General features: G+C 44.2%; 4 protein-coding genes and 1 long non-coding RNA gene across 6 annotated transcripts; 3 read left to right on the forward strand and 2 right to left on the reverse strand.

Moving 5' to 3' along the window:
- Positions 1-10,162: 10,162 nt before the first annotated feature.
- LOC143209243 (uncharacterized) lies at positions 10,163-10,838 on the reverse strand. Its single transcript, XR_013009068.1, has 2 exons — positions 10,650-10,838; positions 10,163-10,568 (listed from the first exon to the last, which is right to left on the reverse strand). It is a non-coding gene; the product is annotated as an uncharacterized LOC143209243 (long non-coding RNA).
- A 5,886-nt stretch (positions 10,839-16,724) lies between these two features.
- LOC143209220 (uncharacterized) lies at positions 16,725-46,494 on the reverse strand. Of its 2 annotated transcripts, none has more exons than XM_076424601.1 (2): positions 45,534-46,494; positions 16,725-18,393 (listed from the first exon to the last, which is right to left on the reverse strand). In XM_076424601.1, the coding sequence occupies exon 2, from the start codon at positions 18,303-18,305 to the stop codon at positions 16,866-16,868; it is 1,440 nt and encodes a 479-aa protein (XP_076280716.1). In that variant the 5' UTR covers positions 18,306-18,393; positions 45,534-46,494; the 3' UTR covers positions 16,725-16,865. The 2 variants fall into 2 exon arrangements, with proteins under 2 accessions (XP_076280716.1, XP_076280712.1); XM_076424597.1 differs by lacking the exon at positions 45,534-46,494 and adding an exon at positions 37,865-38,247.
- LOC143211074 (uncharacterized) lies at positions 25,309-30,567 on the forward strand. Its single transcript, XM_076428493.1, has one exon. The coding sequence runs from the start codon at positions 25,309-25,311 to the stop codon at positions 30,565-30,567; it is 5,259 nt and encodes a 1,752-aa protein (XP_076284608.1).
- On the forward strand, positions 45,834-46,657 carry LOC143209239 (uncharacterized). Its single transcript, XM_076424614.1, has 2 exons — positions 45,834-45,975; positions 46,192-46,657. The coding sequence occupies exons 1-2, from the start codon at positions 45,913-45,915 to the stop codon at positions 46,534-46,536; spliced, it is 408 nt and encodes a 135-aa protein (XP_076280729.1). The 5' UTR covers positions 45,834-45,912; the 3' UTR covers positions 46,537-46,657.
- A 1-nt stretch (position 46,658) lies between these two features.
- LOC143211083 (uncharacterized) lies at positions 46,659-48,359 on the forward strand. Its single transcript, XM_076428505.1, has 3 exons — positions 46,659-46,698; positions 46,818-47,448; positions 48,284-48,359. Exons 1-3 carry the CDS (start codon positions 46,659-46,661, stop codon positions 48,357-48,359), a joined length of 747 nt encoding a protein of 248 aa, XP_076284620.1.
- The last annotated feature ends 23,730 nt before the right edge of the window (positions 48,360-72,089 follow it).

Here is a 72,089-nt window from a genome sequence, read left to right on the forward strand (position 1 = left end):
TATAGCGGAAGACCGGGCAATCCTCTGGTCAAGCACAGCGATAAGGGCAGCTACGAGCGCTCTCCCTGGGCACGTGTGAGACCCAAAGGCCGATAATTAATATTCGAAATGTCGCGCCAATTAGCGTGACGAACGTTTGCAGGACCGTATCCGGGTCCCAGGCGGGATCCGGAATTCCACTTTCAACGCAATATGCAACGCGCCATCGAGAATCAGCACCTCGAGGCAGGAAGAAGGCATAACTCGAGGTAAAACAACGAGAGATCGTCAAGGCCCAGGACTATCAACCTGGAGGCGCCGACGAGGGCATCCGGTGCAGAGACGACCAACTACTCTACCCTGTCGTCACCTCGTCCGGGAAGCACCGCAACCGGATTGGCTGACGTCGATCGTCTCATCGGGAAGCGGCCAATCGGACGTCATCGCTGCCGGATTAGCCGAACGCGGCCGGAAGCCGAGCGCCGTCGCGACGGATTCGCCGAGGCGAAATCCCTTATTAGCGATAGGCCGAGGCGTTGCGCGAAGAAAGCGGAATACGAAAGTGGAGGACGGTCTGCTTCCGCGTACCCGGGCCACCGCGTGAAGATTCATTGCGTCGTTAGAACTCGTCAACATAAGTAGTCGCTCTTAACCATTGGTATCAAATAAAGTATTTTGCGTCGGCTGATCAGAGGAATCAGGAAATATCGCTGCCGTACATCCGCTGCCGTATAATAAAGGGTAAGCGCCGATCAGTCTTTCGTAAATAATTATCGAACCTTCGTGTTGGCTCGGGAAGTGTGTCGCAAAGGTTAGGTATTCGCGTCGCGAGAAATAACGACATTAACGGCGGGCGAAACTCGTGTGTATTATTTAGTGAGGAGAACGAATCCTTCGGATTGTGAAGGATCTCGTTCTCGTAATTCGAATCCGGTCGGATAGCGGGAGCAGCGTGGCCGCCTCGTGGCGGTTGTACGACGCCGGGATAAACGCGAAGTCGCGGATTCAATATTAATCGTTGCCGTCGTCATTTCTAGATTAACCTGCAGTCGTTCCACGGTGGGACGCAGTCGCGTGCTCGATTCGTGTTCATGAATTTAGTTCGAACGACGCCAAGAGTAGAAATTCATATTTAACATCGGAATTCGGTCGGAAAGCGACCTTTCAGGTCTTCCGCGTGATTAACTTTGTATCGCTGCCGAATTCTTCACTACGAGAATCAATTACGACTGCAATCAGCGCGTGCGAATAACATTTGTCGCAATATTTACGAAAACGCGCCGGCTATTGTATCATTTGCTGCCGATCGAATCGACAGCCTACCATCGTCGTGTAATAAACGAATTAATAGCCGAAACGTTGTACTTTTCTTGTGTGAAAACCTTCCCGCCGTGGGGAACGTGTCTCTCCGTCTTTAATCATTGTTTAAACATGTTTAAACAATCATAATGTATTAATATTGGATATCACTGTATTCGGGAAGGTCTACAGAATCTTTTGCTGTAAAGAACAATTCAATATCTTTTATAATAACATCACAATATTTGTTTAAAGTTGAAAAATATGTTTTTTTTTAAACTCCATTTTCTCAAAAACTGGACGTATAGGAAAAAAATGAAAAACAGATTCGGAATCAGCGCGGAAAACTCTATAATTAAAAAAACTCTATCATTTCCTTCCTCCTAGCGCTCCATCACAAGAGGCATGAATTTCTCTACGACGCCGGTTTCTATGTCTCCACGATAGTTTCGTGAGATCAACACCTTCCCTTTCACGTCTAAAATATATATTGTGACGTTGCAAGCGTGCAACGTCACTTCGCCGTTGAAATCGGTCAAAGTACCGAATTACGTGTGGACCGGACCGACCTATTACGGTTACGAAAGCCACCCGCAGGACATAAGGGGGCCGTCTCCTCAAGTGACCTTGGACGAGATTGATCGTCACGCTATAAACGAGCAAGCGGCCGGTAGACGAAGCAAAATAATAACATTTCTGTCCAGTAGGGGAGCTGGGTACACCTTCTAGAGTTGAATGTCGAGCAGCGCCAACGAGATATCCTTACCACCGACGAGATACTATTAAAGACTGCCAGCCCAGGGGGTGCAAGCTGCCGTGTTAAAGAAGTGGCCAGTATTTCAGCGCCACCTCAGTAGTAGGGCCGAACTGGGCCGAACTAATGGCAGTATATATAGATATAAAGCGGTAGACGGTTGTAAAAAAAACTGTTTACCCCAACAGGATTCGAACCTCGGTCTACCGCTTGGTAGTCCAACTCTTTAGCTGATTGGCCCACCGACGATCTTATAAAAGCATTGAAAATTTTGGTATATGTATCGCAAAAACTGCAGCGACACCAACGCCACCTCAGTACTAGGGTCGAACTACATATACTGGACCAACTATTTCCTTGGCTGTGGTTGGCTTCCGCTTGGTGACGTCGCGTCGTTCATGATCAGTGCGCATGCGCTGGCATGCCATCAACGCCACCTCAGTACCAGGGCCTGCTAGGGCCGAACTACATATACTGGACCACCTATTTCCATTGCAGCTTACACCCCCTGTGCCAGCCCCTGTGTTATTCCGCGGGACCGGTAAGTGGGCGCCAGTGGGCGCGGGGATAACGGGAAAGTTACAGTGATCTGATATACCACAGCGGTAAAAGTTCCACAATCGACGAGATATTCGTCAAGTTGAAGAAGAATGATATAGTAGAATGCTGACATTACCTATTCTGTAATTGCCTTATAATACTATATATAATTCACTTATTGCATTCTTATTTTCCTTATTATAACCATTGTAATAATTGTTTACAATATAATCGATAGTTTATAGATGTAGGAAAAATGGAAGTAATTACTACGTAATATTCTACAAATGTATTGGAATTTAAAAGTAATTTGAACATTATTGCGTTATATATAAAATAATGATTCTTAAAAAATATTTTGTTATGTTGTGTAATGACAAAATTCAATCGTTCTTATTAAGATCCTTAGTAGGAAACAGAAAATTAATTTTTTTACTTATTTATCCCATACTTGTAATGCTCGACAGCATTATTGACTGCAATTATTAAAGTAGAGGTAGTAACAAGATAAAAGTATTAACTAATTAAACTAATTTTCGACGGCTCCTATCCATACAATGTTATTTAGAGGCAGTATTTCGTACGAAGATATGTAAAAAAATAATTCTATTTGACTCTATACGAATATTTCTTGCACCATATATGACGCTATTTAAAAAGTGCGTGTAACATTATTTTATTTCATTCTGAACTGAACCACTTCCTGAAACATGATTCATTTATGAGTACATTGTGCGACGAGGCGAAGATCTAGCAGACGAAGTCGAAGTCGAAATCTTAAAAGAATAAGGACTCTCCGCGTCTCTTCTTTTCCCGACGCTGTCCTTCTTTGTGTCCGAAACTTGCGTCGCTCATTGCATAAGCAAATATCATCGGAATTATATAATTTTGGTATCATTTTCATAAAAAGAAACAAAATTCACCAAATATGTTAAGGAAAATCCTATAAAAAAGTAATGATAAATAATTAAGCTTTGTTGTTTGATTAGTAGTCTCACACCGATATACCCGACCCGACCCGTATCATGTTACAATGTTTCACTCCACTCCACGGCGACCGAAGCCCCCGAGCTTGACTTCCCTTTTCTCCGTTCGTCATCATAGAATAGTGTTTCCTGAAAATTGAATGTCTCTGGCCAGACTCGAGTTTTCGACATTTATAGCAAGCTTGCTATAATCTTATCTTATATGTCAAAATTTAGTTTTCTATTTAAAATATTTTGTTGTTAAAACTCATTAATAGTTTTAAATAGTACTTGAATATATTTAAAATGATATTGGAATATTGGAATATTACAATTTGGAATGAAGGGCCTAGCCGGACGAGATAGTCCTTCGAATTATTTAAACAGCCGTTGTGCCATTCAATTTTCGGTCCATTTTCCTCATTTACTTGCATTAATTTAATCATATAATTGCATTTAATTGAAATTGATATTTGAGATTTTTTCCCGATTTTTTGGTTCAAAATGTTCATTACACAAAGTGAAAAATACGCAAAAATTCGACAAATGCAGGTTTTTTAGAGAAATTGAAAAATAGCATTGATCATATTTTTAGACTATCAACATATGTACCAGAACTTTTTTTACGACAGCTCGTAAACGACAAACAGGGACTGAGGTACGAGGCAGCCGACACAGTTCAAAAGGCTGCGTACCGATTACATCAATGCACATAGGAAAGTTTTTTATTTTTCAATCTTTTTTTACGGAATTACCAACGTATTTGTGAGATTCTTCTAATTAAAATGAGCCTAAATACGGCACAATTTGAGCCATATTTACTTATTTAAAGTGTGATCATAATTACCTAATATAGGTTATTATAATATAGGTCATTTAATATAATATATTTATAATTATAAATAATTTAGGGATGTGCGGGCCGCTCGATGTTCGGGTTCGAGTCGGGTCGGGTCGCAGAAAGTCCGGCGGCGGCCCTTCGATTCGACTTCGAATTCGTCGGGCGGGTACGAAAAGAATAGAACAAGTTCGGGCGGACGAGTTATTGCGTTATCCGAGATTCAAATACTCTGCGTTCTTATGACATAGATAATGGTAATAATGGTTTTCTTTCTTTACTTATAACGTGATTTTTAATATACTTGGTTTTTTTATAACTACATTAGGTATATTCGCCAAACGCGTGCTCTTTATTTGTATTAAAGCTTGAATAATGCACGTTTCATGTGAAAAACTTAAAAGACAATATTTCTAGCTTTTTAACGAATTTTCTCCGAATGAACTTAGATATGTATCGATAATATCATTAAAATGTCTTTACGGAAGTTATACAATACACCTAGAAGATTACAATATGGTAAAGTATGGCAATAATTAAAAACGAAATATAAATATAAACATTATACGTATTATATTTCGTGTTTATATTTTATTCTGTATTATCTATAGGCTCTATATAATTAACTTCCCGATTTTATAGGGAAGTCATTGTAATGACCCCGAAAATGGAAAATCGATTTTTTAGCAGATCTTCACGTTCCATGGTCATTGCAGTCATTTTAGACTATTTTCAGCAAAATGTTCGTATATGTGTGTGTGTGTGTGTGCGTGCGCGCGCGCGCGTATGGCCGTTTCTATGTACTCAAATTTTTCGTTAACGTTTTCAGAAATAGTAACAACGCGATCAGGATGATGAATGATGCAATCGATATGCCCCGCTGTAACTTAGAGCTGATTAGATTTTGGTCCATTTTGGTCAAGTAGTTTTTTAGTTTTTTTAGTTTTTTCGAAAGAAGTTCATTCAACAATGCAATTTATACGAAAGAACCGAAAGTTTCCACCGAAGAAACAAACGTAATTACACAAAAAATTTTTTTTCGATTTCTTTAAAATTAAAAAAAAAAATTTTTTTTAATTTTTTTTTGTGCCTTACGATGATGTTTCCGCTTACAATAATCGAAAATTATCCCAATGCAAGAGTGAGTTAATCATCTCTACTCGCGAGAATACATTTTCAAAGAATATCGATGAAAGTACAAAGAAAAATTTATATTACAATCTTTAAAAAAACAATCAGTTCAAAACGAATTATTAACTGAGATTAAATTGAAAATTAATATAAACTATATGATAATTATTAATAACATTGATGTTGAAAACGGATTTATTAATGGAGCACACATGCGGAATATTAAAATTTATTACTTTTCAAGAAAATACTAAAATTCCGTCTATATTGTGGTTAGATTTTCAATTGGCCAGAGTAGGAGTGAAAGTAAGAACTCGTTATCGTGATTATATGAAAAATGCACAAATATTGATCAAAATTTTACACCAATAATAAAAATATCGAATCAAGTAAATATGTCGAGTGAGGAAAAATATCAAATCACACGTAGTCAATTTCCAGTGGTTCCTGCTGAAGCGATTACGATTCATAAAAGTCAGGGACAAACATACGAGAAAGTATGTTTGGATTTTAAAAAATCAGAAAGGCGAACTTTACAAATATTGTATGTAGCACTGAGCAGAGTTTCAAAATTGAGCGCAGTTTATATATTTTGGGACAATTTAAATTAACAGTATCGAAGAAAACCAAGATCACTACTGCAAACCCGGATAATGAGGAGTTGTATCGTTTGCGAAAAACTAATTAAGACAATTTATTTTGCAACATTAGTATGCTATAACAAGGAACCAAGCGAGCAACGAGCATACGATGTTGGTTTAATGTGACGCCATATAGCAAACATTTTGATAAGTAGAAAACTATTGAATTTCCCTGAAAACGTATAATCTTCTTAAAACGTACACTTAATAATGATAATAATATACTGCAACTAACGAATCGGGAAGTTCTTTGTGTGGCTCGTGGAGAGTCACACACCAAATAAAAAAAAAACATTAATAGCTACAGGTACTACTAGCCATGCGTACCACTAACCCTTTCGCAAGAGCAGTCCTATCCGCGAGCGAGCAAAGCGAGCGAGCAAAAACAACCCTACTCGCGAGCGATCGAAGCGAGCGAGCAACAATAACCCTCTAGTTTTTTATTTTATATGATTTTATTTTAAGTTAATTTCTATTTTATTTTATATTGTATACTATATATTATCTTTTAAGAATTTGTGTAAGATTAATGATAGTTAAGTAGGTTACTTAACAGTTAATAAAAACATCACCCACTGAAAAGTTATCATAACTTATTACATACCACGTTGTAAATATTTTCTTATAATTTTTTCACGTGAAACGTGCATTATTTCAAATTTTAATACAAATAACGATCATGCACATGTCTGCCGAATATACCTAATGTACTTATATAAAATTCACATTATGGACAAGTTATGAAAGAAATACGTACCATTATTATTATTATCTATTTCATAAGAACGCACAGTTGATTCTCGGGTATCGTGATAACTCGTTCGCGCGATCTTGTTCTATTGTTTTAGAAGCCGCCCGACAAAGGTGAGTCATGAGTACACTGCGGATCTTTATGCAAAATAAAAAATGTTTGCATTGATTGCACGGCACATGAGCCAAATATAAATTGTATTCTTCTTTTAATTATCCTATTAAGCTGAAACTAATACATTGATGTCCTTAAATATTTTTAACATGTCCACTGCTTTAAATTGAACGTGTACATTTTTGTCATACATGCATAAAATCCGCAGTCTAGTCATAAGCTTCCCGATGTGTCTGATGTATCGCGTACCCGACTCGAGCCCGATAGGCGAAAAACCAAAACAAGGTAATAAAAGTAGTGGTTGTTCCCCCTCCCCAAGTTAGCACAGGGTCCTCGATGTCGAAAACTGAGATTCGACTCCCCAGAGTACCCCTAAATGACGTGTCAAAATTTCATTAAGTTCGGAATACTTTCCAGGTAGACGCCTTTTTTCGACCTGCCGACTGGACTATATGAAAAAACTTGACGACACTGAGGAAAATGAAAAATTGAATAACTCCAAGAAAAATGGAAAACTTAATGACTCCGAGAAAAATAAAGAACTTACTGACTCTGAGGAAAATGAAAACTTTAATAACTCTCAGTTAATAAGCTGTCTTCAATGCCTCTTAAAAATGCAATTAATCGCATGTAGGGATTGATCAGGTGTTTCTCTCTCTATATTAAAAAATATTTAAAAATCCTTTGACAAATCTGTTTTGTGGCGTCAGGATACTGCTGTCGATATTCCATCACAGTTTGTATAGTATATATTATTTCTCCACTTTGTTTCTATATAAAATTTTAATATGATCCTCCATTAGTTTAACGCCCCGTTCAGCGGTATCATTGACCACCTTCAGTCTATGTTTCAGTCAGTCTACTTATTATTCATAATAACTTCTTTTTCCGATATTTTAACTGTTTTTCTTTTGTAGATTGGAGCGTATTAATGAATTTAGTTAAGGTAGTAGAGAGACTTCCAGGATTGCAAGATATTCATTTACTCATTTCTCGATAATACAAACACGGGGTTTTTCACTAGTCAAAAACGCTAGATAAAACATCGATCTAGGGCGCTATCTGCCTCAAAAGTCCTATTTTTTCGATTACGAGGCGTAATTTTCATTATTCGGCAGCATGTAGCTATGAAAATAGCTATATGCGCAGTTGTATGCTTCCGAATAATGCAAATTACGCCCCTTAATATCTCTGTCAGTTATGTATATATAACAAAACTCTTCAAACAAAAGTTGTAGTATATAAGGAGGTGGATATAGTATCAGAGAAAAAATTTTTTTTCAAAGTAATTATTTCAAGTTTTCAAAGTCACGGATGTTTTTTCTATCAACAACTGTTTATGCTACATACGGATTCTTAAAGAGAAAAAAGACAAATTCAACGATATATCATAACGTCTATTTATGTAAAGATTTAAAAAATTCAAAATTTTCAAATTTGCTGCGCCTCATTTTCCCATGATCCAATCGGCCCCAAAATTTTTCCAGATCATTTTCTCAACATTTGTTACAATTCTGGTTTACGGGACAAAAAAATTTCATGGTCGAAAAATAAGGTCCACCCTAATGTCCATATACGTAAATTACGAGAAGCAGTAAAGGGTGCTTAACGTCGAAGAAGAAAATCCTGGTAATTAAAACTTAATATGTACTACATTCTACGTTATTAGAATAATTGTAGTTTAATTATGATACATTTTATATCAACATTTTTTATTTACACTTAGAAACGCACTGTCTCGGAAGGAAATGGACATTCGAGAGAAGCAATAAAATTAGAGCATCATCGCGAAAAAAGATGAGTTTGCAATAACCTCAATATTTTATGAAATTCTATTATAATTATAGTTATGACTGTGTTTTTTTATTATAGGAAGACAGAAGATCAAATAAACTTGTGTATGCTAGTATAAAATCAATTTAAATATATTATACAATTTATTTTATTATTTGTTTGACAACTAATAAATCTACAAATTGTTTCATAAACTAAAAAATACTTCCTGCATTTTCGTATTCTCCAATCAGTCCAAATAAATACCATCAACGTGTTCTCATATACCAATTTTTATTAATGCAATTATGACAGTAACAAAACGTTTCTATTTAAAATGAATACATATTTTGAACATAGTTTTAACATTTTTAATTTTTTGGAAGGTTAAAAAATGTAATTAAAAAAGTAATGAAAAATAAAAATAAAAAAAAAATCCTCGCTGCACGGGGACCCGAAGGCTAGCTCCAGATTGCGATTCATACGCTCGACGGCTCGACAGTCGAATTTCAGTTTTGTTTCCGTAAGCCGTAAAGCATGGCAACATGGCAAGTTCTAAAAATAGATTGTGGCTCGCACAAGCAGCGCACACGGATATAGTAAAGGTACGCTGGTGAGTGTAGCGCGCGGGCGCGTTGCTAACACGATACCAATACAGTGTCTTCTGCACCGACGAAATGCCGTCGTTGGCCTCCTGTTTCTCACTCCAGTCAGAATATATCCTAGAGGGCGTAAGAGAACACCGAAAAATTCGAGTCCCGCCAACTCCCGTAAGGCTGGCAGTCTTTAACAGTATCTCGTCGGTGTCCTTACTACGGTGACAGCAGTCACTGTAGCGCACTGTAGCGGTAAAACAGAGGAAGCAGAAAATATGTTGCCGGTAAGATAGGATTCGTTAGCAAGCGTGACGTCACAATTTGGCTGACGCAATGCTGCAGCGTTGGTGTGCTCAAGCAAGAGAGTGTTGGTGCATACTGCATACACACCGCTCGAGCGACGTGTACGTGTGCCTACGGCCTACGAGCATGACAAGATTTCGCGACGATTGCCCTTCTATTTCTCGATAACGCAACGATGGGGCTTTTTCGTAATCAAATCCGTTAGATGAAACATCAATCTGGTGCGCTGTTTGCTTCAAAAGTCATTCCTTTAGGTTTCCAAACAATAGTTTTGGAATATTCAGCTGCATGTTGCCCGTCGGAGAAGCTATGTTCGCCGGCGTGACGTAACAGTATGGCTGACGATGCTGCAGCGTCGGTGTGCTCAAGCGTGAAAGTAGTGGTGCATACACACCGCTCGAGCGACGTGTATGTACAATGTACGTGTGCCTACTGGTGCCTACGGCCTACGCCTACGAGCATCGCAAGGGTCCGGGATTCGCGTATAAAAGAAGTCCGTATTTATAGATACCCCGCTGGGCGACGCTGGCTCGAAAAAAACATAAGTTGCTGCTTCTCTCCTTCTCTTGCTAGCTAAGACAGTCCCCACCACGTCCACTCCGCTAAAGGGGTAGCAGCAACATGTGTTTTGTGAGCCAGCGTCGCCCAGGTCTGGATTACGGGAAGAGGATACATAACGCAAAGGGTACGGGATACATAACACAACACAAGTGTAGTAGGATTTGTTAATATTTATTTCGTCATTATAAAGTTTATTTAGTAACAGTTGTTGACTATAATACTTTTTCCTCCCGCGCTCCTACCGCCTCCTCCGCGTCCCCCGCGCTCGCCGCGATGCCGCTCTCTCTCTCTCTCTCTGTCTTCTTCTCTCGCAATATTCTTGTCTGTAACATATAAATACAACATTAATGCAACGAAGACTATATAAAATACGTATATGTGTATGTAGTTAGAAGACAACTCACTAGTTGATTATCGGAGAGCTCCGGCTCCCTCCCAATGAGCACAGGAATATCCATGTTCGTCCAAGGATCATCCACGAACAGTACATTTTCTTCTTACTTCCGACTGCTGTAACTTCTTGGTTCCGCTTCCTGCTGTCTTCTTTCAAACTCTCTGGGTCTGTTTAGAGTCAGCAATTCCCCGCTGAAGGCAGTAACTAGAAATAAAATATGTTTTTATGAAAAAAGATATACTAATTACAGTAATAGGATGAGATGTACAGCTATGATTATGAATATAATAATTTATATAATATATAATATATAATATATAATATAATAATTTAATGTTCAATCCTAAGTAGCCACGTACGTCCCTAAAACGTACGGTTCACGTCCAAACGTCCTACGTCCATTCTGCGTACGTTTTAGGGACGTAGATGGCTACTTGTGGCTACTTGGGATACGTAGAGCGATTCTTTTTGTATCTACATACTTGCTGATGCAGCGGCCAGTGTTCCGATATGGTGCATCTTTTCTCGCGCATGCGCGACGATTTCAGGTTAGATTCGTAAAGCGGCCCTGCTCAAACGTCCAATTTGGTAAAACCTAAGAAATGGACATTCCTAAAACGTCCAAAATTTAAGTCCTAGGGAACTTTGGTAAAAGAAACGGACATTACTAAAACGTCCAAAATTTAAGTCCTAGAGACAATCTTGGAAAGTACTGAATGGACGTAGGATATTTGGACGTGAACTGGAACTGAAACGTACGTTTTGGGGACGTACGTGGCAGTGATGCAAGAATCGAGGCACTGATGCCAAGGCTGTGGTACTGTGGTACTAAACCATACCCCCACCATAGCCTACTATTGCCCCTACGTATCCTTTCCAACACGCCCGCTCGCTACACTCACCAGCGTACCTCTATGGATACAGTAGAGGTACGCTGGTGAGTGTAGCGCGCGGGCGCGTTGGAAAACAACGTAGGGGCAATAGTAGGCTATGGTGGGGGTATGGTTTAGTACCACAGTACCACAGCCTTGGCATCACTGAATCGAGGACGCGAGGACGTTTCCCCTCCGGCACAGGACCCCCACTCTGACGGACCGTGGACGTACCTCCTCGCCGTTGCTTCTGCTGCGCACGCGCTACACACGAACGTACTTCTACTCTGCCCGTGCGAGTATCTGCTCGATTGCACGCGCGCTACACAACAAGCGTACCTCTACCACGTCCTTAGACCATACATATATACCAATAGACCCGGCATAGGTATAGTATGTGTATAGGAAAACCGAGAGTACAGCTCGGAAAAGATAAAGGACGGTGTGACGTCACAAGATAAGTTTTAAGCAGTCTTAAGATAATTTCAAAATGGCTGAAACATGACCGACGCCGACACTACGCCATTATACACTTGCTCCGTGTAAATTTGGTGTAGTAATACATCGATGGCAAGAAATAGAAATGTTATTTCTTCCCTGAATGATTGTAATAGAGCAGAAATCATGTATTGACATTTTCAATTTTTAAAATTTTTCAACGATTTTGAATTTTATCTACTCAATTTTTTTGTAAATGCATAAAGATCCGTAGTCTAGCAATAACTAATCACAAGCGAGGTAAATGTAAATTGTGTAAAACTAGCAGTACTACCTTAAAGTGTTGTAAATGTGATCAATTTATATGTAAAAAACCATTTTGTAACCTGCATAATATGTCTTCAGAATCAAATATCGCGCGATTCCTAAAATAGTTAATCTATATAATACTAATATATCTTAATAAAATATACAAAATAAACGTCTGTATCTCAAATACAGTTTATAATAGATAATTTCATGATACAATGTCAAATTCTTTGAAATTATCCTGTCCATTCTTCCCGCGTACTGGGTATGTACATGTACAATTACGAAAAAATTAAGAAATATTCTACCTAATAGCACACATGACCGAGACTTTTTTCAGATTTTTCAGATCATGCAAACATGTTCTAAAAAATTGAAAATCTTTAAACATTCGAAGAAAATGCATATTTCGTATTGAAATTTTCGAGATACCAGTTTTATAAAAATTCAGTAGTCAGATATTATTGAAACAATTGTCCTTAATTTTTTTCAGAATTTTTTATAAATTGTATCGGTGTTAAAAAAATCCAAATCAATTTTTTCGATACCTCTTTACTTTTTTGTAGATGTATTATGTATTATTGAATATTTTTATATTCAGAAAAATAATGTACAGACTTAATAATGCAATACAAAACATTTTATTTATATTATATTTCAATATATGAGCGTAGCTTCCAACACTTTCGGTTGGCGTAGGCGGTAAAGTCTTCGGCTGCGAACTTTTTGGCATAATTCTTTTTTTGTTCTTTGTTTACATTAAATTATTGTAGCAACATTTCAAATATATTTTCAAAGTGTTTTAAAAATGTTTTATGCAATAGTATCTCTAACTACGAAAATCCATCATGATGGCTCACAATTAGTTGCAATGTCTTTGACATTATGTACTACTTTCATTTATTGATTCTGCTGAATGTCAAATGGTATACAACTTCATATTTTACTATCGCCGTATGATAGTTTCTTTTCATTTATCATTAGACGAAATCTTAATTTTCAAACATTAGAAATTTGGTGTTATGTTATCTTTGCAATGGCAACTGATGTATCATAAGCCCACAAAGTTTGATGTCCTACGATTTCGAACCATTTGTAACTGTTGTAACACTCAAGAAACGGCAAAGTACCAACGGAGAAGTAGATGGTCATGTATGGTATTTATGTGTGAAGTGAGGTCTTTGAATTTGATGAACACAACAATAATGCTATAATTAGATGAAGAACAAAGAACAAAAAAATGTGTTTAAAAGAAAAAAAGAATTATTCGGTGCGGGATTCGATCAAGGGCCAAAAAGTTCGCAGCCGAAGACTTTACCGCCTACGCCAACCGAAAGTGTTGGAAGCTACGCTCATATATTGAAATATAATATAAATAAAATATTTTGCATTGCATTATGAAGTCTGTACATTATTTTTCTGGATATAAAAATATCCAATAATACACATAATACATCTAGAAAAAAGGAAAGTATCGAAAAAATTGATTTGGATTTTTTTAACACCAACACAATTTATAAAAACTTCTGGAAAAAATTAAGGACAATTGTTTCAATAATATCTGACTACTGAATTTTTATAAAACTGGTATCTCGAAAATTTCAATACGAAATATGCATTTTCTTCGAATGTTTAAAGATTTTCAATTTTTTAAAACATGTTTGCATGATCTGAAAAATCTGAAAAAAGTCTCGGTCATGTGTGCTATTAGGTAGAATATTTCTTAATTTTTTCGTAATTGTTTATTGAGCATGGTTCGACTAAAAATCAATTTGTGGTGGGGGCCCTCTGGACCATCTTAACTTTAAAAATCAACGAAAAAAATTATTTAAGAAATACAAAACATATTTTACTATAGACCACTAAACCCGGTTTTTTAAAAAAAAATTTAGTCCAAATTTCGCTTCGATATCTTTTTTAGATCAAAAGTTATAGCAAAATGTGCACCGCGCCGCGCCGCGCCGTCCCGGGATTCAAATGCGTGCTGTCTCCAGATGCCGACTTTCCGACTCATGCTTTCGAAACTTCGGCAACGTGAAAATTGGTGAAAATCGAAGGAACGCGTCGGCGTCGTTCAGTCTGCTCGACCTGCTCGGTAGTCACACGGACATGGTAGAGGTACGCTTGTTGTGTAGCGCGCGTGCGATCGAGCAAGCACTCACACGGGCAGAGTAGAAGTACGTTTGTGTGTAGCGCGTGCGCAGCAGAAGCAACGGCGAGGACGGTGCGTCCACGGTCCGTCAGAGTGGGGGGTCCAGTGCCGGAGGGGAAACGTCCTCGCGTCCTCGATTCTGGCATCACTGAGTACGTGGCCACTTGGGCTTTGAGTCGCCAACCGCGACGACCCAGTATCTTCCAATCTCTGCAACATACAAAATATCAATTATTGATAATCAATAGTTAATAATGTTAATATTAATGTTAATACCAAATGGTTAATAATGTATCGTATACTCACCGGCACCTTTCTGCCCCAGCTGATGCTCATTGTCCGTGTCGGCCGTCAACATCTCGCCGATCGCCACGTCTCCGGGTACCACACCTGTGGCACATTCGCGGCAAACAGTCCAGATGATTCGTGACTATAACAGAAACAACACACAAATAAATGGAAAACGAAAAAATGGTCATCAAACTTCAAAGTATGAAAAGTAAAATTTTATTTCTCTGCTTACATTGCCAGCTGATGGTGGATCTGCTGTCGCCTCGGAATCTTGCACTCCATTCTCGTTTCGGTCATCGTCACCATATGGGAATCTGTACTCTGAAAAATATATTTTAATTAATTTCGATATTTTTGCGGAACTGCAATTCTGCACACTTGTTTGCAAGTGTACAGCTCGACGTCGGATTGTAATCACTTTACAATGTTTTATCGCCAGCTGATCGGGTCAGTGGCCTTGCACGAGTACGTTTAACTCGACGTCGGAAGGTTGCAACTGTTTTCGGTACTTTGGAATTATCCCGTCGACCATTTTCACCCCCCAAACACGAAATTATTATTAAATGATTATTAATTATATTATTTATTTTGGAACTTGCTTTTCATTATGATGGCGCGATAGGTCGACGGGATAATCCCAAAGTATCCTGTTTTCAATCACTGAAATGTATCAGCGATTGTGAACACTTGTTTGCAAGTGTTCAGCTCGACGTCGGATTGTAATAACTTTACAATATTTTGTCACCAGCTGCTCAAGGCGGTGGCCTTGCACGAGTACGTGCAACTCGACGTCGGACAGTTGCAACTCTTTTTCTCATTAATTCTGCATGTTCGTCAAGAAGATATTGAGGCTCCCGAATGGGCCTGCGTCTATGACGTCTGGGGTCGACTAATTCGGGCAGCATACAATTTAGATAAAAGCGCGACAATTTTGGCTCCATTTGAAGTTTCCAAAAATCGTCGTCTCTATCAACTCGAATTGATTTTATACCTTTCCTTGTCCACACACAAAATATGCAGTACTTTCTGCCCGTTATGTGCAATTGTCCTTGCACTTGGTAGAAGTACCTGTGTGTTTTGCGCAATGCGGTACCCGTACTATCTGTAAACATCGTCTTGACGGCTTGTACGCTTTGTATTGCCTCTTCTGGCGTTACATTTTCCGCAGTGTACGGGCATTTTATTTCGACTATTCCGTCGTCGTCGATCAAACCATCTGGTGATGCTCCCAAATAGGGTATCGATGCGTCGATGAAAAGGCCGCATTCTTCTATGGTTATACCTTCCCTACTCGCCAATTCTTCGCGAGCAGTATGTTCGTACTTCCGTCCGTATCTTATGGCAAGATTCGCGTCTAGCTTGCGTGGGTAGAGCAGATCCTCTACCAGCTTTTTACACAGCGTTCCTTTCAGTCGGCTGCACACTACGCCAAAGTTGGACGCTGTCAAAAGTTTTGACTTTTTCATCAGCCACTCTGCGCTTTTCCATTGTCCAACTGTATTCCGCTGAACGTTGTCCCTATCCTTTTGCCAATCGCTTAGCATTTTCAAATGATTTTCCCTTGCTAGAATATATATAGGTTCCTCCATGTCTGGCGCCTGTGCATTTGATCCGTAATCAGCATCTTTCGTTGCACGGAACTTGTTGCATGTTCTCTTCGTAGTCCTCTGTCTTTGGTTATTTGCCAAGACTCTCTTTCTGCGTCGTTCCTCCATCTTTAGCAAAACTTTTGGCGGCTCGTTTTGAAACTCTCTCTGTAAACAAGACAATACATCCTTCGTGTTGTACTGAATTACAGCAGCGTGACATCTTGCAGTGTATGATCCCCTTTGGCCGAAATGTAATCTCTTTCCGCCAGTGTACTTCGGGATTATGGAATTGAAGCTCTCCACCATGTTATTGTTGGTCAGGTAGAGGAGACTCTCTGCATGCGCCGCCAGGCGTCCAATGATCTCCTCTATCTGTTGATACACTCCTATGTTCGTTAAATCTGGAACAATGTTTTCTTCATTTTCCTTCGGTGTCCCATCGCAGAAGTATCTTATTTCGTTGCACCGTTTGTGCTCTCCAAAAACATGACTGGGTACATTCGTTATATCTTCATATAACTTCCTTATCTTCTCTGCTAGCGGCAAATCCTCATTGGCTCTGTGTTCTGCAGCTTTCACAATTCCCGTTCGCATCCGCCGAATACATGCTTCCACGATTCGCCTGTAGTACCCGGCTGGGTTTTCTTCACGCGAATCAACGTTTTGTATGGATCACAGTCCAGAATTGTTTTGTAGACGCTGCTGTCGCCGTCACCAATGATCGTCGAATATATCAATCCTCGTTTTTCAATACTTGTCCTGAAGCCTTCTGCGATGGCGTCGCTCTCCATTTTGGTGGACGTTTCGTTTCTGCTCCAATTCTTGAAACATTCGTGTTCCCGCGGTTCTTGATCCTTCTTCGACGCTTCACGACAAATGCTGCAGTCTTTATTCCTGACTCCCACGAATAAAACTTTCTTCGTGTAATAGCCTATTATCACGCCGACACCAGCTATGGAGTCATATTTTCCTGTTCGGTAAGACCTCTTCATCCAGGTTCCGTCACACACGACAGGAATATGTGGAATTCCGTTTATGACATCGCCTCTTTCAATGGCTAGTCTTATCTCCTCTGCGGCCGCTGCTAACATTACCTTTTCCGCAGCAGCAATTACTTTAAGGACGACGACGTCATGACAACTCTGATATTTTTTCTTGCTCATCATGGGGATGTTCAGGGCCGCCAAAAATTCTTTCGCTTGTGCGTATCCGCCTCCGGTGGTTATTGTTCCGGCGACTACACCGTGGTTGATGTTCATCGCTTTAGTATCACCACGTTGGCTACGGACATTTGCTCTATGATCGCACATCGTGCATTTCAGAACCATAGTTGTTTCCAAGCCCGTTCTAATCATCTTTTCTATTTGCAGATTCTGGGTTGTACATCCGTATTTTTTCGAATGCTCGCTTGCCTCTTGTACCTGGTAAAAGACGTGGCGCATGTCAGCTATGCTCAACCCTTCCGAAAGGGATGATACTTCCTCTGGTTCGGTCGTCGTTTCTTTTTCTACGACGAAGTACTCCTCTTCGTCGGTGGCAGTTTCTGCCTGCACGTCGCATGTTACTTCTTTGTTTCCTATGGACTCTGCCATGAAATTTTCGGCGTTCGCGTCGCACACCATTTCCACTTCGTCGGTGGCAGTTTCTGCCTGCACGTCGCATGTTACTTCTTCCACGACGAAGTGCTCCTCTTCGTCGGTGGCAGTTTCTGCCTGCACGTCGCATGTTACTTCTTTGTTTCTTATGGACTCTACCATGAAATTTTCGGTGTTTGCGTCGCACACCATTTCCACTTCGTCGGTGGCAGTTTCTGCCTGCACGTCGCATGTTACTTCTTCCACGACGAAGTGCTCCTCTTCGTCGGTGGCAGTTTCTGCCTGCGCGTCGAATATTATTTCTTCCACTACGAAGTACTCCTCTTCGTCGGTGGCAGTTTCTGCCTGCACGTCGCATGTTACTTCTTCGATTCCTTTGGGCACTGCCATGAAATTTTCGATGTTTGTGTCCCACACCATTTCCTCTTCAAGTGCACTTGATACCGGTACTGCATTTTCCGCTGCTGTACAATGCTTCTCCGTGGCAAGCTTTGCTAACTGCTGTCTTCTGCAAATAGAATACAAAAAAAAACTTGTTATAGGGATATGATCTCCCCTTTACAGATCTGTTTTTGAAAATGGTGATACTTAAAAAAATCGCGAAATTAAAATTATTTCAAGTGAACGCTGCTTCGCCTGTCGCCGAACTATCATTCACCCCTTCATCTTGACTCTTCGATTTGGGGCTGCAGTTCTTCTTTCTTGACTTATGCACTTGTTTTTTGTTGTCTTCCACAAATGAAAGGATTCTTCCGTCTTCCGTGACGACACGTCCTCTTCGTAAATCTTCACGAAGGTAAATCCTCTTGCGGTCGCATACAAGAAAGTACACGGAGGGTGGCAAACGTAGCCGTCCAGCGGCTATACCGCGCGCTGGCGGCCGTCCGAGGCTGAATATCGCGATGCAGCGTTCATGTAAGATAATTTTAATTTTGACAACTTTAAATTATCAACCTTTTTAAAAACAGGTCCGTAAAGGGGACACTTGCGGCTATATACTCGTTTTTGCCCTTGAGACGAAGTATATGGTCGATGGAATCAATTAAAAAGCAATTATTTGCCTTCTCTAACATTCAGTGAGGAAAGCAGATGTTCCGATACTTGTAAAAGTAAAGCATATATAGAAAGACCAATTTTCGATGTTCCATTATCTTTTATTATAGTATAGTATAGTCAGAAATAAAAAACAAAGAATCAATCAATTAAAAAAAAATAGTCGAATGATCCATCGGGCATACAATTCGGCTCAAGGACACTTTTCACCATCTTACCCGGTTACAAAGGAATTAAATAATTAAACAATATTAATATTGGTAAAATAAAATTATTATATAAATTTTTTCTCGATCCCCCCTATTTGTAAAAACATTAAATAAAATATAACATTATATAAAATAGATATTTAAACAATTTTGTTTTGAAAAAAAATCAATGAAAATTAATTAAAAAATGCTGTTTGACAAATGCAAAAACTATTTAATAACCTACAGGTAACAATGACTACTTTGATTCACCCCGATTATGTTAACATTTAAATATAATATGTTGTGCCATTCAACATTCTGAACCACTTTTCCCTACATATGTTACCGCTGCTCGGTCTTATTTTACGATATATTCGCGAAAAACTGGAGTTCCCACTGCATTCAATTTTGCCTGTATGTACATACTACGTACACGTCTGAGAGTCCGTGGCAAGCGTATGCGTCAGCAATTTAGGGCTGCAGGCGAGCTCAAAAGTGCGAGCCGAGTGCGAGACGAGTCGAGTACTCGCACGAAACGAGTGGCTCCCATGAAGGAATCAACTCGAATTAAATTCAAGTGTGATACGACATTGAAGTTCTCGCAGATCACGTTTAAATTTTTATGTTGGATGTGTCTTATCGTTATTATTAATGTATATTTTTTCAGATTTTACCGACTTTGCGAACAGGTTTTAAAAAATTGGACATTACCATAAATTCTAAAAAATATCAAAGTTTGGGAGATACCAGGTATATAAAAATTCAGTAATGAGATATTGTTTAAACAACCGTTTTTTATTTTTTTCGGAATTTTTTATATAGTGCATCGTATTTTTAAAAAAATAAAAATAAATTATTCCGATATTTCTTTACCTTTTGTAGGTGTATTATGTAATAGTGAACATTTTTAACAAACGTAAAAATGCAATATAAATATTGCTTCGACAATATATTTAGAATATCACTATAACAATTATATGGTTAGGAAAGAAGAAAAAAAGTGTTTAACGAAACAGAAAATCAATCGGTGTGGGATTCGTTCTAGGGTCCAACATTCGATTCGCAACGGGAGACCTTGCCGTCTGCACTAATCGTATCTGCTGGAAGTCTTGTTCACATATTAAAATATACACTGCGGTGCATAACTATAGCACCGTTTAAATTTTTACCAGTTTCAGACTTTAAGTGAAAAGTGCAAAAAAATTTATTGTAGAAATTGTGAAAGTATGAAAAAAATGGACTGTAGACTAAATCATATTGAAATGGCCCTCTTATACAAGACGATATAATCGAAAATGTGATTTTCAACTTGTTCGGGATTCAAATCGAGAAGTTTACCGGTCGATTGAGACCCCTGGGTTTTTCTACCTACTTCAAGACGCGCGGAGAACACACGCCGTGTGTTATGATTTTCGACGCCGCGTTCTCAACATCTCAGCGTCGTGACCCGTAAACTACCTCGATTTGAATCCCGAAACAATCGACTCTGCGATCGATCCGTCAATCGCGGACTACCGCGTTCGCCGAATTGGAGTCTATTCGAGGACCCCCTCGGCGAAGCGCACAGATTCTTGTCTTCGCGTTCAGAGCTATGACACACTCGCTACTAACTGGTGTTATATCTTCGCTTTCCTAGCCCGAGCTCGAATCAGTGCCTTGCGCGCTCAAATTTAATAAAGCAACATGCTTCTCCAAACGAAATTACGCAGTTCTCCGAGAGTTTTCTTTTAACCTCCGTTCCGCGACCGTTACACCTTTCCTCGCGCGTCCACATCTGGGCGATCCCGGCATTCAGGCTTTCCGCCCGTCGGTCGTAGCCGAAACATTGGTCCTTCGAGCCGGATCGCGAGAAAGTGTACGGTGCCACACCAACGGAGAGTTTTGCGACCATGGCGGATTCCATCGTGGCTCAACTTGAAACGAAACGCGCCATCGACCGCAGTCTTCCCAATCTGCGGAAGCTGGGGAAGGAGCACTGGACCGAACGGACGCTGCGAATCAGAATCGCCCACCTGCGGAATCTATGGCGGAATTTCGACACCGTGAACACGGAACTCTACTCAATCATCCCACGAGAAGCCCGAGCGACGATCCCGTACTTCTCCGATGACCAATTCGAGGAGACGGAGGAAACCTACCTGGAGACTCTGGCCTTTTTGACGTCTCAGCTCGACGACGTGACCAGCGTCCCCGTAAGTCCCGTCTCAGACCGTCGCGACGGACAATCGCTTCCGCCGGTGCCGGCCGAATTTCCCCGCTTGGACCTCCCCGAATCCGAGGACCGATACGATGCGTGGGAATCGTTTCAGGACGTATCACGCGTACGTTACCCCACGTCCTCTCTCAACGAACCGCTCTCGCACTCTAGTGTTCTCGCGCATACGTTCGCGCCTCCGCTCTCGCACTTTCGTGCACCCGCGCATCCGTTCGCGCCTCCGCTTTCGCAATCTCGTGCTCGCGCGCATCCGATCGCGTCTCCGCTCTCGCACTCTCGTGCACTTGCGCATCCGCTCGCGCCACCGCTCTCGCACTCTCGTGCACCCGCGCATCCGTTCGCGCCTCCGCCTTCGCACTCTCGTGCACCCGCGCATCCGCTCGCGCCACCGCTCTCGCACTCTCGTGCTCTCGCGCATCCTCTCGCGCCTCCGATCTTGTACTCTCGTGTTTTCGCGCATCCGATCGCGCCACCGCTCTCGCATTCACGTGCTCTTGCGCATCCGCTCGCGCCTCCGCTCTCGCACTCTCGTGCACCCGGGCATCCGCTCGTGCCTCCGCTCGGGCACCCTCGTGCTCTCGCGCATCCTCTCGCGCCTCCGATGTTGTACTCTCGTGTTTTCGCGCATCCGATCGCGCCTCCGCTCTCGCACTCTCGTGTTCTTGCGCATCCGATCGCGCCTCCGCCTTCGCAATCTCGTGCTCGCGCGCATCCGATCGCGTCTCCGCTCTCGCACTCTCGTGCACTTGCGCATCCGCTCGCGCCACCGCTCTCGCACTCTCGTGCACCCGCGCATCCGTTCGCGCCTCCGCCTTCGCAATCTCGTGCACTCGCGCATCCGTTCGCGCCTCCGCTCTCGCACTCTTGTGCTCTCGCGCATCCGCTCGCGCCTCCGATCTCGCACTCTTGTGCTCTCGCGCATCCACTCGCGCCTCCGATCTCGCACTGTCGTGCTCTCGCGCATCCGCTCGCGCCTCCGCTCGCGCCTCCGCTCTCGCATTCACGTGCTCTTGCGCATACGTTCGCGCCTCCGCTCTCACACTGTCGTGCCTTCGCGCCTCCGATCTTGTACTTTCGTGTTCTCTCGCATACGCTCGCGACTTCGCTCTCGCATTCTTGTGCTCTCGCGCATGCGTTCGCGTCTCCGCTCTCGTGCAGTTGCGCATCCGCTCGCGCCTCCGCTCTCAAACGCTCGTACTCTTGCGCATCCGCTCGCGCCTCCACTCTCGCACTCATGTGCCCTCGAGCACCCGTCCGCTCCTCCGATCTCGCACTTTCGTGCTCTCGCGCATGCGTTCGCGCCTCCGCTCTAGTGCTCTCGCGCCTACGCTCTCGCGCCTACGCTTTCGCGCTCTAGCACTCTCGCGACCTCGCGCCTCCGCTCTCATGCCTCCGCTCTCGCGCTTTCGTTCTCGCGCCTATGCTCTCGCGCTCTACACGCTGCGCCGTTACGCTCACATACACCGCCCACCCCCGCCCTCGAGACGTCACGGCGGGCAGCCCATCGCGCTCATGGGGACAGGCGCTCGGGCATTGTAAAGCGCTGTCCCTATTTCGTTTAACATCGTTCGGCCATGCGTGGCCACTTGCGTGCGTCTCCGCAGCGTTTCGAAATTGATATTTCGAGGCGGGCAGTATGTTCGGGATTCAAATCGAGAAGTTTACCGGTCGATTGAGACCCCTGGGTTTTTCTACCTACTTCAAGACGCGCGGAGAACACACGCCGTGTGTTATGATTTTTGACGCCGCGTTCTCAACGTCTCAGCGTCGTGACCCGTAAACTACCTCGATTTGAATCCCGAAACAATCGACTCTGCGATCGATCCGCCAATCGCGGACTACCGCGTTCGCCGAATTGGAGTCTATTCGAGGACCCCCTCGGCGAAGCGCACAGATTCTTGTCTTCGCGTTCAGAGCTATGACACACTCGCTACTAACTGGTGTTATATCTTCGCTTTCCTAGCCCGAGCTCGAATCAGTGCCTTGCGCGCTCAAATTTAATAAAGCAACATGCTTCTCCAAACGAAATTACGCAGTTCTCCGAGAGTTTTCTTTTAACCTCCGTTCCGCGACCGTTACACCTTTCCTCGCGCGTCCACATCTGGGCGATCCCGGCATTCAGGCTTTCCGCCCGTCGGTCGTAGCCGAAACACAACTGTTGCGTAACTATAGCACCGTCGTTGTTATTTACTAATTTCACTGTGTTTAGTTTCGCTACGCATCGTTTAACCTACATAACGAAGTATCCGTGAAAATAGAAATTGAAAAAAGAATTTTCCACAGTAAATATAAAAATTTGTATCTTGAAAATGCCGCGTGGTACATATTTAACGGAAGAAGAGAGGGGTAAAATTTTAGCCCTGAAGGAAATAGATTTTAGCATGCGCGAAATTGCTCGTAGGCTAGGAAGGTCACATAAAGTTGTTATAAACTTTTTACGTGACCAAGATAACTATGGGAAGAATAAAACGGGTGAACCAAAGAAGAAATTGAGTCCACGTACGGAACGAATAATTGTGAAAACGGCCAGCAACACATTAAAAAGTTGTAACCAAACTAAAAAAGAACTTAATCTTGATGTTTCACGGTGGACTATACATCGAGCTTTACAAGCAAATGGAAACATCGTGAGACAAAAATTAAAGTCTGCACCCAAACTTCTACCGCGCCATAAGATTGCAAGACTTCAATACGCTCGAGCAAACATGCATCGGAACTGGCATAACGTAAGTTAATTTCTGAAAATCTTCTAAACCCAGCTTATTGTAATTTCTTTTATTGACAATTAGACTATCTTTTCGGACGAAAAAAAATTCAACCTTGATGGGTACAATTCCTACTGGCGAGATCTCCGCAAGGAACCACGGTATTTCACGAAAAGAAATTTCGGTGGAGGAAGTCTTATGGTTTGGGGGGCTTTTCACAGTGATGGCATGTTACAATTAGCTTTCCCATCGAAGAAAATGAATAGTGATGAATATATTGGTATCTTGGAAAACAATTTGCTACCCTTTCTACAAGAAAATAGTACTACAAATTGGACGTTTCAACAAGATAACGCGGCTATACACACAAGTTGTTGAGGCCGTTTCGCTTGTTTCATAAATACCGCGTCTTGTATACTAGCTAGACCCACGGGCGCGTTCTCATCGCTCGCGAGAACGCGTGAATGTACACGATACGGTAATGAGTCAGTCTTGTCCTTTGTCTCGATCGCGACGCAATACGATTCGGGAAACACGTGCGAGCGACTAATCTCTTTTGCCGACAATCGACCGCACGTGGTTATAACTCATTTGCGGAGCAACGCGTGAAACGCGCATTTAATACCGACGATTTGTACCAAGTACTGTTGACTTTTATAATAAACGGATACAGAGTCTTACAAGCTCTGAAAAGCATAAACATTTTTGGTCCTTCGAGCCGGATTCCCTTGCAAGACCGGTAAGCAGTGCATCCGTCGCGTTGCAGTGATTGGTGCGGAAAAAAGTGCGTTGGTGCAGATACAGTGTGTGCGTCAAAGTGAGCGTAATCGGTGAAAAATCGAACAGATTCCACGAGGCTAACGGACATTTCAACCTTTGTGACGTCACGCCGTGGTGCGCGAAACGCGACGCTAGCAGAGCGAGAGAGACAGAGCGAGCGCGAAATCGAAAACAAACTCCGAATACGCGCAAAACCGTCGAGACTATTGCTGTCTTCGTCGCACTCACTCGTTCGAAATCGGTGTCGGTTCATCGGGAATCAGCGGTTTCGCACGCGACACGCACACATACAAGCGAAAACGTGGTCGTTTGGTTCGCATCGCGACAGGTGTGATCGCCTTTGCTTCGCGTCTCACATAATCGTCGCGAGTGTTCTCGGTACATTGCTTTCAATTTGCAGACAGTATTTGCAGCAATCTGCAACTTGTACAATTTCGGTTCGTTCGATTGTGCAATACGGGAGTCGATCGGCTTTGACAATGACGGGGCATGAAGCACTGTTCACAGCGCAAAAGCGTGTCGCGGTGTTCATTTTAAACTTCGTGGGCAACACTACGAAAAAGAAGGCCGCCGATAAGCTTACGTTGTCGGATGTCGAAGTGAGACAGGCACTCCTGCAGGAGTATTGGAAAGGCTTCCAAGACCGAGACTTGATTCTGGCAGAGCATATGGATAGCCTAAGCGACCGCTCCTACTTCAAGGCAGATCTGTATGGATCCACAATGGAAGCGTATCTGTACGCAAAAGCATGGCTGGAGGCAACATCAAAAGAGCTCCAGGGCCCTTCCGATACGCACGTTCTTGCAACGCATGACCGCAGTATCGCGGAGAACTCAGTACAGAGAACATTCGAAAGGTTAAAACTGCCCCGCTTCGATGGGACTCAACGCGATTGGGAAGCCTTTAAGGAGCGTTTTACCTCCTTGGTCATCGCAGATAAAGGGATGACGCCGGTTATCAAGCTGGAACACTTATTAAACTGTTTGTCAGGCGAGGCACAGGCAAGGTTGAAGGGCATCCAGATGGTAGGCGCAAACTTCCTTACAGCCTGGGAAACGCTGTGTCGACGCTACGACAACAGGTTCCTCCGATTCAGCACGCAAATGCAGGCCGTTACTGGAACAGAGGCTAGCGACGAGGAAACCGGAACGCACATTAACCAGCTGCTAAACACGACGAATGAGAGCATCAACGTGTTTAGAACTCTTGGACTTCCGGTCGAGCATTGGGACGCCGTCCTAATCTACTTCATCGAGAGCAAACTTGCAACTCCGACGAGGTTGGACTGGGCTAGGGAGCTGGAGAAGAAGAAAAATAACGAATTCCCCACATTCGCAGAGTTCAAATACTTTCTGGAGGACAGGATACGAACTCTGGACCTTGTCGTGGGCGACCGGTCCAAGTCCGTTCGAGAGGAAACGTCCGCTCCAGGTCAGCAGTCGCAGTCCTCGTCCAAGGCCAAGGAAAGCAAGAAAACGAAGAGGTCTTCAGCTCACGTTGCCACGCCGAGGAACTCGTCTACGAGAGAGCCGGACAAATGCTCGTTCTGCGACGGACCACACTTCATTGGGCGTTGCAGTGTCTTCTCCAATGCGCCTCCGACAAATAGAAGAGCCCACGTGCAAACGGCTAGGCTCTGTCTCAACTGCCTGAGCGCAAGGCATGTTGTGGGGGCTTGCACCTCAAAATATCGGTGCTCCGTGTGCCATGAAAAGCATCATACGAAGTTGCACCAGGACAAGACAGCCACTTCGAACGCTGCGGTGGCTACGTTGCAGAATGCGGAGAGCGAATCGGCGCCGGGAGAGGCGTCTGTGCTCGCCATCACTGGGGGACAGACTGTGCTGCTGGCAACTGCCTGCGTCGTGCTCCAGTCCCCGGGTGCCGCCATCACCGTAAGGGCCTTGCTGGATTCGGGCGCAGAGGAGTCCTTCGTAACAGAGCAAGCTGTACAGGCACTTGGACTTCGTCGCCAGTCGACTCATGTGGCGGTCAATGGAGTCGGAGCCGAGCGGACAGCGGTGGCCAGAAGCAGAGTCCATCTAACGCTCAAGTCGGAGCGTGACGACAAATTCTCTCTCGATTTTACAGCGCTGGTTTTAAAAAGGTTGACGTCCCTGCTGCCACGTCTACCTGTCGACCCAACCGCGTGGCCACATCTTGCCTCGCGACCACTAGCGGATCCGGTCTACTTCAAACCAGGGCGCATCGACTGCATTTTGAATGCGGAGGCTCTTGCGAAGGTGATACGGCCAGGCATCGACCGACAACCGGGGGCACCCACTGCAATGGAAACCTCTCTCGGCTGGGTCGTGCTAGGAAAAGTACCTGTGCAAGAAACCGGAGGGAAAGCGGAGGTATCGGGATTTCACGTTGCTGTGGACCGAGAGCTAACCTCCGCGTTGACAAGATTCTGGGAGATTGAAGAAGTCAACAAGCCGCCCCAGTTGTCTCCGCAGGATGAGGAGTGCTACGATCATTTTCGGAGGACTCACTCGCGCAGGGCAGATGGTCGCTTCGTTGTCAGGCTCCCGTTTGCTAGGGAACCTGTCTTTGCTGATTCAAAGTCCACGGCTGCCGCTTGCTTGACGAGATTAGAGCGTCGTTTTGTGAGACAACCCGAGTTGGCTCCACCGTATAAAGTCTTCATGCAGGAGTACCAGGCGCTAGGTCACATGGAGAAGGTGGTCAACGAGCAGTCGGGTAAGAGCGACGTTTTTTATCTCCCTCATCATGCAGTCTTTAAAGACGGCGGTAAAGGGAAAATACGCGTAGTCTTCAACGCGTCCCAAGCCGATTCCGCCGGGGTCTCGTTGAATAGCTGCTTGCATGCGGGGCCCAAATTGCAGGAAGATGTGCTCGTCATCATCATTCGTTGGTGCTTTCGGAAATACGTTTTTACGTGTGATGTAGTAAAAATGTTTCGACAATTTCTCGTTCAGCCGGATGACGCTGATTGGCAACGCATTTTGTGGCGTTTCAACGAGGACGAGGTGGTCACTCCGTTTCGTTTAGTCACGGTAACATATGGGACGACCTGTGCTCCATTCCTGGCCAACGCATGCATGCTCCAGCTGGCAGATGACGAGCAGAAGCGCTTTCCTCGTGGTGCTCAAATATTGAGGAAGGGTCGTTATGCCGACGACTCCTACGGAGGGGGAGATACCCTCGAGGAAGCTAGGCTCGTGCGAGACGAGTTAGTAAGCATCCTGAGAACAGCAGGAATGGAGGTGGGCAAGTGGGCTGCAAACCACGCAGAGTTGTTGCAGGAGCTGGGACTCGAGAGTCCTGCCGTAGCTGAACGGGAGTTTCGAGTCGAGGAGGCGGTGTCCACATTAGGCCTGCGTTGGATGCCGCAAAAGGATGCCTTTTGCTTCAAAATTGCACTAGTCGAACCTCCCCAGACAGTCACGAAAAGGTCAATCTTGTCGGAAGTTTCCAAATTGTTTGACCCGATTGGCTGGCTTGCTCCCGTGTTGGTTCGTGCAAAGCTGCTGTTGCAGACCTTATGGAGGCAGGGCGTTGATTGGGACGTAGCCGTCTCCGCCACATTATCACAATCTTGGTCGACCTTTAAAGGTCAGTTGGTCGAATTGGAGGAACTACGAATTCCACGATGGTTTGGAACTGTTGGAACCACTAAGTGGGACCTACACGGTTTCTGTGATGCATCGGAGAGCGCATATGCAGCCTCACTGTACCTGGTGGCTGCTGACACCAAGGTCTCCAGACTTATTGTGGCGAAGTCCAAGGTCGCTCCAATTAAGGTCATCAGCCTGCCCAAGCTAGAGCTGTGTGGAGCTCAATTGTTAGTTCGTCTCGTTAATTCGCTGTTGTCGAAATTAGACTCTCAACCTGTTGACATTCATTGCTGGTCGGATTCGAAGGTAGCTTTAGCATGGCTGCAAGGGCACCCCTCTCGGTGGAAACCATTCGTGGCGAATAGGGTGAGTGAGATTCTCACGTCGCTGCCCCATGCTACCTGGCGGCATGTACGCTCAGCCGATAATCCGGCGGACTATGCAACCAGGGGTTTCACACCGACGCAACTGCGAGAGTCAATACTATGGTGGAACGGTCCAAGCTGGATAACATTAGAAAGATCAGAGTGGCCGGGTCCTCTTGCTGAGCTGAAGACTGACCTAGAGGCAAGGTCAATGGCGGCTCTGGAAGTTTGTGTGGCAAGAGGAGAGGAGTCTTGGTCCGAGTGGTGCGCTCGATCTTCTTCCCTGCACAAACTCATCAGGGTCTTCGCTTACATGGTCCGTTGGCGCTCCAATGCCAAGTTGTCCCCGCTGGATCGACGAAAAACTTGGCTCTCAGCGCAGGAACTAGCGAGAGGCAGAACTATTCTTCTCCGAGTTGTGCAAAACGAGGAGTTCGCGGACGAATTCAGGACGATTCGTACGAAAGGGTCGGTGTCTGCACGCAGTTCCATTCGTCGCCTACTCCCCTTCACTGATGCGGAAGGCGTGCTACGAGTTGGTGGTCGCCTCGACAATTCCTTCCTGACTGAATCCGAGAAGCACCCGATCATTCTTCCCGGCAGGCACCACGTTACGCGGTTGATCATTGCGGACGCTCATCGCTCCACTCTTCATGGGGGGCCCGTGCTAGTCCAAAGTCAACTGAGTAGACGATATTGGGTAGTCCGAGGAAGGAATGAAATTCGAGGAGTCGTGCGCAAGTGTGTCACATGTGCACGGTTTAACGCTCGCCCAGCGGAGCAGCAAATGGCTCCTCTTCCGGCGGTGCGCACGGTCCCAGCTCGCCCGTTCACATTCACCGGGTTGGACTATGCGGGGCCTTTCCTACTGAAGACATCCGGAGGCAGAGGTCAGCGGTGTTCGAAAGGCTATGTAGCCATCTTCATCTGCATGGTGGTAAAAGCTGTACACATAGAGGTGGTCTCGGATCTCACGACCGCAGCATTCTTGGCCGCGTTTGCGCGCTTCGTCGCAAGGCGAGGATTATGTCACACCGTTTACAGCGACAACGGTACGACGTTCCAAGGAGCAGCAGCAGAGCTCCGTCGCTTATTTGAGGCTACTTCCGCCATGACTCAGGAAATCGCTGCAGCCATAGCAGCGGACGGGATCCAGTGGTCGCACATCCCACCTCGAGCCCCGCACTTTGGCGGACTTTGGGAGGCCAATGTCAGGAGCTTCAAGAGGCATCTGAAGCGGGTCATTGGGGATGCCAAGCTCACGTACGAGGAGTTTTCAACTGTCTGTCACCAAATCGAGGCGTGCCTCAACTCCAGACCTCTCGGCCCGCTCAGCAGCAACGAGGAGGACGTATCGGCGCTGACCCCGGGCCACTTCTTGATCGGCTCAGCCCTCAAGGCTCCTGTAGAGCCTTTTACAGAGACGAACGAGAAGGTTTCAGTTTGTTCCAGATGGCGGCTCCTGTCCCTCATGCGGAATCACTTTTGGAAGCGGTGGCGGCGAGAATTCCTCACCCAACTGCAGCAGCGCTCCAAGTGGCTCCGCCCGGGCTACGATTATCAGGTCGGGGACCTGGTGATCCTGATGGATGACCCCCTTCCACCTACCAAGTGGCCACTGGCGAGAGTTGTCCGCCAGCACCGGGGTACCGACGGGGTTTGCAGAGTCGTAACGCTCAGGACGGCCACCACCCAACTGAGGCGACCGGTCCATCGGCTTATCCACCTGCCCATCAACGAGACCGTGGACGTGCATTTCATGGAGTCACGCGTTCCCCAGACGACTGTGTAGCCAGCTCCTCATGGCGGGCGGCGTAGGGGACAAATCTCGGGCACGCGAGCCCGATTATTCTTGCCCATTGCGCGTTGTTTTGCTTAGGCCGTTATGGAAAAAGTACTGCCTTGTCGCTCAGTTAAGGATAACTTCGCGAGGCGGGCGGTATGTTGAGGCCGTTTCGCTTGTTTCATAAATACCGCGTCTTGTATACTAGCTAGACCCACGGGCGCGTTCTCATCGCTCGCGAGAACGCGTGAATGTACACGATACGGTAATGAGTCAGTCTTGTCCTTTGTCTCGATCGCGACGCAATACGATTCGGGAAACACGTGCGAGCGACTAATCTCTTTTGCCGACAATCGACCGCACGTGGTTATAACTCATTTGCGGAGCAACGCGTGAAACGCGCATTTAATACCGACGATTTGTACCAAGTACTGTTGACTTTTATAATAAACGGATACAGAGTCTTACAAGCTCTGAAAAGCATAAACACAAGTCGAAAAGTGATGGCATGGTTCGAAGCAAATGATATTAACAATATTAAATGACTAGCATGTTCACCCGACCAAAATCCCATGGAAAATATCTGGGGCATAATTGTCAGGAACGTTTATGCAGAAAATCGGCAATACGGAAACGTTTCCGAATTAAAAAGCGCCATAATCGATATTAGTAAAAAAATCAGCAGAGACATTTTTCGGAAACTTATTGATAGCGTACCAGATAGAGTTTTCGAGTTAATTTCAAAAAAAGGTGGTCCTACAAGATATTAAAATCGTTTATCATTGTTTTTATTGATGTGGTGCTATTGTTACGCAACAGTGAAATTCATACTATTGTTTGTATCGTTTTGTACAAGAGGAGAATTTAAATTAAAATTAATTTAAACTTCAATATTTTTCATACCCTTTCGATTTTTACAATTAATTTTTTCGCACTTTCAGTCTGAATTCTGAAACGGGTAAAAATTAAACGGTGCTATAGTTATGCACCGCAGTGTAGGCAAATAAAATATTTTTAAAATGATTTTCTTAAAGTTTGTATATTATTTTTCTGAATACAAGAATGTTCACTATTACATAATACACCTACAAAAGGTAAAGAAATATCGAAAAAATTGATTTTTATTTTTTTTAACACCAAACCTAGCGAGGACTAAAAATTCTATTTATTTACATTTCGTGCAATTTTTATTACAATATGTACTTGTGTGGATAAAGAAGTTTATCGAATCAATGCACTATACAACGATGCACTGCATAAAAATTTCTGAAAAAAATTAAAAACGGTTGTTTCAACAATATCTCATTACTGAATTTTTATACATGTAACTGGTATCTCCCAAACTTCAATGGGAAATATGCATTTTTTCGAATTTTTGGTATTTTCCAATTTTTTAAAACCTGTTCGCACACAAAGTATGTAAAATCTGAAAAAATATACATTAATAATCACGATAAGACACATCCAACTAGAGCTAGTACCTTTACCCGAGTATGTATATGGGATACCCGGGTACTCGGGTAATTTTCGTTTACCCGGGTATCTCATGGCTTACCCGAGTAGCCGACTATCTCATAAGTCACAGTTCTACATCCAACATGATAATTTGAACGTGGCACTGCGAGAACCTCAAAGTCGTATTACGCTTGAATTTATTTCGAGTCGATTCCTTCATGTAAGCCGTTCGTTTCGTACGAATGGCACGCTCGGTGCGAGCCGAGCTAAGCTCGACTGGATTGATCGAGCCGATGAATAGTCAGCATGGTGCAACCGTTCATCAGCTTCAGGGACTGAAAACTGTTATGATATCGGTTCCGGTTCTGGAAACAGTTATGAAGAACCGAAATGATGTTATAACTGTTACGAGAATACCGGTTCTGGCTTATATCGGTTACGGTTACGGTTCTGGAGAACCGATATTATTTCGGTTCTATAACTGTTATTTTTCGGTTCTGGATTTCGGTTCTGGATTTCGGTTCCGGATTTCGGTTCTATCATTCTGTATTCTGTATTGTGTTCGGTCAGTTCGGTCTTATATATTGTCACGTTAACCTTTTTCCGTCGAGCTGTTAGACCCGCGGAAGCCGGTTACCTTCGGGCCTTGCAGGCGCTGAGACCAGGCCGCGTGCAAGCCGAGTGCACGCGGTCCGCCCGAGACAATACGAGACTCGAAGATTCGACGATTTCCTCACGAAAGCTAACGGTTCGGGCGCCAGGCACCGCAAGGATGCCACACGAAACGCAAAACTCTGCTCGAGCTCGGAGACGCCGAGGTCGAGAGCCGAATCTTCGAGATACGCGGATCGAAAATGACGTCACGACTAGGCCAGATGGTTCGAACACGGGGTGACTAGGACAGCCCTCTCGGCAGGACGGATCTCACAGGGAATCGAATAATTCGACTACGATATGGTCTCGAGCTATTTATTGTAGCAGTCGTTGATTTACAAAATCAGCGGCCACGTGGCCGCGACCCGAGAGCCCGCGCTCTTCGTACAAGATAGCGAAAAGATGGCCGTTCGCTGCGCGGTTGTCCTACCGATTTCGCTCGCAACGATACCGCTGACAATTATCGTCGTTTCGTTCGCAACGAACTTCGGAAACGCGAGGCGCAGATGACCGGCGAACTGCGAGACTGCCGCGATGACTTCCGCACGTGAATCGCCCCGACGCGTACGTTATCGATTACGCGATCGAACGCCGACGGACAGAATACGCGTTTCGACAGGAGACACAGGATTCGAGAAACGCGAAGATACCGAATTGAATTACTCTCACGAACGCGACTCCTCGGAAGACACTCTTCCGCACGCAATCTACGGAGGAAAACTCTCCCGAAATATTCCCGAACAATCTCAAAGCATTCCGAGAGGAATGCGAGCGAATTATCGAGGACCGAACGGGAAGCGTTCGTCCTCGCACGACGAAGGTCGAGCCGGCGCGCAACGAAAATACCGAATGGATCACAAGTGCGACTTACCGCTTCTCGTGGCGTTATTGTTCCGTTTTCCGGAGGATAAACGGCTCCCGATAGAGCTGGGCTCGTTGAAACTTTGCCGACGCCACGTAATCCTCTCAACGGGACACTCGGTTCGCAACTTCCGATTTCGCGGCGCGATTACAATGTGGGAAGCACGTCTCAACGTCGTGATAGCCAGCGCGACAGTGATCCATCGATTTTCGGCCGCCTAGCGGATCGAACGCGGTTCCCCCCACTCGACCGTTTTCCCGAATTGCTTATGGCGTGTTTCCACGGCGTGACTCGGCGGCACAGGAGCGTTCCCTCTTCGCGCCCTAGGGCCCCGGGCAATCACGAAATTGGTCAAGGAGCCTATCGCTCGACTTGACCAGCGGAGGGGCTTCCTCTTCTTGGCTACGAGGGCACCGACCCCGGGGCAGCTCTCCCTTGATGGGGCGAGACGACGTCAGGGTGTTCCGTCAGTCCGTATCGGACGAGATGTTCGCAAGCTGCTGTCCTGGCGGCGCCTCCGGTTTGCTTGCCGAGTGTCCTCGCACCAAGCTCTAATTTCTCGAAACGGCCATTCGCTTTTCCGTCGGGAGCTTCCTGGCCTTGGGGCGATTGTTCATTTCCCGTGACAATTCGGACGATCGGTGGTTCCTTCTGCGCGTTCCATATACGGCCCTGAAACTTGCCGTTCTCGGCACGCGCGACAGATGTCATTAGGAGGTCCTCGATAATATCGGAATCTCTTAGAGGAGCGCTCTCGAATCCTGTCTCGGTACGTGTCCCGTTAGAGGGCGGTCCGGTCCTTTATCGCTTTCGAAAATATGCACGGAACAAACGGAGAAGGGACGTCGCAAACGTTGCAACGTCACAATATTTATTATGTAAGTAGATATTTTTCGTTATTTATAATTCAAACAATCTTTAAATAAATAAATTTTTATAATTTATTCCTATATTCGTTACTTAAATTGTTATTTCACTAATTTATTGAATTTCAATAATTTTGTGTACAGATTTTTATAATTTGTTTCAACAATTATTTTAACAATAAATTATTGAAATAACAATTCAAATAACGAATATAGAAACAAATTATAAAAATTTGTACAAATTATAAAAATTTGTTTAAACAATTATTTTAACAATAAATTATTGAAATAACAATTTAAGTAACGAATATAGAAACAAATTATAAAAATTTGTTTAAACAATTATTTTAACAATAAATTATTGAAATAACAATTTAAGTAACGAATATAGAAACAAATTATAAAAATTTGTTTAAACAATTATTTTAACAATAAATTATTGAAATAACAATTTAAGTAACGAATATAGAAACAAATTATAAAAATTTATTTATTTAAAGATTGTTTAAATTATAAATGACGAAAAATATCTACTTACATAATAAATATATAAGACCGAACTGACCGAACACAATACAGAATACAGAATGAAAGAACCGAAATCCGGAACCGAAATCCAGAACCGAAATCCAGAACCGAAAAATAACAGTTACAGAACCGAAATAATATCGTTTCTCCAGAACCGTAACCGTAACCGATATAAGCCAGAACCGATATTCTCGTAACAGTTATAACATCATTTCGGTTCTTCATAACTGTTTCGATCAGAACCGATATACAGGGTGTCCCACTGTATCGAGAACGACAGAATATCTCGGAAGACAGTGTCGTTATTAAAAAAGTGTTCCTACAAAAGTTGTTTGGTATTACGGGCTACGTTACGTGGTATTAATTGTTTTGTTGTGGGTGGAGTGGTGGAGGACATTTCAAGGTGACCTTGATTTTTTTAAATGGAATACTATATTTTCTTCTTTAGAAAATAATAGCGGGTAGTGAGACGAATCCAAAGATGTGCTACACGATATTATTCTGATTTTGATGAAGGTGAAAAAAGCTTGTGTTTACATCCTAGATCGGTCGTCGGCCAACAGCCAGCAGCTGCTGCTAATTGTAAGTGGCGTCGAATACGTCGGTATTAAATTACTGCGATAGGACTGCGATAGGTTTGTGGGAATCTGTTTGAAAAACAGATTGCAGTCGCGAAAAAGCACAAAAAAATAAAATAAAAAAAATTTTTTTTTAAATTAGCAAAAAAAAATTTTTTTTTAATTAGCAAAAAAAAATTAGCACATCTTTGGATTCGTCTCACTATCCGCTATTATTTTCTAAAGAAAAAAATATAGTATTCCATTTAAAAAAATCAAGGTGACCTTGAAATGTCCTCCACCACTCCACCGACAACAAAACAATTAATACCACGTAACGTAGCCCGTAATACCAAACAACTTTTGTAGGAACACTTTTTTGATAACGACACTGTCTTCCGAGATATTCTGCCGTTCTCGATACAGTGGGACACCCTGTATAACAGTTTGAAACTGTTATTTCCAGAAACGTTTCAGTCCCTGCTACAGAACAGTGACTCGGAAAAATATTCAGATGCTTTAAAAAAGACGATAACTTTTTAAATATCGTACTATACGATTTGAAGTTTTTCGGGAAGCTAGAGCAATTAGTTTACTACAGGATGTGAAAAGAAATTTTTTCAAAAAAATGCAATTGTTCGGAATTGAAGGAAAAATACGGAAAGTTGGATTTTACAACTTTTTATGTGCCCCCCCCCCCCACCTATATTAAGAACTCAAAAAATACGTTTTGTAGATATGTGTCAATTATATGCACTGTGAAAGTTTCATCAAAATCGGTTGTTGCGGGAAAAAACGACAGGCATTGAAAGATGTAAAATTTCCTTAGATATACATAGACCGAAAATCGTGCAAATCTGCAATTTTTACCATGTTTAAACGTTTGTAGCTCATTGCAACGTCCACCGATTTTGACGAAATTTTCAGAATATGTTTAATTGATGCAGATCTACGAAACATATCTTTTAAATTTTCAATAAAGGTTCACATAAACCAAGCAGCACATTAACAAATGAAGATATATTTTATGGACTCTTATTGACATCTGATCCGCACATATCAGCAATGCGAGTAAAATCGTCTAAGAAAAAAATACAAAATTTAGATCCGGAAGCTGAAGCATTGATAATTAAATAACAGACAAGGCAGTCTTTGATATGCATGGACTATAAAAAATAGTGCTTCACGAAACCAATTAAGAATGAAGAGACTGACAAAGTATAAAAAAATATTATTTTTTTTATACCTCACGTTATTCATTATATGCTATTGTTACGTCCCGGGTCGGATATGATCCGACGAAACGACGCCCAGGCGGGGCGGGGACGTAACCGACCAATTTATTTAAGACGATCTTAGATCCACGTGGCGCGTAACGTCCACGTCTGATCAGGGACCCGATACCGGCGTTCGTCGTTGTTGAAAAGGCGAAGAGGGGAATAAAATGCGAACCGAGACGGACGTCGTCCGTCGTGAACACCGCGTAGAACTAACACGCGTCGCGGTAGTAGAGATGGTTCCCAGTGGTCGAAGTGTTACTATGCGGGTGTGTGCAACTCGTCCGAACGCGTGGGTTTGCTCGATTTGTGACAGGAGATTTCGATCGAAGGGAATGAGTGTTCTCTCGGTACCGAGCACCCTCTGGGCTCAGACGTACACGATTGAAACACTAATTTTAGGGTTAGAGGAACGAATATAGGAAGTCTAAGGAATTTGAGGAATAGGTCGGAGTCGAGCAACCCGATGAACCACGACGCGCACACACACTTTCGCGATCACTTTAACTTTAACCGGTCACCGGGAACGACACTTTAGAAGTACCGAGCTTCGTAGAAGCTAATAATATCGAGGAATAGGGTAGAAAGCTAAATGAAGTAGAAAAGAATAGAGTTAGACAAACAAAGTATAATGAACCAGAATAGATACAAAGTAATGATTTGCGAGCGAGCTCGTACCAAACAAAATAGCGCAGAAATAGCAATTATAATGTACAAGATAGCGCGAGCAAGCTCGTATGAACAAAATAGCACAGAAAGCAATTATAATATGAAAGATAATGCGAGCAAGCTCGTATGAACAAAATAGCACAGAAATAGCAATTATAATATGAAAGATAATGCGAGCAAGCTCGTATGAACAAAATAGCACAGAAATAGCAATTATAATATGAAAGATAATGCGAGCAAGCTCGTATGAACAAAATAGCACAGAAATATCAATTATAATATGAAAGATAATGCGAGCAAGCTCGTATGAACAAAATAGCACAGAATAATATCTGTAAATATGGTATAAGAATCTACGAGCAAACTCGACTGATAATTTAGAAACAATTGAAATATAATTGTAATGAAAATGGTAGAAATGGTAAGGTGCAATACGACCTGAGTATCGTGAGCGCTTTGGAACAGAGTCCGAAAACGCGAGAAAATGGACTAAACTGGATTGAAGTCCGAAAACGCGATTGAACTGTACTCGACTGAAGACGCTAGAGAACTGAATGGTATAAATTCCGAAACTGGAAGAGAGCGATTCGCGCGATTTCGTCTTATTTATAATAAGAGCGCGGACCATAGGGATTCGGTGAACCGTGAAGTCCTTTTGTCTAAATCGTTCGAGGTACGGACGAATATGTTGTCGTCAATGTATACTTTTCGCAGTTCGAACGAAACGACGGTTTAGATGTACGTACACCTGTACTCGCGGTTGCCATGCTGGCGTCCGCTTGTACCGGTGACTATCGCGTCTTTTCCGATTCCCTATGTTCACGCTCACGGGGATATGTATATATATATATATATATATATATATATATATATATATATATCGCGTAAGATATATATACATATCGCTGTGTACGGATTTAAACGCGATTTCGGTTTGGATTTTACGAAGGAAGTATACGTATACCATATATATATATATGTATGTACAGCGAGAATTTGCTCATATGAACAAAACCGACGCAACACGTCGGTACGACGTTACACTATTATTGTTATATTATAAAACCGTTATTGTTATAGCATTTGTTTCTTAACCTACTAATAACCCATCACTGCTGTATTATTCATTTCAAATGTCATATCAAAAGTTATACAAGAATGTCACTAAATTATTATAAATTACACACAATATTATAAATATTATAAATTTTTGTAGGGATGCAAAAGCACGTGATCGACGGTTAGGATGCCCCGAGAGGCAAAAACGAATGGCGAGTAGGACACACGCGGATAACCGATACAATAAACAGCTGAGACAGGTGAATGCCCTAGCGAGAGTGTACGAAAGAGTGAGAGCGCGAATGTGCGAGAGAGAGAGAGAGAGAAAGCGACGACGCACAGTGCGGACAAACGTGGCATATCTCACTACACTTGTATATCACGATGTACGATAAATTCCTTTGGCAAAACGTTTGGTTGTCGATTGTTGCCGGCGCGCGGCCGGCTTCGCATATTCTCCGGCCTTTATTCTTATTCGCTGCCGTCATTTAGAACAGGGCTCGAAATTTTTTCATCGCGACGGCCGAGAATCGGAGACTATGCGTCCCGCGCGTCTCGCTCCCCGGACTGGCCCTAGTGCTCGGAGCTGCTCAGACGCGTACCATTTCATAGGCGCTATTCGTGGTGCATCATGATGACACTCGTGTCAATAGGTTTCCTCATTACACGTTGTCAATGCGTTTTTTTTTTGTTAGTGCTATCTCCTGTAGGCCTACTCTACTATGTCGCACGATAATTTCGGACAACAGCTGTAGAAAATTAATTAGAAAAATAAATTCATAAGATAAATTAAAAAATTTAAAATTTAGTAGGCCTACAGGGGATACCACTAACAAAAAAAACGCATTGGCAATAGTACCTCAAAGGTAATGCGGAAACCTATTGACACGAGTGTTATCATGATGCACCACGAATAGCGCCTATGAAATGGTACGCGCCTGAGCAGCTCGGCCGTCGCGATGAAAAAATTCGAGCCCTGTTCTAAATGACGGCAGCGAATAAGAATAAAGGCCGGAGAATATGCGAAGCCGGCCGCGCGCCGGCAACAATCGACAATCGACACTCGAGGCAGAGCCCGAGACGAGCTATGAATTGATGTTATTTAGAATAACGAATAACGAATAAAACTCCCGGGATTCATTCGTGACTAACGAATAACGAATAAAGCGTTATTCGTAAGCTACGAATAATTTCCAGCGAATAAAATCGTTATTCGTTATTCTCGAATAAATCCTGGGATTTATTCGTTATTCTTTATTCGTTATTCGAAATAAAATTTGCCCAACTCTGTCTAGCGATTCTGACTACTAAAAAACCCCGTCCTTGCATTATCGAGAAATCAGAAGTTGAATCCCGTATCCTTGCAATCCTCACGTACGTATACATGGTCTAGCGGTGTATGAATGTTCACGCGTGAGCGTCGTTTGTTTGGAAAGAAATTGCAGCTACATTGCACGCTTCGCAGCAACGTGAGCCTGTCCCGGCGCGGCGCGGCGTTTGTTTACTTTCTCACTCTGGTCATACATATATAGGGTGACCTTTCAACTTTGAAAGACTACATTGTTACGTCCCGGAGTCTGACTTTCGCGAAAACTATCGTTCCGCGACCCATTCCCCTTACTGGACGCTCTCAAATGCGATACAACCTTTTGTCCACGCGGCACGTTACGTCCGACGTCTGACTGGGAACCACGACTTTCGCGAACATGCGTATTCTACTTAACGCTTACAGTAGATTCGCCCCAAAGCGGCGGACGAGAACAGAGATAACTGAGACGGCACGAATCTTCGCAGGGAAATATCTAGCAACTTATCGGACAGTTGAGTATAGCGATCGGTGAAGACAGGCAGGCTTCCTTTATGCGAACTGCTTCCGTTGCTCGCTGACGGCTGCAGTCGAATCAGGCTGGATCGTCGTAGGAAGGACGATGATCCTCACTCGTCCTGGGAAGATCACGTCGTCGGTGATCCTCGGTTGGCGGGAGATACCCCGCTGTTGTCCTCTGTCTCGCGTTCGTTGACGCGCACGAGGTTTCGTAATTGATAGCGACAAACGCGAATTGAATAGGAGAGTATTGCAAGCGCGAGGATGTAGGGAGAAGAACTAAGCGAGACTCACTTATTAAATTAATAACTGGGAATATATTTGTAACGTATGAAATGAAATTATAATGAACTAGAAGCGCGTGTTATAGCAGGACCGCTCAAAGGCGGATGAGAGCGAGGACTCGTCGGAGTCTGGACCGGGACATCCAGGAGGCGGCGAGCCTCGCTGGAGTCTTGAACGAACGTGTCAGACTGGCTGTCCGAATTGAACTGAACTAACTGAACTCTTTTTAGGATCGTGAGGTCGAATACATAGGTGTCTTATTTTCTACCGGATGTCTCGTTAGACATAACGCTATGGATGTTATGAGAAGCGCGCGATTAATGATTACGGTGAATGCTACGTGATACTGCTACGGGGAATACATTAAGATATGATTATTATACAAGGGTTAAGATAAGAATGGGTATATGGTATGAGGTGAGAATCGGATCTGATGAACGGAGCGAAGTATGACTACTTATAACTAATCAATATTCTTAATAATTACGGTTACAATATCCTACTCTTATTGGCTATGCTTATAACCTATGGCAACACGTCGGCAGACGTGACACCTCACCCCTTGGGGAAATAATTTTCGGCACGAAAATTATTTCTCATCCTCGGAGTCGAACGTCGCGGTTCAACGTAACGTTTCATAAAATGTCGTCTTGGACTCGCATCGTCAAACATGTCGGACGAGTCGTAATCCATCGTAGTGGAAATAGGGAAGGGTTGACGCGTCATCGTCTTCGCTGAAAATGTATATCGCTTGCGACTTATCGGCTGTAACACAAACATCTTAGATTTCGGAGAGTTTACAATATGCATGTTACGCTTCGCGGCTATCGCTCTAAATGTAAACGTTTTTGATTTCACGGGTTTCGGTTTCGTGCGAATGACTCGGTCTGTCTTGTATAAGCGGTCGCTGGAGAGGTGAGATTTATTGTGATTATCGCGCGTTGAACTTTGAATATTTCTCTTGTTGCTGAGATGGTCGGTACTAATTATGTCCGTGACCTCGTCGCAGCGGGAATCGAGAGAATATGAATTGGAAAGAGAATTAGATGAATTGGGACGAAGATTTAGGATTTTTAGATTTGGATTGGACTTGGGATACGCGTTGGTATCTAAAATGGAAGAATCGAGATTCAACAATGAATTCGGTTTTGAATTCGAAATAGAAATTGAATCTGAATTTGAATGATACTTGTTCGTATCGGAATTAGTAGAATTGAGATTCAACGATGAGTTCTGCTTTGAACTCGAAATAGAAATTGAATCTGAATTTGAATGATTCGCTCGCGAATCTGGATGCTCATGGGCATTTGATATAGTAGACTTAGAATTTGAAATTGGGATTGAATTTGAAATAGAATTCGTAAATCCTGACTCCGGATCGGCGATTTCCACGATACTTTCTACTTCCTCCAGCTCCATGTTCGGCGTGGAGAGTTCGATCGGTTCGCTCGTGGTGTTGACGCTCTGTATGTACGCTTTACCGTCGGAGATGCGCTTTGAACAATTCGGAATTATAACGCCGGGCGCGATTTCGCATTTTCGCAGGTAACCTATCCTAGGTACGGCGGCGTTCATCGCTGTGTATACCCCGGCTCGCGGTTCGGTATGGCAACTCTCGCGTGAGATAAAAGGAAACTCGTTTCCTTGCCATGTCATGCACCGGTTTCTATACGAAATGTCTGCGCCTTGGACTAAGAACGCAGATCCAAGAACTCCATCGGATGGAATTGCAGATGAATCTGGCACAACTTGAAATTCTACGGGCGTACCAGATATTGTTAAACATACGGATCCTACAGTCGACACGATTTCGTCGGTAATGCCAGACATTAGAATTTTATTTCCCGTGTCGATTACAATATCGGGCTTTAATACTGAGGCTCTGATCAGGTTCGGTTCTGATCCTGTGTCTAACATGATCTTAATATCTTTCATCAACTCGGGGATCATAACAATTATATGCGGGATTGCGGTATTGTCGCTGAGAGTTATTCTCGTTACTCTCTGGCCCTTTCTGTGCTCGGCTCGGTTGCGATTATTCAAGCGAATCGTTTGAGAGGTGCCTCCTGTCGTGGATTCGCGGCGGACAGGAGGCTTGGTCCGTTTCCCGACCGTTCGGTTTCGCGTTTGCGGCATTCGTAAATATCATGCTCGGACGTCTCGCAATAATTGCAGTACTTTGCTGGTGCAAAAGAGCTCGCGTAATCATCTTCGCGGCGTTGGGAGGAGGTGTACGCATCGTGATATGACTCGAGATGACATTCTCCGCGTGGTCTGTTTGAAAACAGGTCGGCACGCGTGCGATAAGGAGAGTCGTCGCGTGGCCCATCGTGGTATCGGTCCGGGCGATAACGGTCGTCGCGATAGCGCTCGGGTGTCGGACTACGGTCGACTCTGAAGTTGCGATATTGTTGTGCCGAAGAATCCCTATCGTATGAAAATGCGTATACGTCGGATTGGCGACTTCGGTAGGAAGAATATGATTGATCGAATCTCGGGTTCGACTGTGGGTGCTGCGGCGACGTCATCCTATCGGGGGTTCTGTCGCGTGACGCGTCCGAAAATCGTACTCGTTCGTCGAATCGTTCGTAACGGTCTCTGTCTATTTCGGCCTCTTTATATAATTCTATCGCTTTATTGAATACGTGATTCAGTGATCCGTGTCGAAGGCGCCGGATTTCACTTCGGAGGTTCGGGATTAACCCGCGGATGAAACTATCTATCGTGAGATCGTCTACGTTCGCTATGTTCGGTCGATCGCGATCGCAGTCGAGGATCGCGGCGCGGAGATCTTTTACGCGGCAAATGTAATCGAGAATATGCTCGTTTTGCCGCATGAAAATATTTGCCATCTGACCTCGGTAGTGGTCGACGGTGTGACAGGTGCCGAAAACGTCTTTGAGACGGTTGCACAGTTCGGTTACTGTTTCGACGTTTTCGTCTTCGATTGCGGTATACGCGATTCCGCGGAGTTTAATGATAATCAATTTCGACAGGGTTCTTTCCGCATGTCGAGGAACGAGATCGCGGGCGCGCTTGCAGGCTCGCGTGAATTGCAGCACAGAAATGTTCGTGCCATCGAATAAAGGAATCGAATCTATTGCGGCTTTTATAACTAGTCGCGAATCTTCTCGCTCAGGCGAGTAATCTCTACGAGTTGGCATCGGATCGTCTTGAAGAGGCTTTGCTAACAGGTGCAACGGAAAGTTAATCAAATTTTCTGTTCGCTGAGAACGCGTGTTTCTCGTTGGGTTCGCCCTTTCGTCGTGGTGGTTGATCGATCCCACCGCTGCCACCAATTTGTTACGTCCCGGAGTCTGACTTTCGCGAAAACTATCGTTCCGCGACCCATTCCCCTTACTGGACGCTCTCAAATGCGATACAACCTTTTGTCCACGCGGCACGTTACGTCCGACGTCTGACTGGGAACCACGACTTTCGCGAACATGCGTATTCTACTTAACGCTTACAGTAGATTCGCCCCAAAGCGGCGGACGAGAACAGAGATAACTGAGACGGCACGAATCTTCGCAGGGAAATATCTAGCAACTTATCGGACAGTTGAGTATAGCGATCGGTGAAGACAGGCAGGCTTCCTTTATGCGAACTGCTTCCGTTGCTCGCTGACGGCTGCAGTCGAATCAGGCTGGATCGTCGTAGGAAGGACGATGATCCTCACTCGTCCTGGGAAGATCACGTCGTCGGTGATCCTCGGTTGGCGGGAGATACCCCGCTGTTGTCCTCTGTCTCGCGTTCGTTGACGCGCACGAGGTTTCGTAATTGATAGCGACAAACGCGAATTGAATAGGAGAGTATTGCAAGCGCGAGGATGTAGGGAGAAGAACTAAGCGAGACTCACTTATTAAATTAATAACTGGGAATATATTTGTAACGTATGAAATGAAATTATAATGAACTAGAAGCGCGTGTTATAGCAGGACCGCTCAAAGGCGGATGAGAGCGAGGACTCGTCGGAGTCTGGACCGGGACATCCAGGAGGCGGCGAGCCTCGCTGGAGTCTTGAACGAACGTGTCAGACTGGCTGTCCGAATTGAACTGAACTAACTGAACTCTTTTTAGGATCGTGAGGTCGAATACATAGGTGTCTTATTTTCTACCGGATGTCTCGTTAGACATAACGCTATGGATGTTATGAGAAGCGCGCGATTAATGATTACGGTGAATGCTACGTGATACTGCTACGGGGAATACATTAAGATATGATTATTATACAAGGGTTAAGATAAGAATGGGTATATGGTATGAGGTGAGAATCGGATCTGATGAACGGAGCGAAGTATGACTACTTATAACTAATCAATATTCTTAATAATTACGGTTACAATATCCTACTCTTATTGGCTATGCTTATAACCTATGGCAACACGTCGGCAGACGTGACATACATACTCCTTGATTTTCGAATGCGTGGTCGGGCCGGTCCTCAACGCCCCCCCCCCACCACCTAATCCTAACTAATTCTGATCGCATGATTTTTGCATTCTATATAGCCGTCATACAGGATTTGAACTAGTAATGAGAGAGACACCCTGTTTTTTCTCTCATCTCCACAGCGTGTTTAGAAACAAAAAGTAAACAAACGCCGCGCCGGGACAGGCTCACGTTGCTGCGAAGCGTGCAAGAGTACGGAAAATTCAATACAGTATCAGCGATAGTTGTTGGTGAATAGAATCTCGAAAACTAAAATCGAGCGGCAATACCATGTATAGGAAAAAGTTGTTCAGAATGAAGCCCCTAATGTAAATATTTGCCGAATTATTTACTCGCGACAGCCGATTTTCGAAGACTACGCCCCCTTGACCCCATCGCTTCCTGTGGTGCACCGTCAATGGAAATAATTTTACTTTGACTCGAGAGAATCTTGAAGAGTATGAAAAATTATGTCGAAAATCATGCAGTATATGTATGTACACTTACCTATTTCGTTGTAATTTTCTTCTGCTGTATCTTTTTGTGGAGCATCGAAGTCGTTTTGTACTGCTTCTTCCTTTGGGTGCTCGACTGAACACCGTTTGCTCCGTAAACTTGATCCAACGAGAGAGCAGTACCGCGTGAAGACCAGTTTTCGTCCGTCGCTGCGCATCTTCGTCCTAATTGGTAATACTCCCACTCCATGCGTTCCCTTCCCAATGCACAGCGCATGCGCGCAGCGGCACCGAAGTGACGCCACGTGCTGCAGCGCCGCAAACCGTTTTGTTCGCAGCTATACCGGGTGTGGTTTGCTTTTCAAAGTGTGTTTTTGGCGGTTAAATTTTAAAGAGTTACAAGTGATTTCAGGATTTTCAGGGCATTTAAAATGGAAGAGGAAGTTCCTGGTCCATCCCATATGTCACCACCAAAGAAAAATCCGCCAGGGAAGGTAAGTTCGTATTATAAATATTTATTATGCATGCTCATGCATGGTTTTTGGTTGTTTTATTTATTATGCATGATTGGTGTTTGGCTTTGTGTTTCTTTTTCTATTTAGTTTGTGCTATCTGCTCAAAAGCAGATGCTGGTAAATCTGTATAAGCATGTCAATACACTGAACCCAGGCATGACATACAAGTCTATCGTCCAATCCCTTTCTAAACAGACAGGAATTGGACGGGATACTGTATGCAAAACTCTGGCGGAGTACAAAACAACAGGAAACGTGACATCGCCAAATAAGAAGAAGCGAAGATTGAGCATATTGGAGAAGACATCGGAAGAAGACCTCATAGCCATAAGGAGGAAGGTACACAGCTTTTGGTTGAATCGGGAGATTCCAACGTTGGACAAGATTCTAGATGCTATTAACAACGATGAAGAACTTCCTTCGTTCAAGAAGACAACACTCCACACGCTTCTAAAATGTATGGAGTTTAAATACATTGTCAGGAAGCGCAACAGCGCCCTAATTGATGAACCCCGTATTGTATATTGGCGGCAACAGTAAGTAACAATCAACATACATTCAAAAATGTTTTTTATACTATTGTACACTATACAATTTACATTGTAGGTACATCGAAAGAATAAGGACCCTACGTGAAGAAGGACGCCCCATCTTCTACCTCGATGAAACGTGGATCAACGCCGGGGACTGCAAGAGGAGATTGTGGGTGGATGCAAGTGTCAGCTGCCCAAGGAACGCCGAAGAAAGGGGCTTATCGATAGGCATACCTGCTCCCACAGGAAGAGGTAAGCGTCTAATTATTTTACACGTCGGGTCAGCAGACGGATTTGTACCTGGGGCCCTCCTTTGTTTCGAGTCGAAGAAAGACTCTGCTGATTATCATCATGAGATGAACGGGGACACATTTTTTGAGTGGTTCTGCAAACTTTTGCCCATGCTGCGAGATGGGGCAGTTATTGTTATGGACAATGCGCCATACCACAGCGTGAGGAAGGATAAGTATCCAACGAAGAGTTGGACACGGGATCGAATAATCACGTGGCTCGAGGGTAAGGGGGAACAGGTGAATCCACGGAACGTCAAAGTTCAGTTATTAGCTTTAGTTGATAAATATCGGCAGCCTAACATCTTTGTCATCGATGAATATACCACAGAACATGGATATACCGTGGTACGCCTTCCCCCTTACCACTGCGAGCTAAACCCCATTGAGCTCGCATGGGCAAAAGTTAAGGAGTTTATCCGAGCGCGGAATACGACATACAAGTTAGCAGATGTCCGCGAACTTGTACACGAAGCCATCGAAAATGTGTCCACCGACAATTGGCAAAATTTCATTCGCCACGCAATAAAGGAGGAAGACAGGCTCCACGAACTCGACCATATTACTGATTCCGTGTTGGAAGAAAATGGCGAGTTGTTGGAGACGTCTGATGACTCGGACATCGACGTGTAAATTTTTTATAAATAATTTGTAAATATGTATATTTAATTTTTTATTTAATGTAATTTAATGTAATTTAATTTAAGTTAATGTAATTTAATGTAATGTAATTTAATTTACGTTAATGTAATTTAATGTAATTTAATTTAAGTTAATGTAATGTAATTTAATTTATAATATTTATAAATCGCATTCTTGGCGGACGGCTTCACCGTCAATAGTTGTTATTATTTGAATGCCCACACCAGTCATCCTTTTCCATTTATTTTCCTACATAGTTGTAAGTTATAATTAGTAAATAGTTTGTAAATAGTTGTAAATTATAATTTGTAAATAGTTGTAAGTTATAATTTGTAAATGGTCTGTAAATTGTAATTTGTACATGTTTTGTAAATATTAATATATGAATGTAAATAATAACATATATGAAAATAATGTACAAATTATGTTTTAATTTAAATAAAATATATTAATTCATTATATTTGCAAATAGTCGCGATTTTCTATTCCCTATAATGGCCTATAATTTCATCCTAATTCATTTCATTTCTGGACACCGCGTATATGAAACTTTCAGTCGAGACAGTGGGGAGTGCGTAGTGGAGTGGGAGTTGGGAGGCTCGCAGCAAGGCGCTGCGATCAGTCGAGCTGCGCGAAACGGTACTGCTCTCTCGTTGGATCAAGTTTAGGTTGCGATGAACTAGCACTCTCCATAACTAATAATCACTAATCACCCAAATCACCAACTAACTAATCCCTAACTACCGCACAATGCCGCGCAAAGACTAATACGGTGAATGGCTCAAAGAACAATTCATGTCTAAACGCGTTTGTGTTCGCCAGTTATAATCTGGTTATCATGAAGGCTTCAATTGTTCCGATATCGCGCACCGTTTTTCGTACGATGGATGGCCGGTAGAGGCGCTTGCAGCCTCAATAACCGGATACACGGTGAAAAAAAAAAATTTGAAAAGATTTGTATGATTTGATTCTGAAAAATGAATGTATATATAACATGTGCATTTGTGTATATTTTGTAACTTGTAGAACACGTCCTGAAGTTTTTTTGTCCGGAACAGATTGTTTCGGTTGTAACGTCGTACCGACGTGTTGCGTCGGTTTTGTTCATATGAGCAAATTCTCGCCGTATATATACAGGGTGTCCCAAGACCCCTTCGACTCCGGGAAATGGGAGGTTCCTTAGGTCATTTGAAGCAACATTTTCATTTGCACCAATGTCAGCCGGGGCTTTGTTTAGGAGTTATTAACGAAAAACACGGACCAATCAGAGCGCGATCTAGACGCGCGATGGCACGTTCAGCCCGGCGCGCCGGGAGACGAGCGTGGTGTAACGCCGCGATGCCGTAACGAACAAGAGTTTCTCGAGATTATGTGAATCTTCCCCGATTTGGATGAGCTTTGGATATGTTGTCAAGACCATGATTCTGAACAACATTTCCCTTTACAGTTTTTGTCGGCCGGCTTTAGTTTACGCGATACATAATTGTAAAAACTTGTAATTGTAAATCGATCGATTTACTATCTGAACTATCTCCCCTCCGATTTCGATGAGCTTTGGATATATTGTCAAGACCATGATTCTAAACAACATTACCCTTTACAGTTTTTGTCGGTCGGAAGAACTTTACTTGTCAATTCATATGGGTGGATCTCTTTACCCGACTTACGGCAACTTTACCCGAACGAGGGAAAAAGCAGAAACTGATTGTATTAAAACCTCACTTATTCAGCCGTAAATCCATTTGCTGCTTCGAAATGTGTGTCACTGGGTCACTCGGTGACGAACTGCACAGATGTCTTCAGGTATACGACAGTACCGAAAGCTAAGGGACGTACGGCCAGGTCGACGAACTGCACAGCCGGTGGTAAAAGGCCTAAGGGATGCGCGGTCAAGTCGACGATCCAGAATTTCAGTTTCACTTTCGAATCGATAAATAATTCGTATGTTTATTTCACACAGATGCCTTGAAATTTTTCCACACTCACAATCACTGTTCACATTTGTCAACACATAGTTATGCACTAATAATAATTGCTTAAACTAATTAAACGATTATTTAATCTAATCACTAGACTGCGGATCTTTATGTAAAATGAAAGTTGGCTGCTGCTATTACAAGGGACAGGAGCCAGACAGATATTTGATTCTTACTGTGATCATTTTAAGAAGTTGAAAATAATACATTGGTGTTCTGAAATTACTTTAATCTCTCTAGTGTCTTAAAATGCACCTACTCATGTTTGCTACAAATGCATGAAATCCGCAGTCTAGTGATTGCATTACCTGATTGTTGTGATTTGTGCAGCAGGACAAGGGATATGGCAATTATTATTAGTGCATAACTATGTGTTGACAAATGTGAACAGTGATTGTGAGTGTGGAAAAATTTCAAGGCATCTGTGTGAAATAAACATACGAATTATTTATCGATTCGAAAGTGAAACTGAAATTCTGGATCGTCGACTTGACCGCGCATCCCTTAGGCCTTTTACCACCGGCTGTGCAGTTCGTCGACCTGGCCGTACGTCCCTTAGCTTTCGGTACTGTCGTATACCTGAAGACATCTGTGCAGTTCGTCACCGAGTGACCCAGTGACACACATTTCGAAGCAGCAAATGGATTTACGGCTGAATAAGTGAGGTTTTAATACAATCAGTTTCTGCTTTTTCCCTCGTTCGGGTAAAGTTGCCGTAAGTCGGGTAAAGAGATCCACCCATATGAATTGACAAGTAAAGTTCTTCCGACCGACAAAAACTGTAAAGGGTAATGTTGTTTAGAATCATGGTCTTGACAACATATCCAAAGCTCATCGAAATCGGAGGGGAGATAGTTCAGATAGTAAATCGATCGATTTACAATTACAAGTTACTTATCGCGTAAATTAAAGCCGGCCGACAAAAACTGTAAAGGGAAATGTTGTTCAGAATCATGGTCTTGACAAAATATCCAAAGCTCATCCAAATCGGGTAGAAGATAGTACTATCGATCGATTTACAATTACAAGTTTTTACAATTATGTATCTCGTAAACTAAAGCCGGCCGACAAAAACTGTAAAGGGAAATGTTGTTCAGAATCATGGTCTTGACAACATATCCAAAGCTCATCCAAATCGGGGAGGATTCACATAATCTCGAGAAACTCTTGTTCGTTACGGCATCGCGGCGTTACACCACGCTCGTCTCCCGGAGCGCCTGGCTGAACGTGCCATCGCGCGTCTAGGTCGCGCTCTGATTGGTTCGTGTTTTTCGTTAATAACTCCTAAACAAAGCCCCGGCTGACATTGGTGCAAAGGAAAATGTTGCTTCAAATGACCTAAGGAACCTCCCATTTCCCGGAGTCGAAGGGGTCTTGGGACACCCTGTATATATATAAATATATATATATATATATATATATGGTATACTTATACATGCTTATACCTCCTTCGTAAAATCCAAACCGAAATCGCGTTTAAATCCGTACACAGCGATATGTATATATATCTTACGCGTATTTATATATATATATATATACATATCCCCGTGAGCGTGAACATAGGGAATCGGAAAAGACGCGATAGTCACCGGTACAAGCGGACGCCAGCATGGCAACCGCGAGTACAGGTGTACGTACATCTAAACCGTCGTTTCGTTCGAACTGCGAAAAGTATACATTGACGACAACATATTCGTCCGTACCTCGAACGATTTAGACAAAAGGACTTCACGGTTCACCGAATCCCTATGGTCCGCGCTCTTATTATAAATAAGACGAAATCGCGCGAATCGCCCTCTTCTAGTTCAGACTCTCTTCTAGTTCAGGCACTCTTCTAGTTCAGGCACTCTTCTAGTTCAGACGCTCTTCTAGTTCCGAATTTCGTACAGTTCAGACTCTCTTCCAGTTTCGGAATTCATACCATTCAGTTCTCTAGCGTCTTTAGTCGAGTTCAGTTTAATCGCGTTTTCGGACTTTGTTCCAAATCGCTCACGATATTCAGGTCGTATTGCACCTTACCATTTCTACCATTTCCATTTCAATTATATTTCAATTGTTTCTAAATTATCTGTCGAGTTTGCTCGTGGATTCTTATACCTTGCTCGTGGATTCTTATACCATACTTACAGACATTATTTCTGCGCTATTTTGTTCATACGAGCTCGCTCGCTTTATAATTCTTATCACAATTGCTATTTCTGCGCTATTTTGTTGCACGAGCTTGCTCGCTTTATAATTCTTATTACAATTGCTATTTCTGTGCTATTTTGTCCATACGAGCTCGCTCGCTTTATAATTCATATTATAATTGTTATTTTTGCGCTATTTTGTTGCACGAGTTCTGCTCGCAAATCATTACTTTGTATCTATTCTGGTTCATTATACTTTGTTTGTTTAAACCTATTATTTCGCAGCTTTAATTCAGCAACACCTTGCTCCTCGATATCTTCCACTTCTAAAGTGTCGTTCCCAGTGACCGGTTAAAGTGATCGCGAAAGTGAGTGTGCGCGCGGTGTTTCATCGGGTTGTTCGACTCCGACCTGTTCCGCAAATTCCTTAGACTTCCTACGTCCGTTCTTCTAACCCTAAAATTGGTGTATCAATCGTGTACGTCTGAGCCCAGAGGGTGCTCGGTACCGAGAGAACACTAATTCCCTTCGATCGAAATCTCCTGTCACAAATCGAGCAAACCCACGCGTTCGGACGAGTTGCACACACCCGCATAGTGACACTTCGACCACTGGGAACCATCTCTACTACCGCGACGCGTGTTAGTTCTACGCGGTGTTCACGACGGACGACGTCCGTCTCGGTTCGCATTTTATTCCCCTCTTCGCCTTTTCAACAACGACGAACGCCGGTATCGGGTCCCTGATCAGACGTGGACGTTACGCGCCACGTGGATCTAAGATCGTCTTAAATAAATTGGTCCGGTTACGTCCCCGCCCCGTCTGGGCGTCGTTTCGTCGGATCATATCCGACCCGGGACGTAACACGGTACTTCCGCGCCAATATTACTGCCTCAGCTATGGCGGCTCAGATATCGCGCATGCGCGAGCAAAATTGTGCAGAATCGCAACACCGTCGGGAAGATTCGGCCATTTGAACTTTGACTCTGTGACGGACAGTTCCAGACACAAAAGTAAGTATAACAAACCTCGATAATTTTTATAAAGTGTTTTTACATTTGTTTGTTGGAAAATACAAAAGATAGTTACAAAAATGGCAAAAAGTAATGGAACAGATTCGGAAATATATTATTGGATAAATGTATGAATAGATGTCTCAATTCGATCGATAATTGTGCATAAAAGGCCACACCTCGCCGTAACCTCGAAGATCTTTCAATATGTTATCAGGCCGAAGATTTCGATCAACCTTTTCTGACAGAAACTAGAAAAATATGAAAATTCCTGAAATCGTGACTATCCGTAAGTAAATTATAGAACGTGCTCTTGCAGAATCAGTGAATAATAATGATGTGGAAAGCGTACGTTCGGTGTCATTTGAGTGGAAAATTGGTCATTGCTATAGAGGCTAGATGTACAGTAATTCTTCGATCGGAGTCTTGGGGGGTGTCACCGATCGGAGTCCAGTGCCTACTCACTCCACTGCCGGCCAACGCTGCTCCGCGCCGTAAAGCGGCGATGATTGATCTCGGCTCGGGTATATCGGTGTGAACACCACACATTGACTCGAGTGAATCGAGTTCTCAAACTTCTTAATTTTAATGATCGGTTTATGGGACTTTTACTAGCTTATTCCTGGCGTTTCTCTGATTAAAATGATACCAAACACGATATAATTTCAACGTTATTTAGTGGTTTAATCGACGATGAAAATTTCGAACGCAACGAAGAAGAGCGTATTGGAAAGAAAGAGACGCGAACAGTAGCCGCCGCCGGTTCGCATCTCTTTCTTTCCAATACGCTCTTCTTCGTTGCGTTCGAAACTTTTACCGTCGATTAAACCACTAAATAACGTTGAAATTATATCGTGTTTGGTATCATTTTAATCAGAGAAACGCCAGGAATAAGCTAGTAAAAGTCCCATAAACCGATCATTAAAATTAAGAAGTTTGAGAACTCGATTCACTCGAGTCAATGTGTGGTGTTCACACCGATATACCCGAGCCGAGATCAATCATCGCCGCTCTACGGCGCGGAGCAGCGTTGGCCGGCAGTGGAGTGAGTAGGCACTGGACTCCGATCGGAGACACCCCCCAAGACTCCGATCGAAGAATTCCTGTATATTGATTTATATTTTGTACAATTTTAGGAAAATGAACAAAATCGAACAGCCTGAAGGGGAAGACCGGGAGCAGGCGGCGACGGCGACGGCAGCGGCGACGGCGACACCAACGGTGCCGACACCGCCGACTGAGGAATATTTCAACTTGGCGACGGCCGTCGCCAACTTGAACTTGCGGCATCGCATGCCGGTGAGTAACTATTCACTACTATTAATTAATAGTGTGTATGTTACTACATTGTTATTAATAATGGATATTTTATATGTTACAACACAGGTACATAACAGGCCGATGAGCGTGCCGGGCTCCATGCCGGGGGCTATGCCGTGGACCATGCAGGGGGCCGTGCAGGGCGCCATGCCTGGGGCCATGCCGGGCGCCATGCAGGGCGCCATGCAGGGCGCAATGCCGGGCGTAATGCAGGGCGCAATGCAGGGCGCAATGCCGGGCGCCATATTCCTTACGAAGCAACAATTAGTGAGTTATTACAAATGAACTGTGTTATTTTTAATCTTCGATGTACTAAAGTAATACCTATAATAAATAAATATTGCTTTGTTGCAGGCAACCATAACAAGGGAATGGCGGCGTCAATTTTACTCCGGCCGCGGCAAACGCGGAGGACGCGGAGGACGCGGAGGCCGCGGAGGCCGCGGACGCGTGGTAGTCCACCACAACTATTTTTAGAATTTTAATTAATTGAAAAAGTGTACTTTTTTTAATAAATATATATATATGTAAAGAAAATATATAGTCTTTAATTTAAATCGAGCGAGCTTCGCATGCTCAGCGCACCCTTTGAACAGCTCCTACATTTGAGATAGAGAGAGAGAGATAGAGATAGGAAAAAGAGTAAAAGAATATAGAGAGCACGCGTGCAGAGAAAGTAAATGAAGATAGAGATAATTAGTGTTAATAAAGTTAGTGTAAATAAAGAGAGTGAACAATAGACTCTAATTGTCGTATCTTTATTTACAGGTGAGTTTGTAAATAGTTGTAAAAAGTGCGTTAATAAGTATTTAATCAAACATAACCTTTATTTACAGAGAAACAGATTTGGTCTCTTGTTTTAATTACCAACCCAGGATACAATATTTAGACATTATAAAACGACAATTAGAGTCTATCTATACCCGATCTGCTAATTTCGCGCCATACAGTCTTCCACTACTTTCCCCCCAATAGTTCCCCACTTTCGGACGTAGACGTAGATACGGCCCTGACGAAACTCGCGCATGCGCGCGAAAAGCGCCAACGATCCCATCACTGAGGCCATAGGCACACGTACACGTCGCTCCAGCGGTGTGTATGTAAGCACTATACACAGTCTCACTCGAGCACACCAACGCTGCAGCATCGTCAGCCATACTGTTACGTCACGCCGGCGAACATAGCTTCTCCGACGGGCAACATGCAGCTGAATATTCCAAAACTATTGTTTGGAAACCTAAAGGAATGACTTTTGAAGCAAACAGCGCACCAGATTGATGTTTCATGTAACGGATTTGATTACGAAAAAACCCCATCGTTGCGTTATCGAGAAATAGAAGGGCAATCGTCGCGAACTCTTGTCATGCTCGTAGACCGTAGGCACACGTACACGTCGCTCGAGCGGTGTGTATGCAGTATGCACCAACACTCTCTTGCTTGAGCACACCAACGCTGCAGCAATCGTCATCCAAATTGTGACGTCACGCTTGCTTACGAATCCTACCTTACCGACAACATATTTTCTGCTTCCTCTGTTTTACCGATACAGTGATTGCTGACGAGTCGTCAGTGACGACGACAATGATAAGTAACCATCACTGGGAAGCGGATGTCAACGCCCGTAGCGGAAAATGTCGGAACTGTATTTTTACATAAACCTCAATTTGGGACGATTTTCAGTCGAAAATGTCTTACAGTTTGTTTAATACTCAAGTAAACAACGTAATAGATGTTGCATTGACAATGTATATGCTCCTGCTAGTTCGCTGTTTGCTTACTTTTTCCATAAGAGCCCTAAATCTCTTCATATTCATGAAAATGAAAGCTCTTTATAATTTACGAAAATTCGTCAGCTGCAACGCTACAGAATAATGAAAATTACGCGTCGTAATCGTAAAAGAACGACTTTTGAAGCAAACAGCGCGCTAGATTGATCTTTTATCTAGCGATTTTGACTACTAAAAACCCCCGTCTTTGCATTATCGAGAAATCAGAACGCATTTCCCTGACCCTTGCAACCTCTCGTACGTATACGTGGTCTAGCGGTGTGTGAGTGTACCAACACATTCACGCGCGAGTGTCGTCTGCTAGGAGACGGCCCCCATAAGAGCACTCCGAGAGGAAAATCTTCCGATTTCGTAACACCGTACTAATGCCATCTGTTGTGCGTACAGAGTACGACGTTTGAGGCAAATGTCGAAAACCGAGAAAGCGCACGAGTCCGAAAAGGTGCCGAAACTACCGAATTAAAGGATGGCCGTTACGATCAAATCCGGCGCCGGAAGCAGCAAACAAGTCACCACACACGGGCGAACAAACCCGGAGGCGCCGTAGTGGGACGAAGAGATCCTATGGCGAACATCAGCATTGAAGAGTCCCACCGCCGCGCCGTCTCATCCCGCTCAACTAGGATCTCAGCGTGAGTGGTGTAACGGACTGGCTGCCGTGGATTATGCAATCCGCTCGCCGAGGGCGAGCGGGAATTCAAATGTCGCGGTGAATTAGTCAGTCGCGTAAAGTCTGGAGCCCTAGGACTTTTTCTTAGTTACGATCCTGTGACAATCTAGTTGCGTTGCGGACGGCACCTATCGAAAAATTCGGCAATGCGCTCAGAGTGGGGGGAACCAGGATCGATGCGTTCCGTCGATGCGGATCGAGGAATCACTGCTGCACAGAGACCCGTAGAGAATAGTCGCGCTTTTGGCTTTCGACAATTTCGTTCGTACCGAATCTCGATTAAGTTTCGCGTCGCGGGTGGCTTTCCTGTTCAACGCGGAATTCCGAGCGAGGGGCAACCGTCGACGAAGCGTCAGGGGCCCGTTTCGAGCCGTCGAAAAGAATATCGTCAATGGTAAGTCGGCTTTGTGATTTCTCGATTCGTTAATCGTGGTGGCTCGTAGTATTCGCACGAGGACGACACGTGTTCGTCTCGTCCTCGGAGATTTCATTAGAGCCGAGGCGCAGGGCGCGTCGAGCCTTCGCTCACGTCCTCTTCAAGGACGCTGTGAGCATTCGCGAAGATAGTTCCCTTAGTCTCGAAGATCGGAAGTCTTCCTCAGGAGTCGTGTCGGATTCGAATGGCCTTCCGTTCGTAAAGTCGGTTGCGTTAGAAGCGATTCGGTCGAGCGGCGGTCATTTATCGTATTCACGCGGAGGGCTACGTGTTGTATCGAAATCGTACGGCCGCGGATTTGTAACCAGATTCGATCCGTTGTATCTGACCGAAGCGTCGGCGGAATTACGCGTGACCCCGAGGCGGTCTACGCGTCTCGTATTCCGCGTACGGCCGCGGATTGTTCATCTCACGTAGTCAATTTCGTTTCGTATCCGGCTCTCGCGACAGTCTTCGAAATTCCGCCGTTCATCCGCGCCTCGCGGAATCTCGTATCGACGAGAATCGTATATTGTACCGTAGTACCGTACTTCCGCGATAAAATCAAGATCGACTAACGCGCTCGGCGAACGACTAACTCTCGCAACAGTGTATAAGGAGCGCGGGCTCCCGGTTCGCGGCCTCGTGGCCGCTCGCCTGTACATTTTATTTAACGACTATAAAATGAATAGAGCCTATTCCGTCTAATTGTTTCTTGACCTGCGAGATCCGTCTTGCCGTGAGGGCTGTCCCCGATATCCCCTGTGTCCGAACCTCCTGGCCGTTCGCGTCATTGTTTCACGCCGCGTTTCGTGGAGGCTCGACTCTCGGGCTCGGCTTCCCCGAGCACGAGGACCTTATCGTGTTTCGCGTGGTATTTTCTAATACCTGGCGCCCGAACTGGTATCGCGTCGTCCGTTCGAGCCTCCTTCGAAGATCGCCTTTGCACCGAGAGGACCGTGTCCGCACGGCCGCGCACAGCCCGGCCTCAGAGCCTATAAAATCTCGGGGTTGACCATTTTTGGACGGCCATACAACCGTTCGAAAAAGGGACAACGTCGCAATATGTATTGCGGATGTCGACATCTTTACGATGTGTCAAACTGCAAAAAGAGATGGATTCCATAACATTTTCTGTCAATAACACAATAACGATTCAGGTAAAACGCAAATCCAGTGTATCAGTAAGATCCATTTGTGGTTATGTTATCAAACAGGAGAGTACAAACACTAGAGCAATAAATTAGAATACGAACATGGCAAAACATTACTATGTAGACTGCAAGAAGTTTTTTTTATTTCTACCTCTTTTAATCGTATATTAGGGTGTTTTAACGTTTAAAGGGTCTGTGGTTGTGCTATAATGACAAGTGTACCCACTAAAATGCATAGAAAGAGGTTTCAGCGTCATTGGTATGACGCTGACGAATCTTTGAAGGTTTGGCTAGAGGAAGTTGCTTCGGACGATTCGAAATGCTTCTGTAAAGCCTGCAACAAGATCTTCGATTGCGGGCTTACAGAAATACGCAGGCATTCGTCCAGGCAGGCACATGTACAAAATATGAAGCAATTGCTTCATGATAATGACACTCAAGACAAGAACGTCGATCTTGAGCAGCCTGCCGAAGAATGCAATCAGTCCGAAGCGTTTGACAAGGGAGGAAGTTCTTTACTCGGCGATAAAATCAAATTCGCCGAGATTAGGTACGCGGCTTTCTTCGCCGAAAACAATATCCCTCTCTCCATCGCCCCTGATCTCCTCGCCCTTATGCAAGATATAGGCAATGAGCCTCAAGTCTTGCAGGACATGAGAGTTTGTGCGGCACTTTGTGCGGCCAAATCATTTCTAATGTGCTATATGTTCGCGAGACGGAACTCATTGCCGATAACGTGCGGCATTGCAAATTTTCGATACATGAGGATGAAACCTCAGATTCGACAAACGACAAGTGGCTCACATTAACGGTCAGATATGTTGAGCCATGTCGTATGTCTGTTAGACGGAATTGTTGCAACTGATTCATCTGGATGCCAGCGATTGTTCGGTAGGAAAGATTTTCCAATCTTTCGAAAATCAATTGCTGAAAAAATGCAAATTCCGCTAAACAATATCGCAGCTCTCAGTTGCGACATTGCTTCCGTAATGACTGGTAAATTTTCTTCATTCAAGACAAAGTTGCTTGAGAAGAATCCCCATGTCATTACATTGCCGTGCGTTTGTCATTCTGTAGCACTGGCGGTAAGTGCTGTGCTTGTGCTACACTTCCAAAAGAATGCGACGAATTACTTCGTGGCGTCGCGCCGGGCTGAACGTGCCATCGCGCGTCTACGTCGCGCTCTGATTGGTCCGTGTTTTTCGTTAATAACTCCTAAACAAAGCCCCGGCTGACATTGGAGTGCAAAGGAAAATGTTGCTTCAAATGAGTTGAAATGACTTGAAGGGGTTTTGGTACACCCTGTATATATGCTAATAGACCTGGTGCAGATACTTTTACCCCTGGAAAAGATAAAGTGCACCGCCGTGCACTGTGACGTCACATTTTCAAAAGATGTATAAATATTTGCAAAGGAAAATATCGGTTCATATGGTCTCAGGAACCACTAACTTTCGGGAAGTTCACGAATTTTGGGACACCCTGTATACACAAATGCACATGTTATACATTTATTTTTCAGAATCAAATCATACAAATCTTTTCAAATTCTGCGGGGTGCTCAAGGTACCCCATTTTATCGAGAAGCTTACGTTACTGAGGCTGCAAGCGACTCTAGCGGCCATCCACCGTACGAAAAATCTTGGACGATATCGGAACGCTGGATCCCTGTTGATCGTTCACAGTTGACAGTTGATCGTGGTCAATCGTTGACCGTTTCCTGTAATTGTGTGTAATTGTGCGTACCAGTGTGCCAAGACGAGATACGTTTTATGTAAGTAATTCATTCTTCGTTTCATTATTTCTTCATTGTTTCACGTTTTTTATTCTTATGTAGTAATCGAATGTTAAACAATCAGATTTAATAATTCGGAAACGACCGTTTGTCTTTGTCTGTCGTGAAGCGTGTTTCCTTTCTGTTCTTGTAACCGTTACAGTTTACCCAAATGCCCGGAGTTTTCGTACGGCATGAAAATATGGAGTATCTATTTTGTTCTAAATGAAATATGTTGTAGTCCATGTGAAATTGGGGGGGTTTAAGTCATCATTTTGCCGGTTTCGAATTTTTTTAGAAATGGCAGGCCTTCAAAGTTTTCAATTTTTGGCCATTTCGGGGAAAACGGGCCTCACTTACGAATTTTTATCTCAAGAACTGTTCGTCCGATTGAGCTAAAATTTTTTTTGTTTTATTCGGAAAGGATTGGGCAATTACAAAATAATTTTTTCAACCTCGAAAATCAACTTTATAATGTCGAAAAATTTAAACAAATTCTTCTTTTGCGTTTTTTCCGATGATGGGGCTCAGTGATTTAAATTTTGAAAAAAATATGGTTATATTCCTTGAAGTCTCCCCTTTAAAATGAGCCCCTGAAAAAGATGGTATCATTAAAATTGGCGTCACAAGTGAGCTGGTAAAGGACGCCGTGTACCCCCGTTTCAGATAGAGGCGGGTCGAGCGCACCGCTATTATGGTCCGTTAACTATATCGCTGATCTCGAGAACATACCAGCAGACTGTATACGATTAAACCCCCCCTAATTTCACATGGACTACAACATATTTCATTTAGAACAAAATCGGCGATGGTGCCTGCAAAAACTGATCGATTCGGCATGGAATGACCCTTACATATCTTTTTGCAGAATGTCGCAGAAGAAGTACGGCTACCCCAAAGACTTCAAGGATCACCCCGATATATATCGAAAGATATTAAAGCGGTTCTTGAAGTCTATCCGATGTGACGTGGCAGATTCCGCCTACATCACTCCGAACCTTAAGCGAAAGACCGGGTCACTGAAAAGCGGCATAATAGCGAAACGGCAATTACGAGCGCTCTCCCTGGGACATCCGAACGCCCGAGGAATAGAATTATCGCATTTGAATGTCGCGCCGCCGGGCGCGACAAGAGTTTTCAGAAACCACCGAAATCGGCGAGGAGCCCGATACCTGTCTCCGGCCGCCGATTGGCGGAAGGCCGCAAGCGGAGACGCTCGGAACACCAATCACAGGGCGCCGCTGGCGAGGAAGACGGCGAGGATTGGACCGAGCCCGGATCTGTCAACCCGGAGAAAGCGACGAGGCTGTTAAACATAAGGACGACCAGCAGTCCACCCTCGTCGACGTCTCATCCGGAAAATGCCATGAGAGCTACACCGGAACGGCTCGGATCCATGGATGCCGACTAACCGCCTTATATCGGCCGGGCTTCGGAAAATAGAAAATACCGAAGGCCCGGGCCGACATGTCATCGAGTCGTCCCTGCGCCCAGAAACAACGTGATTGGCCCGAGCGTCGCCGAAGACGAGAGTGGGGGGAAAACTCGCTTCCGCGATCCGAACCATCTCGAACTGGGCCACTGGGTCGAGAGACAACGTTGAACAAACACGTGCGAACACTTAGACCGCGAACTAACGAAAAGTATTTTGCGACAGCCGCCATTCCAGCGAAATTGGTAAGTGCCGGTCAGGCTTTATTCCGATATATTTTGTGACCAGTTCGTGTTGGTTCGGGGACGTTATTCGAGTTCGCGAAAATTCGTACCGCGGTGTACCGCGTGTTTCCCCGCGTTTACCGTTGACCAGGAGTCGCTCTCCTGAGAGGCTCGCGAGGCCGCGGGTCGTATTCCGCGCGATCGGCCGAACAGCCGCCGTCACTTCCGTGTTCGCGCCGGCAAATCTATTGACTACCGCCGGCATCGGCCGGCGGATTGTATGACCATCTCGTTTCAATAAACGACGTAATTTTGCCTGAAGACTATCGAGTAATTTCATCCCTCGTGAGAAACGTTCCCGTCGCGGGGAATGCCCCGTTCCTTTCCTCACGTGGTTCCCTGGACCCGTTCACGGCCGTCACCGGCCTAAACGATGTTCGCAGATTCGACGTCATTTTGAGAACCGAGCGAATCGTTCGAGAGTTTCGCGTGGTATGGTATCGTACCTGGCGCCCGTTCACTTCGTGCACAATTTTGTCGTTCCGTTCGAATCTGCGAAGATCTTTTGTTTCGAGAGGACCACGTGTCGCGCGACCGAGCGTGGCCCGGTCGCAAGGCCATAATTTCTCGAAGTCGGTTATCTCTCTGTTCGCAGGGAAATAACCGGCGTGCCACCGGATTCCACCAGCAGCAGCGGAACCATCACAATAGACAGCGTGCGCTATATATCCAACGCGGCGTATGTGGTTCCGCTGAAGCCGAGGCAACTCCAGAGCTTGTTCTTATATATTCGGAACAGTGATGGTAGGTAAGGCGCCTTTTTCGCGCATGCGCGACTATCCTAACCTCAGACGGCTTCAGTCATGTACGAAGATCGGGTACATTCGGCACCTCGCTAATTTCGCATAATTTCATAATGTTATAGCTGACGTCAAGACGAATCCAACGACCTACTTTTTTATGACCCTGAGCCCATAAATAACGCTGCAATATTTTATTCTCGTTTTTCGGCCCACTGTGTGACAGCGGCGCGGCGCGGCGTAGGCGTAGGGCGCCGCGGAGCAGTTTCCCACAAACTTCGGACGTAGATACGGTCCTGACGAAACTCGCGCATGCGCGAAAAAAGCGCCTTACCTACCATCACTGATTCGGAGGCATCACCTAAAAATGCATACGGATGCCTCCGAATTGGGCCTTGCAACAGCCATCTCCCCATCCCCCCTTCCTGATGATCCTGCCCCATCCAACCCCCACTCCCCTTCTCCTGTGCGCCATCTTTCTCCTGATCCCGCCATTTCTGTACTCCATCTTTCTCCTGGTCCCGTTCCTTCGTCATCCCCCCTGATTCCCCTTCCGGTTCTAATTCTCCTCACCCACCCATTCCCACGGCTGCTGAGCGCAAGCTCAAAGGGCGGAGCCGAAGGCAAGTGGACCTTCTGGTGGAGAGTCTGCAAGGATGGGGAGACGATGTAAGAGAAACAAATTTTAATATTATTATAAAAATTTATATTTTTATTGTTTATATATTTTAATGTTACAGATCTTGTCAAACAGGCTATTGCCGAGGCGCCCATAAAAGGTTCCATTGAAGAAGGACCTCCGCCGGCGGGGATGCCTCCGCGGCTGGCGGCTCGGGCGACCGAACCAGTCGCGTGGAGGGGACGGAGGTGCGGCATTCGGGGCTGGATCTTTTCGCCGCGTCGCTTCGTTTCGTTTATAAATACAATAGCAGCCCTAAACGGGAAACCCTAAATTTCAGGAGAGTTATGCGAACTCTCCTTTGAAAATTGTAAAATTATCGGATACACGCTGGCTTGCTAGGCACCAGTGTGTGAAACGATTTTTACATGCTTGGGACGATTTAGTCCCGATTTTTCAACGTGCAACCTTTTCGGAAAGCTCGGCAGCTGCTGGGAAATTCTCTTCCCTCCTGAGCAGACATGATATCAAAGCATATTTCCTCTTTTTGGAATTTGTCCTTGATACTCTAAATAGTTTTAACGCCTTCTTCCAAAGTAGGAAAACGTTGGTGCAGGAGTTGCAACCGTCTTCAGCAAGGTTGCTTCGATTTTTTTCGCGAAGGTTTTTAAAACCAGCCCTTTTAGATTGGTTTAGCTTAGTGAGGGAGATGGATTTCTCGTTGGAATCAAATCAAGTTCCACTAGATCAAGTGTAGCTTGGTTCCGGATGCCACGATTTTTTGGAAGAGGCAGATAAGAATGGAATGTCGGAAGTTGAGGTGTTCTCCATAAGGAAAAATTGCTGAAGGTTTTGTGTGACCTTATGCAATGAACTGAGAAATCGTCTTCCTCGTGACGATATTTTCCTAAGGGAATTGACGGTTTTCAAACCGCCCGATTCCCTATTCAACAGCGACAGAGATTTAACTCTTCAAAATCTCGTAGCTGTCGCTAGTAAATTAGGGAACTGGAGTGCCGTAGATCTACGAAAAGAATGGGACTTTTTGTACTACGGCACTTCCCAGTCGCAGAGGGACCAATGGTCGAATCTGTCTTTTGACGATATGTGGGTAGACATCTGTAACCAAAAAGACCCGAATCAAGTTCTTCGTTTCCCCCTTTTGACTTCTTTAATAAACACGGTCAGATGTTTTCCACACTCGAATGCCAAGGCCGAGCGAATTTTTTCTTTGCTTCCCGGCATAAAATCTAGGAAAAGGAATAAAATAGACGCTGGCCTATTAAATTCCATGTGTGTGGTGCGCACATCTTTGAAAGCTAGACAGGAGTCTAGTCGCACCATGTCTGTCGGTGACAGACATTTATCCCTTATGTCGGGAAAACATTTATATGCAAGTTCATCGCGCTCGCAAAGTTATAAACAATTAACTTTGCACGCGTTTACGAACTAGCGAGGTCTTATTTTCTTCGTTCATCGTTCGTTAGCTTAGTTCATAACAAACAGCCACAATAAAGGTGAATTCTTCTCAATCGAAAATTGAATATATAATAAATTTTATGATTTTATGAAATCATTTGTATAAATAATCTATAAATGCGGAATGGATGGCAAAACATTTACAAACACTGAAAACACTTTTTTTGCGTCAATGTCAAGTATACTTGGTATGGAAACCGTTAAAATTCTTAAGGACTGGTCGCCCACAAATCTGTCTCTGGCTAAGATAAGTAACAGAAAACTTTTTCTTTTAAAATGTAGATCGAACAACATTATTCCCAATTTTATTTTCAAAAATGTCATGAAGAAAAATAATTTCATCACCACTTCGTTACTCACTCGTGACAAATTGTTGCATTTACAAAACAGATATAGATATATCTCTCTGCGAGACAGATTCGCCTCTCCCTCTGGACACGTGATGCGGATCGCTTTCCAGCAAAAGAAGGGATACGCTAGCTTGTATATGTCAATGGAGCGTTTCGTTCTGAATTATTATACGTCGGGGTACCACAGGGTTAGGAAAAGTTTTGAAGACACTGAATACTTTAAGATGGCCAAGCGAGGAAATAACAACCATTGGAAGATGCCTTCATGTCGTAGAATAATTGAAAAGTCCGATAAGAAGTTGTGGCATAGTGGAGATGACCTGCTGACCGGGCTATTAGCCGCATAGGAAATAACTGCATGCTCATGCAGCTGTTACCGTGATGTAATAACCAAAATCATGAAAAATACATGTCGTGGAGAAGAGGTGATTAAATTTCTTAAGGAAAACGGTGTTGATAGACTGCAACAGGCCCCCAACCTAAAGTCATTATTTCATGAAATACCAGTCGATGCAGAAGAATTGAGAATACTCGAAATTCTTGCGTTAATTAGAAGGAAAATCTCAGTAAGGAAAGGGAATGCCGCGAGCCTTTTGGTTTCCCCACTTGGTAAAGAGGAGCCTATGATTTCTGCTTTCATTAAACAGCTAGGATTGGATTCGGGTGCACGAGCACTGTTTTACGTATTATCAGCTACCGCGTGTATACTACAGGTCGACGATTATACGGAGTTCGGCGATTGTTTAAATATTTTTATGGTTATAGGTTGGAGAAGCTACAAGCTGACCTGAAAGCGAAACATTTTGAGACGAGCGGAGGGCGAGTGCACGAATCTTACTTTGGGTCATTTGGAGACTGACGAGGTTGCCTCACCCAGAAATTGTGAGATAATCGTGGCTTATGCCCACGAGAATATATAAAAATCACGAAGTGTAAAACAAAATGAAAGTAAATATGGAAAACTTCGTGATTTTTTATGTAATACCTGTGCATTTTCTACGCAACAAAGGGTGAAATAAAATAAGCTTCTGTGTGTGTATAATATAGAAGAAGGCCATTGTACATTGAACACCGTACATGGAGCTCCTTTACCTGACTTGTTTTGCAATATACACATTCGCATTAGTCATGTGACTATCTTCGAATTTATTTTTAGTGATTTCGGCGCACTGGTTCGATCAAGTATTAAAAATAAACACTATTTGCAAAGGGTATAGCCGGACAAGGTAGTCAAAAATGCCCTTGAACCGAATTTTATCGACGATGTGCCATTCGATAGAGCACCAAGAAAAAACATACTGTGCAAAATTTCAACCCTGTATCTCGATCGGGAGGGTAGTTATGGGGTAAAATCGAAAAATCAGTTTTTGGCCTATTTTCCCTAGTTAATGACGTTTAGAAATTCTTAAAAAAATCTGACACATGTCAAGAACCCAAATACATACTTTGCAATTAGTTTCAGATTTTTAAAATGGAAATCCTGCTTGTAAAAAATCAAAAACCTCAAAAAAATCGAAAAAATGCAGATTTCACATGGAAGTTTTAGAGTGACAATATTTATATTTTTACAGTAGCAGTATATTGTTATAAGTATTGTTCATGAATTTTTTCAGATTTTTCGGTTTGGTGCGCCGTTGTTAAAAAAAATAACCGATTTTTTCGACGTTTTTTCCGCGAAGAACTAAGCTAACCTTAAAATTGTTACGTTCTATTTATTCTGTAAGTCTATCTGGCTCTGATAAACCTTGAGCATTCTACAGAAGTAATTAAAAAATGAGATCAACTTAATTAATATATCGACAGTATAATCATTACATCTAGAAATATAAATCACGTTTCCAACAATTCAGTTGGCTCAGTGCGTTAGGCGTTCGATTGTGGACCGGCCTATGCTAGGTTCGCTCCCGGCATAGGTATACATTTTTTTTACTTGATTAATTCTTTTTTTTTATGTCTGACTATATAATAATCAATGGTGTGTTTGTAGATTTCTTTTAGAAGCAATATCTACATATTCAAAAAAAATATTATAGGTGAAATTCGCAAAAAAATTATAATACATAGCTTGTGCGGATCTTAATTATCTCAGTTTCATTTTATCGTGTTTTCTGTAAAGCATATTTTATTTTATCGATGAATTGAAAGATTTATTTATGTTGAAAATTGGAAGAACTTCTGGCAGTACTCCACATTTTCAGCAGTAATTCCATTTATGTGTCTTCGAGTTTTAAATACTTTGTTATAGAGAAGAGAAAGAAATTCAAGTTGTAGAAATGGCTCTATTGTTGTTTACTTCTTTTGAGGCATTCAATTTGGTAGCTCGTCTCTTATGCGGAACAGCACAATTGTCGTGTATGTACCACTCAGGGTTACTAATTTTTACCTTTGTTTACCTTTATACGTTTACCTTTTCTTTTCTTTACTCGCCTTACGACTCTGTTAGACACAACTACTATATTGGTGTATTTTACCTTAAAATACTTTTTAAATATTTCAATATTGCTTTTAAAAGAATTCTACAAAAATATCCTTGACTAGTGTGAAGTTAGAAATAAAAAAGGAAGAGAATTGATGAAATAAAAAAAATAGACCTACGACGGGCGCGAACCTAGTATAGGCCGGTCCACAATCGAATGCCTAACGCACTGAGCCAACTGAACTGTTGGAAACGTGAGTGATATTTCTAGATGTAATGTTCTGTGACGTTGCAAGTCTGCGACGTCACTTCTCCGTTTGATAAACGGTCAGAGAACCGTATCGGGAGTGAACCGGACCGACCGTTAGTGTATGCAAGAACCACCCGCAACTTAGAACGCTCCTTGAGGAAGAGATTAAAATCGAGAATCGCTTCTAATGCCATCTGTTGCACGCACCGAGAGCAACTACTCTCGGGAGCGTGCCTAGGAAGCAACAAATACCGACAAGGCGCCCCGCACCAGAGGATCACCCGACGACGAAATATTGGCAGCCAACAAAAACCATTCCGGATCCGGAGAAGTGGCAAAAGGCACCGATGCACACGAGCCCGTAAACTCGGAGACGACGTGCCAGGACAATGGGGCTGCAACAACGTAACATCGGCATTTTGGTGGTCCAGCCGGCGTCTCACCCTCCTACAGTCGGCCCCGGCAAGGGTGGTGCGGAGGAGCGCCTAAGAGGACGAGTCCTCGCCGATCGCCTTCGACGATCGGCCATTGGTGTTTGACAGGTCGTGGGTCCAACGACCGGTTCTGATAGGTCGATCCTGCGACTAGAGTAGTTGCGTTGCGGGTGCGCCCATAGGGAATTTCGGCAAGACGAAAGGAGTGGGGAGATCGAGAATCGAAGCGCTCCGTCGAGGCGACGAAGGATCACTGTCGCGCTGGTACTAGAACCGATCAGTCGAGTTTCCGCAATTTCGCTGCCGCACACATTTTTCCGTGTTCCGTCGAACAGAACGTAGTACGCGTCGCGGGTGGTTTTTCTTCGCGACACTTCCGAGAACAATTCCCGAGCGAAGGCCCAGAGTTCCGGCCACAGTATTAAGAATAGCTGAACGCAGCACGGTAAGTCGATTTAGTGATCCTCGTTCGCATTTCGGGTTGGCTCGATATTTAGTGCGAGGACGAAGCGAGTGCGCATCGTCCTCGGACCATCGGTGATTGCCGAGGCCTTGGGCCTCGTGCATTGGTGCTCGCGTACTCTCTGAGACGCTTTGAGCCTTCGCGAACAGTCTCCCCCTTCGAGTAGTCGGAAGTCTTCCTCTAGGAGCCGCGTCGAGAAAGGATAATTTCGGGAACAGCGAATTCGGTAAAATAGCGTCCATCGCGCTCGGCAATCGCGCGCCGGTCCGTCGAGACTACGCCGAACACCCGCGTTTCGCGAATCCCGTTTCCGTTGAGACGTGCATTGTACCGTCGTACCGTACTGTCTAGAATCGCGAAGTCTCGAATCACGCGCTCCGCGATCGACGATCCATCGCACAAGTGTACAAGGAGCGCGGGCTCCCGGATTGCGGCCACGTGGCCGCCCCTCTGTAATTTATCTCCTGACAACGAATAAATTCATTCGAGCCCTAATTGTTTCGAGTCATTTCCGACCTGCGAGATCCGTCCTGCCGCGAGGGCTGTCCCCGTTATTCCCTGTGTCCGAATTCCTGGCAGTCCGTGTCGTCGAAGTTCGTTCGTGATCGCGAGAAGAGTCGCAGCTCGTGTTCGACGTCCTCGAACACGAGACTTTCGTGTTTCTTAGTGCGGTACTTCCGAGTACCTGGCGCCCGAACAATACTTAGCGTCCAATCCGACTCTTCTCGTCAATTACCTTTGTCCCGAGAGGACCGTGTCCGCGCGGCCGCGCACGGCCCGTCCTCAGCGGCTGTAAATTCTCGGGGTTGACCGTTTCCGCCGGTCAACAAGCCGGTCGAATACGGGCAACGTTACAAATTGGCGCCCGAACAGGGACCTCTCTCTCGCAAGGGTTTTCCCCGAGAACAGAGAGAGGCGCAGGGATAACGTCGGACTCTCGCAGGTAGATTACGGTACGACGCCGCGAGTAAAATCTACGGAAATCGCGATCCGACGGACGACGAATCGAACGAAACGACGTATCGCGCGAGTCGAGCAGAGCGAAAAATTACGCGCGTGCGAAGCGAAAATCCTTTCCGACGGAACCACGCTCAATCCAAACCGTTCAAGGAAGACTTCGAGAGCCAGCGCGACGCATTTCTTGTCTTTCATGTTTTTTTCTTGTTTTTTTTGTCAAGAGTAGAACACTAGAAATTGCAATGTTAATAAATTGTTGTATGTAATATTACTGTGTCCCTTGGTGAGGGGAGTGTACGTTTTCGGTGCCGGGCGAATAATCGTGGCCTAGTCGAATCCTGCTCTCCATAATTCGTGTTGTTCAATACTCTATTCGCGATTTCAGGACTTCGGAATTTTTTTTTCTCACAAGTTGTCTATTAGTCTGAGTTATAAATAGCTTTTGTGTTAGGGTACTGTATGGTGAGGCAAACCGTTGTGAAAGAGCCATTGTCCGTGATATTGAAATAGGAATAATATCGAGATTAGGCGGAGACAAGGGCGAGAAATTTCGAACGGTTGAGAGTTTCGTGAGCCGTAACGTGACTCCGGTCGGGGGGGAACCGAGTGCCCGGGCACGCAACGTAAACATCGCGCGGCCGAAAGGCCTTGAGAGTTCGGTACAGCGGGAAGAAAAACAAACCGCCGTAGGCCGCGTCGAAAATGCTGGGCGTCTCAATAAGAGATACAGACAACGTGTCCGTGTACAATGAATGCGATATAGACCCGGGGGAAGGGATGTCGAGTGACCCTCAACCGGGTGACGGAAATTCGGCGTCTCGGCTACGTTTTACAAGGTTCCCAGAAAATCCCGTAGCAGGCACATCAGGTACGGCCATAAAAACCGAGGTAGACGTTAGATCCGCGCCACCACCAGAGAGACCGAACTCGACAGCACCATTCGATATAATTCGAAAATGGCGATTGAAATTCTCGGGCAAATCACACGAGGATCCGGAAATGTTCCTCTCCCGATTAGAAGATCTAAGGGCCAGCTCGAATTTGAATGATGCTGATCTGCTGCGCTGCCTACCAGTGTGCTTGACCGATAAAGCCGCGCTATGGTATAAGAATCGCGGCGGATTTAGAACATGGTCGAGATTCGTAGAGGAATGGCGGGAAAATTACTTCGACCCGAATTATCAGGAACTGCTAGAACGCGATTTGAGAGTCCGGAAACAAGGTCCGGACGAACCGATACGGGATTACATAGCGTGTATGGAAGCTATGATCAATAGGTTAGAAAGGTCGTGGACCACCCACAAAGCGGTGGAAAGAATCTATTATAACGCGCGAGAAGAACTACGGAACGCGGTATCATTCGTAGATAATATGACTTTAGGCCAGTTAGAAAGAAAGTTGCGGGCAGCGGAGAGTAATATCGCACCCGGAAACGCGGAGCACTACCGATCGCCACAACTGGCAAATAAATACTTCGCATACAACCCAGCGGATTATAAAAAGCATCCGAAAAGTAACGGTAACGAAAAACAAAACAAATTTCGAGAATACGAGTCCGCGAACGCTGTAGAGTGGTACGATAGTACCGACAGTAACGAAAGCGAGAAGGGGTCGCCCGAACGTAAAGGTCGAGGAGCGCGTTCAAATAACAAATCGAATAGGCACAGTAGTTCTCATTGCGGAGCGAATAATAAATCCGGCGCGAAACACACCGCGTGCGCAGTAAAACCGTCGGAAAACGAACCGTCGGCAAAAGGCAAATGTTGGAATTGCCAGAAAGAAGGTCACTTCGCACGGTACTGTAGAGCAAAAAGAGTCATCCATTGCTATAGTTGCGGGGAACAGGGGGTTACTATTCGCGAATGTCGTAAATGTGATCGAAAACCGGGAAACTGGAAACGGGACCGCTCGCAGGGGCCGGATCGATCCCGGAAACAATAATATCGGCTCGGATTTCGGAAATAAATTCCAACTCGGATCAAACAAAAAGACCGTCATTGTTAATCATCGAAACGAATATCGGAAAATACAAAGCACGCGCTTTAATAGATTCTGGCTCGTCAATCTCGTTTGCAAGTCGCGAAGTAATTCAGGCAGTAGGAAATCAAGCGAAAGTTTCTCTCGCCGAAAAACCGTGTTATTTCCTCTTAGCCACAGGTGCGGTGGATAGGGCAACGGAACAGGCCAAACTTAGGGTTACAATCAAAAACGAAACTAGAGAAATTCTCGCCCGCGTTCTCGATAATTTGGTGAACCCATTATTACTGGGAATAGATACGATAGCGAAATTCGGTATCGTTGTCGAGTACCATAGGGCGGCATGGCATTTCGCCTCGCGACCAAGCGTTGAATTCCCTTTCGGGTCCCAATCAAACGAGCCACTCTGTTGCGGATTAAAAATTTTATCGGATGTAGAAAAAGAGCGGTTACGCGAATTTCTAGATAAGGAACTCCGAGACTTTGCGGAAATACCGGGGATTACCACATTGACCACTCACCGAATTGACGTAGGTAATGCCAGACCAATTAAACAGAGGTCGTATAATACATCACCAATAGTACGGGAGGCAATCTACAAAGAGGTAGACTCGTTGTTAGCGGAAGGAATAATAGAACCTTCACAAAGTGAGTGGTCAAGCCCCATTGTAATGGTAAAGAAGCCGAATGGCAAGTACCGCTTTTGTTTAGATTTCCGCAAAGTCAATGCAGTTTCGAAAAGAGACGCGTACCCACTCCCGTTGATGACAGGCATTCTAGATAAGTTGCGCGCGGCACGCTATATTTCCACCCTCGATTTGAAGCAAGCTTACTTTCAAATTCCGCTTGAAGAAAGTAGTAAAGAAATTACCGCGTTCACGGTTCCGGGCAAAGGACTATATCAATTCCGTAGAATGCCATACGGACTCACAGGGGCGCCGGCAACGTTCCAACGTTTATTGGATCGTTTAATAGGACCGGAAATGGAA

The sequence above is a fragment of the Lasioglossum baleicum genome, chromosome 1 (assembly GCF_051020765.1).
Source record: "Lasioglossum baleicum chromosome 1, iyLasBale1, whole genome shotgun sequence".
In the NCBI taxonomy this organism is placed as follows: Eukaryota; Metazoa; Arthropoda; class Insecta; order Hymenoptera; family Halictidae; genus Lasioglossum; species Lasioglossum baleicum.

Excerpts from the sequence above, each read along its gene's own strand:
- LOC143209220 (XM_076424601.1), bottom strand. The coding sequence starts at position 18,305 with ATGGTGTGGGACACAAACATCGAAAATTTCATGGCAGTGCCCAAAGGA.
- LOC143211074 (XM_076428493.1), top strand. The coding sequence starts at position 25,309 with ATGACGGGGCATGAAGCACTGTTCACAGCGCAAAAGCGTGTCGCGGTG.
- LOC143209239 (XM_076424614.1), top strand. The coding sequence starts at position 45,913 with ATGGAAGAGGAAGTTCCTGGTCCATCCCATATGTCACCACCAAAGAAA. Across the intron at positions 45,976-46,191 it reads AGAAAAATCCGCCAGGGAAG|ACAGGAATTGGACGGGATAC; the intron begins GTAAGTTCGTAT and ends CTTTCTAAACAG.
- LOC143211083 (XM_076428505.1), top strand. The coding sequence starts at position 46,659 with ATGAAACGTGGATCAACGCCGGGGACTGCAAGAGGAGATT. Across the intron at positions 46,699-46,817 it reads GGGGACTGCAAGAGGAGATT|ACGGATTTGTACCTGGGGCC; the intron begins GTGGGTGGATGC and ends TCGGGTCAGCAG. Across the intron at positions 47,449-48,283 it reads GATGACTCGGACATCGACGT|TTATAATCTGGTTATCATGA; the intron begins GTAAATTTTTTA and ends TGTGTTCGCCAG.